The sequence below is a fragment of the Oryza glaberrima genome, chromosome 9, assembly GCF_000147395.1.
Source record: "Oryza glaberrima chromosome 9, OglaRS2, whole genome shotgun sequence".
Lineage (NCBI taxonomy): Eukaryota > Viridiplantae > Streptophyta > Magnoliopsida > Poales > Poaceae > Oryza > Oryza glaberrima.
Window position 1 is genome coordinate 921,075 of NC_068334.1, and position 60,948 is coordinate 982,022.

Here is a 60,948-nt window from a genome sequence, read left to right on the forward strand (position 1 = left end):
AAGGCTAGCACCGAACCAGCCGCCGCTAGGCCAACAAAGGGACTGCAACCAGGAGGCCCAAAACCCAACCCTACCAACTAACACTGAACTGTACTGTATCCATGATTGAGGGAGAGAGGGTGAGAGAGAAGATGGAACCGTTCTCCCTCTAGGACCTCCGACATGGCCAACTTATATAATCTAGGGTGTCGACACAAGAGGACCGAGATCTAGGGGTTGCATCTAGGAGTCTCCTAGATGATGTCCTTAGGGAGAGGAGCGACGAAAACACCGCTACCGTGATGGAAACACGTTGAGGTCTGAAAGGAGAATCGAGACTGGGTTTTCACCCGGCAAACCCCTTAGAGGCAATGGGGCATCACGTCAACGCCCTCATGAGGGAAAGCGACGCTCAAAACACCGTCGTTGCCAGCCCGGCCAAGACCGGGCTTGGCGTCTCTTGGCATGACGCCCAGGCAGGCGTGCCCTGGGCCTCTCCTTCTTTTTTCTGTGCGACACATCGTTGATGCCTACGATAACATACATAACGACATGGTAAGTAAAGATGAAAAACTTATCTCAAAAAAGAAGAAGAAACAAGTAAAGATGAAAACTGATCGAGTAATGTTCCATTCGATCTTCCTTGGAAAACTAGTAATTGTTTGGGTGTTTATGGAAAAAAAATGCAAAAGGACTACTAAAAATAATTTTGTCCTAAGAGAAAGAGAAGGATTAATAGTGTAGTCAGCTGCTGGCTCCAATAATATCTATATCATTTTACAGTTAATAAAAAACCAACTACCACAATAGATCAACTACTCCCTCCGTTTTTTAATAGATAACGCCGTTGACTTTTTCTTACATGTTTAACCATTCGTCTTATTCAAAAATTTTATGCAAATGTATAAGATATAAATCACACTTAAAGTACTATGAGTGATAAAACAACTCATAACAAAATAAATTATAATTACGTAAATTTTTTGAATAAGACGAATGGTTAAACATGTAAGAAAAAGTCAACGGCGTCATCTATTAAAAAACGGAGGTAGTATTATATTAACTTCACATCATTAATCAAACAATAGGTCCATTATGTTCCGGCAGGCACATATTTCGATCAGACCAATGTAACAAGTTTTATATATCACAAATTAAATGTAGCTTAACCGGTTAGATTTTTTACGTGGAATCAACTCACCAGGGTTTAAGTTTTAAATTTTAGACTCACAATACTAATTTTATATTTGTGGTAGACGTAGTATTCGTATCCATGGTGACTTTGTTAAAAATTAATTCGTTGGCAGTAAAGACTTTTCCACATCACTATAGAATAGAGCAGAAAACCCAGTGAGGCCATAATCCGTTGTAGTCTAGCTGGTTAGGATACTCGGCTCTCACCCGAGAGACCCGGGTTCGAGTCCCGGCAACGGAAATTCCTTTTTATTTTTTTTGAAATTTTCATTAGCTTTGACGTTATATCTTTACTTTTGAAGCATACAAACGAAAGACATGGAAAAGGGTCCTAATTCAAACCGAATGTACGTTTTCAGGTTCTATCTATGCAAAGCACAGATCAACTAAATCCCACATTTGACATTTCCTGTTGCATAGAGCTTATGTACTCTAATACTACCTCCCTTTTTCCCTTTTTTAATAGATAACGCCATTAACTTTTTATCACACATTGAACCATTCGTCTTATTCGAAACATTTACGTAACTATAATTTATTTTGTTGTGAGAGTATTCTAAGTATGATTTATATCTTATACATTTGTATAAAATTTTTGAATAAGACGAATGGTTAAACGTATAAAAAAATTAACGTTGTTATCTATTAAAAGAGTAAAGTCCATCACCGGTCCCTAAACTTGTACCGCTGTGTCATCCCGGTCCCTAAACTCGCAAATCGACCGTTCAGGTCCTCAAACTTGTTCGACTGTATCATCTCGGTCCCTAAACATGCAGATCACTCGTTTAGGTCCTCCAACTTGTTCAGTTGTGTCACCCCGGTCCCTAAACATGATGGTCTAAAAATTTTATATCAAAAAATAATTCATAACTTTTTCATGTTAACTCTAATGAAGATAAACTTTATATCAAAATTGTAGCCCTCGACGCGACCTACAACTTTGTAGTTGAGAAGTTTTTGAATTAAAATTGTTTAGGGTCCCAAAATATTGTTGCATATTTATAGATTTTGTAATTTTAATTTTAAAATTACATTTTGGGACAAAAAATGACTTAAAATAAAAAAAATTCAACTACAAAGTTGTAGATCGCGTCGCAGGCTACAAGTTTGATATAAAGTTTATCTTCATTAGAGTTCACATGAAAAAGTTATGAATTATTTTTAAATATAAAGTATTTAGACCGTCCTATTTGACCCAGATGATATTCAAATCCAAGTTTAGGGACCGGGATGACACAGCTGAACAAGTTGGAAGACCTAAACGAGTGATCTGCAAGTTTAGGGACCGGGATGACATAGTCGAACAAGTTTGAGGACCTGAACGGTCGATTTACGAGTTTAGGGACCGGGATCACACAACGATATAAGTTTAGGGACCGGTGATAGACTTTCCTCCTATTAAAATATGTAGGAGTATACTATGTTTTCAATGTCTACAGTCAACAGTACAGATCATTCTGTCCAATAACCCAAATTGGCTGCTTTGTGTCAATACTTGTACAACTACTGTTTTGAGCAAAGTCAGAAGCAACTTCAGACTGCCTTGAAAGCAAGGGCCATATCTTATGCCTTGCACACCACATTGATTCTTCTTTTCCAGGCACTCTGTTAAAAACAATAAGAGATGATGATTAGCAGCTGGAATACCAAAACCACAACAGCACACACAGGTACCAGGTAAAAAGAGAAGCAAAATAATGAACACACTTGGAACTTTGTATGTACCTTTTCATCAACAGATTGCAGACCACATCCATGAAAAATTATCCCAGCTTCCGCTTACAGGACAAGCTTTCTTGACTTGGAACATGCATCTCCTCTTCAGTGTCGGATTCGCTCACATACTCTATAAGCCACCCGTAGCATGGTCATCTTGTGCCACAGATTACTGTAGCTGGTTCGTCGACCAGCATGGGATCCACCTCCTCAACTAAGGGTTCAGCCTCAGCAGGTACCTCGTACACCTCTACGATTGACAGGTTACTTTCCAATGGTGCCTCATGTTAGCACTAATCTTGTTGCATATGATAGCAGTGGGTGAACCTGAAAAACCAATGATAGGTCTGGAAAATGTAGACTCGACAGCCATCCATGTTCAGAACAGAGAAATAGACATGTACTGAGACGAAACAAAGTCAGCTACGAAGTAGTCTAAAAAATACAAATCATTTTCAGGAATTACTGTACATTTTCAGACACAATCAATTCACCTAATATGGAAGAGCCCTACACCCTTTAAATGTGAATTCTTTAGTCGCGAATCCCTCTCTACTATGTTATTCACTATAAAACATGCAGGTTGACAATATCCCTGATCTGTACTAGCCCATGGACAGACGAGGAAAGATGTTGCGTCACTAGTCATGGTGAACTGATAAAAGGGGAGGCACATTCTTCTATTCTAGCATAAGCAAGCTATCTAGGACAGATTATTCACAAGTATCCACTATGTAATTTTAAATCAGCCATCCAGTGGGGCCACCAGTACCCCGTACCACCTTGTAAATTCGGCTTCTTTTAATTTCTCCTCTCCTTTTCATTTAACATGGTAGTCCTCCTGCCGACACATTCAAGAAAAAGCGTGCAAATTGGCTAACCCACACCAGCAAAAATTTATAGCCTTTCAAATTTAATCTTAATAATTAGTATCCTTCAGATCTCACTGTATAGTGATTTAGCAAACAAATTCATTGTGTCTGTTTTGCTGGCACTGCTTCATTTAGTTTCTTATAATGGAAATAACAGGTGTTTTAATGGCTGATCACCGATCGTGACTCCTAACCAGCTTAAGCACCTAAACTTGCAATAATGAATCACAATACCTCCTAACCAGCTTTGTGTATCGGGTTATGCCACTGTAGAGATGACATGACAGGAAAGTCAACCTTTGATTGCCACTTTGGATAATTTCAGCAACCATATGTTTTAAATTTGGCAAAAAAAAAAGGGATTAATGTACATTGCCCATGTCGCAGTATTACCATGTACACCATTAAAACTACTAAAACAATCTATTATTGGAAACATGGGCTTTAAAGAGACAAATGCAATACTATTGGGTACAAAGTACAGTTCATCTTCAATATTTAAAAGTGAGGCAAATGCAATACTACCGGTTCTTTCTCAGCATGGTGGGGCAAAGCCATCAAGGGGTATCCTGAAGAGTTGCACAAAGGACTGAACTCGTTGATAATCCCTAGTGGCTTGGGACGTTAGGAAGCACCGCAATGATTGTGTTTTAAATAGTGCTAATTCAATAGAAAAGGAATGTAGTTTGTGGAGTTTAGCTGGAGCTATGAGCTTCTCTGTAGGTTGCTTACCCGCGGCATTTAGTTTGTGTTTGCTTGTTAGTGACATGTGTTGCCGTTCGGTGTTTTGTGGTCACATTTGTTTGTTTGTTTGTGTGTGTGACACACACACAGTTGGGTGGGTGGAAGCAGATTATCAAGTTGAGGCAATTCGATTCGGATCATTTGATTTTCGTTTTGAAAACTTTCAGACCTTAAGAGGGGTCAATTTTGGTACAGTGGAAATATAAGGTTGCGTTTGATTGTTTGTATGTTGTTGACACGTGTTGCCGTTCGGTGTTGTGTGGGCACATATGTTTGTTTGTTTTTGTGTGTGTGTATGTGACACACACAGAGTTGGGTGGGTGGAAGCAGATTATCAAGTTGAGGCAATGCGATTCGGATCATTTGATTTTCATTTTGAAAACTTTCAGACCTTAAGAGGGGTCAATTTTGGTGCAATGGAAATATAAAATTTTGATGATTGTGCAATATTACATATGTATTTACTAACTACACATCACAATGAATTATAAAAGAAACTCTCTGATACCAAAAATAGTTAGTAGAACTACAAATATGCACAATATATTAGAACTAAAAAACCAAAATGTTTATTCAGATAGTTGTGGTCATTTCAACATATAGAGAGCTTTTATTAAAAAAAGAGATAACACGATTAGACCCCCAGCAACCAGTTGATGGTAAGATGAAGCATGAGAATTGGATGATCATCAAGAAATGAATGCATCAAATTAAATGAAAGAGAGCGAACCACCTGAGGCTGTTGGTCTTCCAGTTCCTCTTCCTGTTGAAACAGCTGCAGCTGGAGCTGTTCTTCCTTCTGCTTCTGGAAGAGCGCCTCCTGCATCTCCTCAACTGTGGGTTCAGCCTCAGCATGTACCTCATGCATCTCTACGATTGGCATGCTATTTTTGATTGGTGTGTCCTCCATTGCTCCATCCAATTGCTGCATTACAAAATATGCACGTTCTTAGTTGACTGGATAGATAGGAACAGAAAACACCAAACACACACTTTTCAGTTTAGAGCTACAAATCAAATTGTGTTAGAACCCAATTCAAAGAGGGAAGACGTCATATCAAATCATACGGTGTGTTTGGCTCTTTGCCAAACTCAACCATACCAAAATATTGGTGCTGCCAAAAATTTTGTAACTTATTGGGTTTGTACCCAAAATTTTGGCGTTGCCAGTTTTTTGGTTTGATTGATTTTGGCAAGTCCATGGAGGAATACTCTATGGTAGCAACCAAACACTAGCCTAGCCACTCTTACCAAAAATTTTGGTAAGCAATCCAAGGCTAAACTTGTTATGTGATTTATCTTGTGATTTTTTTTGGACGAAGGGCATACTAATATACTACTCCTAGTCCTAGTTTTAGTGTTGTCTACACAGACACCGTTGCCGTATCACTCTCGAGATAGAACAGTAGTACTACTATGCATCAAGCATCATGCCGCTAGCATCTCCTATGTTCATAGTTGAAAGAATCGCACAACCAACACCATGTACAAAGACCTTTCCATTCATCTACTCTACAACCAAACAAGAAACCACAACCGCCACCATGTGTTCTTCATCTAGTTCTTCATCCTCGTCCTCTGAGATTCATCTTCTAGCGAGGACGAATGGTACCCATGTGTGATATCGAGGCCTTGTCGATGATTTCAATCCCGAATGAAAATTGGGGCGTGACACCATACCTACCTTCCCAAATAAACAAAACCACAAAAGGATAGTGAGCTACTTGCTAAAATTATATTGACCAAATCTCTCATATTGCAGCGGCGGCAATGGCGAAAACTGAGGATGTGTGTGAATTGTGATCACCCTCGCCATAGATACATGTAGAAGGATAGTAAGCCAAGCCGATGCAAAAATGGCAAGATATGGTCAGAAAAACTCAAATAGAAATGGAGAAGGTAGAAAAAAGGCTGGCGATGATAAAGCTAATAATGTGTGAGATTGAGGTCGGATGATGGGGATGGCGGAGGTGGTGGCAACAATGGTAGTGGCGGTGGATGGACAGAAAATGATGATGGATGAAGAATTATTTAGGGTTGCACAAGCAACTATTTATATGTAAAATATTAGTAAGACGTTAACGCCCAATAAAGCATGTGCCACCTGATTTCCATCAGTGACCATGGCTACTACAGATACAACCATTGCTCACATCATGGAAGAACAAGATGATATCAAGATCAAGTCCTCCAAGTGCTGGAATCAGATTCGGCCACCTGCTACACTGCTGAATTCAAACGGCCGCCGAATCTGCGTACGACCTCCATTTTCGGCCCGTGAGTACTTGATGGAAAGCTCTCGGAGTACTCTTTCCAACGGATCTGGCCTCATCACCAAATTCCATCCAAGCCATCCACAGATTAAGAAACAAAGTGTTGCGTCACCTGTCATGGGCCTTTGGGCTTGTAACTTCGTTTGGAACCCCGGCCCAAGTAGGGCCCATGTGGAGTGTGCCCCAATGTGGTGGAGCACGACCCTAGGACCCTCTTGGTCGTTCTCCCACCCCTATAAGTAGCTAGGTACCCCTTCAGGGTTGCTTGGGTTTTGTTTAGATGAAAGTTTAGCCATTGCTACTTTCTTGCAGCGCGCGTGTCGGCTAGACCGTCCGTCTGCTTGTATCCGAAACCCCAACTTATCGTGTGTATTCATTCCTATTTGCAATTCAGATTGATTTTATCTTGTTCTTACTTGTTTCTTCGATTTGCTTGTAGGAATAGGGTTGATCAGCACCGGCAAGATCAATACCCACGGAGAGGTGTATCGATCGCAAAGGCGCAACACAACAACGTCTTGTACGGTTGTAGTCGGGTCGTCAACGTTTCTCCCAAATCGTAGTTATCATCAACTCACCGAAAAATCGGGCCAACAATAGCCTTGAGTGTCGAGTGGAACTCAGGGTTAATCACCTATTCCTGCAAGCAAATCGAAGAAACAAGCAAGAATAAGATAAAAGCAATCTGAATTGCAAATAGGAATGAATACACACGATAAGTTGAGGTTTCGGATACAAGCAGACGGACGGTCTAGCCGACACGCGCGCTGCAAGGAAGAAGCAATGGCTAAACTTTCATCTAAACAAAACCCAAGCAACCCTGAAGGGGTACCTAGCTACTTATAGGGGTGGGAGAACGACCAAGAGGATCCTAGGGTCGTGCTCCACCAGATTGTGGTGCACCCCACATGGGCCCCACTTGGGCCAGGGTCCCAAACGAAGTTACAAGTCCAAAGGCCCATGACAGGTGACGCAGAACCTTGTTTCTTAATCTGCGGATGGCTTGGATGGAATTTGGCGATGAGGCTGGATCCGTTGGAAAGAAGACTCCGAGAGCTTTCCATCAAGTACTCACGGGCCGAAAACGGAGGTCGTACGCAGATTCGGTGGCCGTTTGAATTCAGTAGTGTAGCAGGTGGCCGAATTTGATTCCAGCACTTGGTTGACTTGATCTTGATATCATCTTGTTCTTCCATGATGTGAGCAATGGTTGTATCTGTAGTAGCCATGGTCACTTCAATAGGGTTGATCTGCACCGGCAAGATCAACAACCCACGGAGAGGTGTATCGATCGCAAAGGCGCAACACAACAACGTCTTGTACGGTTGTAGTCGGGTCGTCAACCTTTCTTTGAAATCGTAGTTATCATCAACTCACCGAAAGATCGGGCCAACAACAGCTTTGAGTGTCAAGTGGAACTAAGGGTTCATCACGATGGTACGGAACAAAAATCGAGAAAGTGTATGAAATACTTCTACCTCCACCTTACATCTGTTTGAATTAATTGGGTAATTAATCAATTGCAATCAATTAAATCAATTAAATTCCAAGGCTCATTACGCTAGAATCTGTGTATTCATCTTCTCATGAGTTATCAAAGGTAAATATGAAGAGTTTTTTTAGAATTAATGCATAATTTATTAATGGAATGGTAACCAACGTCAATTTAATATGTCAATTATATCAAATTGATGGTTGTTTCATGGTGGTGTAGTGAAGGATGGTTGCTGACTGGTTGATGCATAAGTTACTATCTTTCTGTTCATCTTCCATGAGTCATTTCCTCTTCATCTTCCTTTCTCCTATAAAAGAAGAATGAATTTGATCTCCCGCGCAGGAGAGAATACACACTTTCATCCTATTTCACTTATGTTGATGCTATGATTATCCCATCCAGGCGAGTGCATGCACATGTGCTAGGAGAGCAGGCCTTTGGAACCCCCGTTTCCTTGATCTTGCATCGAGAGGAAGAGCAAATCATGTTTTTTGGAACCGCACTGCGTTGGTGCTTGAGTACAACTATGTCGACAGCTTCCTCTTCATCACGTCTAGTGGTGAAACTAGGAACAGGAATGGCAATGGCAACAGCAGGAATGGCAACGGTTCTCCTTTTGCTATTGTCACAACCACTCTGTTCCAGCACCATATGTTATTCTCCTCCTTGTTTCTTTCTATTGATCTTGTTTCTATGCGCAAATGAGTTAAATATGCTTGTTTCCATGGTTTACAACCATAGCATGTCTAATTGGAAAAATCCTAACTATTCATAGTAAACCATTTATGTCGTCGTAATTTACTCCCTAGATTTCTAGATTAAATATTATCGTAAATTCCTTATATTTCCAACATATATGTAGATGGTGAGCCAAGATGAGGAGGTGCTGAGTTGCATGTTTGGTTATCAAACGGAGAATGGAGATGTTAGGTGAAAAAGGGCGCTGATACCAAAGCAAATCATGTGCTAGATGGATGTAACTAGATTTGGAGGCCAAGGTGCTGGTGATGACGGTGGTGGCAGCAGTGTTGGAGGTGATCATAGCAGATGAAGAAATACAGGGTTAAAACCATAATGCCCATGAATAGAAACATGTGCTACAAAATTTCAAACAATAACCATGATGGTGACACAAAATAATGTTTGTCCGCATAACAAATTTTAGCAAAATAACCAATCCATGCAAACAAAAAACCCAATCCACGCGTTGCCTAAATGTCTATTATAACCACCAAATAACACCAAAACTCCGATAAACAAAGGAACCAAGTCATTCATTTGCAATCTAAATAGATAACAAAAGGAGATATTGAGCAAACATTGTCGTATCCCGACTTGGTTAAAAACTTTCAAGTTGGAAATTTGATGACAAACCTTCTTTGTGAAATCATAATTTCTGAAAAGGTGATCGGTATCTTCGAAAGTGTCCAAGCACAAGGAGCATATTCAGTTACATGGCCAATGCGTATGAGCACGGTCCCTGCAGCACGGTCCCTGCAGTAAGCACTCTTTGATGTAGTACAAGCCAGTGAAAGAATCGATGTTTCCGCTCGGCCTATGCTTTCACAACATAGAGTGGTTTTCATAAGTTGTTCTTATTGATAGAATTGGGAAAGGAAAGTGACCTTTGCTAAGTATGCTTCTATGAAGTTTTTATGAACCATTTATGCGTTGAAGGGACCAATTTGTTTTTTTGTGCCGATTAACATAATTTCTTCTCGGTTATCTGTGAAATACTCGTTTGTGTTAAACCGCCTAAGGTTGGTGACTTATAGAAGAGTTATCCCGTAATCAAGTATTTCATTATAATGGACCCAACTCTATTGGAGTCAGATTCTGAGAAGACCTATCGAGGATGCTTGGACCATCATTGAGGTACTTTAGAACAATGTGTTCTAAGAAGGAATGGCGAATTTGTATTTATTCTAATCCTTTTGGAGTTTTTCATTTCTAAATATATGCATAGCAATGTTAGTTTTGAAATTTGTTGTATCATACTTGAATTTTGTTACTTTAGTATAAGTTGAGGAAAGCTAGCCCGAAAGAGTCATTCATCGTTTGCAATGAGTCATCTACAATCTAGCCAAAAATATTAGATATGCAAATAATTCTATTGACCCAAAATGTTGCATACACCATCAATCATGTTAACTAAACAATGCAGTTAACTAAAAATGTGACATACACCAATAATTCTAATAACTAAATATGTTAGATACTCTAGGTGGTAGACAGAAAAGCACAACAACTGGAATTCTATAGATGTAGAACTTGATATTGTTGGCAATGAAGTTGGTAGTCAAAAGGTGAAAACAAGGGGATGAAATGGTGTCAGCTTCGCTGCCCGCTCTCACAAACAAACGCCTGATGAGACAAAATGGGCATAAATGTTTTGGTGTTGTGCAAAACATTTCAGTATTTCCTGATTCTTCATCTCTTATTTGTACAAACAAATTGAAATGAGTAGGTCATATATAGTAGCTGCATCGATTGTGTGCCATCATCCTCCCAACATACGACCTCTTTGCCATCCAAATACAAAAACCATGAATGGATATCTAGCAACTAAACAAAAAAACTATTGACCAAATCTCTCCGATGTGACTTCAGCAACAACAGCGATGGTAGCAACAATAATGGTATGGTGAATACCTGAGGATGTATATGAATTGTGATCACCCTCGCCTTAGATATATGTAGAAGGATAGTAAGGAAAGCCAATGCAAAAATAGCAATATCTGGTCAGAAAAACTCAAATTAAAACTGAGAAGCTAGAAAAAAAATGCAGCTGATGAGGACACAACTAGCTCGGATATAACCATGACTACCTTATGTATTAATCAACCAAAGGTGGATACGTTCTATATTAAATTTACTTGCTATATATTTGAACAAACGTTGCTACACAATGAGTTTGGTGTGTTTTCGTTTGCAGAGGTAATTGCTTGGGCGAAAGAAAAGAGACCGAGCGTAAGGAACGCATGGATGATCAAAGAAGTTGATTGGGGACCAAACCAAGACCTTCTCCAAGTCCACTTGTACCTCACCACATCACTTTTTGTGCATATAAGACAAGAGATAAACTTCTACATGTTTTGGATTCGGATTCGGGCCTCCTGACAGCATCAACTTCAAACGGACCTAGCCACTGATCTAGAAGGAATTTCGGGGCCCATGAGTACTTTTTGGAAAGCTTGTGGAGCCTACTTTCATATGGTTTTGGTCCCACGTCGAAATTCCTACCAAGCTGCCGGGAATCTGCAAAACAAGCCACGTATCTCATTCGGTCCGAATCTGATTTTAGGTTTTGAGCCATGTAATTGTGCTGTGGGCTTAGCCCAAGAGGGTGTGCGCCCTAGGGGAACCCTAGGACGTCCCTAATCACATTAATTCAGTAGCCGTCATCATTTAGAATCAGGTTTTGCTTAGATTAATCTGTCAAGATCAGTTTCGCCGCTAGATCGGTTTGTGGAACCCCAAATTCGAGTGCTTAATCATTCATATGCAATTGTGTTGCAATATATCTTATTCTTTCTTGTGTTCTTCGATTCGCATGCAGGGATTAGCCTTCTCACCGAGGTCAACCAGGTTTCGGCACGGTTGATAACTAGAGGATCCGTGGTGCTGCAATTGCGGGGCTCAATAGCGTGTTCATTCAGAAGCCGGATCGAGTTGTGTCGTGACTCCGCCCAAATCAATTGTTTATCAATACGATAGGGGTGGGAGAACGACCCCTATCGTAAGATCGGGACCTAACATCCCTTCATCAGTTGGTATCATAGCGCGGTTGCCCGTTAGGTAATTTATATTCGCATAACTAGAAAATTGCCACAAAAAAATATTTATTCTTTACCTAAACAATTTGAGCCGTTGCATTTTTCTATTAGATTTTGCTTTGTTGAATTCTAGATTGTATCATCGGGTCGAGTGCTGGTTTAGTCTTAGATTTAATTTTTAGTTTTGAGTATTGTATATGTTCATCACTTAGGTGTAGGGTTCATCACTCAAGTCTGTGTGAGTTGTACTTCAGCTTTGGGTCCAGTTTTGCATCTCGTCGGTTGTTACCAGGACCTTGAAAAATTGAATTGTCTCATCGTTGAGTTTCCGTTTTTATACTTTTCAGAAGTTTTTATCGGTCGAGTTGGGAGTTGCGGCTAGGGTTTGCTAGTGCTTCTTCCCCTTTTGTCGAGCTCACACCGGCTAGATTGATGCAATCGCCACATCACGTCCTTTAAGGTGTCATGAACCAGCCACCGGTTGTACCGTCCTTAGCATTGCTAGTAAGACACTTGTAAGAGCTTGGTAAGGTGCTCCATTTGGCTGAGTTGTTGAGAGGCATCACTACACCGCGTAGCAGATTATTAGGGATAACCTTCACTGTTTGTTATTGTTTTTGTGTTTGCAATGACAGGTATGAGTGGCGCTTAAAATCAGCGATACCAATAAGGTAACAATAATCGTGTGCCCGATGATCCTTATTCTAAGGTTAAGTTTAAAATACCGTCTTTTTGGGTTATTATGATGCTGAGAAATACTTTGATCGGCAGATGACAGTAGAGCAAAAGTTTAGTGCCCACCTTGTGCCTGAGCAACATAAAGTTCGACAAGCCAGTAGTGGGTTCAAAGAGTTTGCTTATATTTGGTGGTCTAGGTTAGATGTTGGGAGAGCTTTACCTACTACATGGAAAGAACTTAAGGTAGCTATTCGTGATAGATTTGTTCCTCCATGTTATTATAGAGATTTAAGCAAGAAACTGAATCGTTTAGAACAAGGGGATAAATCTGTACAGGATTACTATGGAGAGCTACAAAAGGGCTTGATGCGATGTAGCATAGTGGAGGGAACTGAGGATTCTATTTGTAGCTTTTACATGGGATTGAGGCGCGAGATTCAGGACATGGTAGAAAATAAGGAATTTAACACTGTCAACCAATTGTTTCAGTTTGCTATGCTTGCAGAGAAGAAATTGCAGGGGCGTGATCAACTGGTCAAGAACAAGGCGCACGTACATGCCGCGGACAAAGCCATCTTCGGGGCTACCCAAGCCCATCTCTTTCTGGGCGACCCCACCAACGAGCAAGTGACCAGTTGCGTCCGGAGTTTCTACAGTGCCAAAACCACCTTTCCCACGACCTGCAGATTCAGGTGAAGGTTCTTCGCAGGTATCCACCAAGAGTGCCTCATCTGCCGCTTTGACGGGACGCACGCCCAGGATTCAGTGTCACCGCTGCCATGGATTTGGCCATGTGCAGAAGGTTTGCCCTAGTCAACGTGCATACATTGCTACGGAAGATGGCTACATAAGCACCTCCGATGTTGAAGATGATGAGGAGGAAGAGAAGAAAGACGAAGAGCAAAAAGACCTGTCCATAGATCCGTGCATGCTTGAGGAATGTTTAATTGACTAAGCGCCTATAATTTATGAAGATGAGAAGAAAGGTAATAATAATGGTGCTACAACTACTAAAGCTATGCATAGTTATGATGTGCTAACTCTATGCGTAGTTATGATGTGCTAACTATATCCACTACTTGTGCTACATTAGAGCAACCCATAGTGGAAACAATTGTTGAAATACCTTTGTCACAAAACAATTTGCTTGATGTTTCTTCTGATAAAGAAGAGTTGTGTGATGCTTCACTTATATCCATGCCACAACTAGTGAATGAACATGTTAGTTCTATAGTAGAGCCACCATGTGTTGAGTTTAAACATGTTATTCACATTGCTAGCGAGAATGAAGAGCTTAAATTGTTATCTTCTTTAAATACTTGGGGTTATATTCAATTTGATGATCTTTGTCCACTCAACTTTTTAGAGAAGAAAATATTTGCTAGATTTGAATTGCCATGCTCTTCTGATGTGATTTTTCATGTTATTGGCAATTATGATAGTAAAGGAGAATATAATGTACATCAAGTATATATTTGTGAGAATTTGATGATACCTCCTTTTCATGATGAGATGTGTTGTCTAGAGGACCACATGCATATAAGTGATTCTCTATCTAGTTCCTCTAGTTGTTTAAATGAGTTACAAGTTGGTTTGCAAGAAGGGGTGTGTTGTGGTTTTGCGACTACAAAGATTTCAGGAGCCAACCATATGACCATCAAGAAATGTTCCTCACCAGATGTTATGATAGATAAAGATAAGTTCAATATGCTCCATGACAAGGTGAAACCGAGGACGGTTTCCAATCAAGAAGGGGAGGATGATGAGGACACAACTAGCTCGGATATAACCATGACTACCTTATGTGTATTAATCAACCAAAGGTGCATATATTCTATATTAGATTTACTTGTTATATATTTGAACAAACGTTGCTACACAATAAGTTTGGTGTGTTTTCGTTTGCAGAGGTACTTGCTTGGGCGAAAGAAAAGAGACCGAGCGTAAGGAATGCATGGATGATTAAAGAAGTTTATTGGGGACCAAACCAAGACCTTCTCCAAGTCCACTTCTACCTCACCACGTCACTTTTGGTCCAGAGAAGATAAGAGATAAAGTTCTACATGTTTTGGAACCGGATTCGGGCCTCCTAAGCATCAAGTTCAAACGGACCTAGCCGCTGATCTAGAAGGAATTTAGGGGCCCGTGAGTACTTTTTGGAAAGCTTATGGAGTTACTTTTAGATGGTTTTGGTCCCACGTCAAAATTCCTACCAAGCTGCTGGGAATCTGCAAAACAAGCCACGTATCTTATTTAGTCCGAATTTGATTTTGGGTTTCGGGCCTTGTAATTGTGTCGTTTAGATTCGGGTTTTGCTTAGATTAATCTGTCAAGAACAGTTTCGCCGCTAGATCGGTTTGTGGAACCCCAAACTCGAGTGCTTAATCATTCATATGCAATTGTGTTGCATTCTATCTTGTTCTTGCTTGTGTTCTTCGATTCGCATGCAAGGATTAGCCTTCTCAACGAGGTCAACCGGGTTTCGGCATGGTTGATAACCAGAGGAGACGTGGTGCTGCGATTGTGGGGCTCAGTAGCGTGTTCGTTCAGAAGCCGGATCGAGTTGTGTCGCGACTCTGCCCAAATCGATTGTTTATCAATACGACAATACCGATCGGAAAATCGAGACCTAACATCCCTCATCAGCAGCGATGACAAAGCTAATAATGTGGAGATTGATGTCGGGCGGTGGGGAATGCAAAGGTGGTGGCAACGGCAACAGTGGTGGTGGTGTGTGAGAAGACGATGGTGGAAGAAGAATTACCTTGGGTTGCCAAACAACCATTTATTATTATATTGTTGGAAAAATCTTAACACCCATCAAAACATGTGTTGCACGATTTAAATCGGTGATGATTATTGGGTATATGTTAGTCAAGTCCCTCAAAAGGAATAGCACATGACATGGGCTGGTCAGCGATTGTGGCAACAATATGTCACAAAAATCGAGAAAGTGTATCAACTGCTTTTACCTCTACCATATATCTATGTAAAGGATGAGGCAATATGAGGTGGCGTTGAGTAGCAAGTTTGGCCAACAAAGGGAGAATGGAGAAGTTAGGCAAAAAGGATGTTGATACCCAAGGGAAGTTTTCATCAGCTATTGACATAAGCACTTTTTGCTTAGTAGCTTCTATGAAGTTTTTAGGAAATTGTTACTAAACCACCTGAGGTTGATTAATTATAGAAGAGTTATCCCCTAATCAAGTATTTCATGGAAATGGACCTAACTCTAATGGAGTCAAAGATTCTGAAATGACCTATCAAGTATGCTTGGATCATCATTGAGCTACTTTAGAACAATCTGGTTTCAGAAGGAACAGTAAATTCATTTGAATCCTTTTGAAGTATGTCATTTCTTGGTATGTGCATAGCAATATTAGTTTTGAAAATTTTTGCATCATACTTGAGTTTTGTTACTTATAATTTGTCTTCAGTCTAAGTTGAGGAATGCTGGCCCGAAACAATCGTTCATTGTCAACAATTAGTCATCTACAAGCTATCCAAAAATATAAAAAAAGAAAATAATCCTATTAACTAAAAGTGTTGGATACACTAACAATCCTGTTAGCAAAAAAATGTTAGAAACACAAACAATCCAGTTAACTAAAAATGTTAAATACACAATAGTTCTGATAACTAAAAATGATAGGTGCACTAGGTGGTAGGAAGAAAAGCTCAACAATATGAACTGGAATTCTATAGAAGTAGCACTTGACATTGTTGGCAATGATGCTGACGGTCAAAAAGGGGGAAAAATGGGAGGGAATGGTGTCAACTTCGCTACCCACTCACAAACAATCACCCATAAAATTGTGAAAAAAGAATGGGCATATGTGTTTTAGTATTGTGTGAAACGTTTTAGCATTGAGGCACAATTGGTTCCAAGCTTGTTCATCACCACATTTCCTACTCTTGGATGTTATCCTCCTAGTTGGGTAGATATCACTCGCAAGCATCTGGTGGACAGCCCGGGAAGTATTTTGAGGTTCAACTCCGCCTCCATAAGAAAAAGGGGTAAATTGAGTGAGAACCAAGCCCAGTCTTTGTGATTGCTTGGTGCTGTTTAGGGTTGAATGCAACCTATCTTGTAGGAGCCTCTCAATGGAGACATAGGATCGTTGGATCCAAACTTCAATAAGAAAATTGGTTTTCTATCTATCGTTATTGTGCTTGTGTTACTACTCCCTTTGTACCTTATAAGGAAGAGCACGTCACATAGGCTTGCGACGGAGGCGGCTACAATGACAGTGATGATATGTCAAAAATAACAAGAAAGTGTATGAACCGCTTTTACCTCAATCTTACATCTATGTAGAAGGTGAGGCAAGAGGAAGTGGTGCTGATTGGCAAGTTTAGTTATCAACGGGAGAATGGAGAAGTTTGGCAAAACGGGTGTTGATACCAGAGTAAACAATGTGCTAGATAAATGTAACGTGATTAAGAGGCCAATGTGGCGGCGATGGTGGTGGAGGGCAGCAGCCATATAGGAGATGATGGCGGATGAAAAAATATCTAGGGTTATACAATAGCAAAATCATAATGCTCATCAATAGAAACATGAGCTACCAATTTAAAACAATGACCATGATGGTGAGATACAATATTATATTCTTGTCAAGTACGAATGCCAGATTAAATGGGCCTAATCCCATTGGGCTAGTACGCTTAGGGCTAACCTTGCGACCATAACTCAAGGAGCAAAATAGGCTAGTCCTAACAAAGTGGGAAGCAAATTGCTGAGTTGCTGAGTCGTTACTTGTATATGTCAACCAACCAATAATTCTGTGTATTTCTACTGCTCACCTAGCTCTTGTGTATTAGCTGGTAGGTGTCACCTAGTTGTCCATGTGCACCATGCGTTTGACTGTCAAGTGCATGGTGCACTTGGATGAATGGCTATGGTAGCGTGTCTACTATTCGAACATTTTTATAAAGTTTCAATCTAACTTAACTTCTAACTTCTTATAGACATTAGGTTTCTCGTCTACAAGACTACATGAATTAGGCATACTGCAACAACAACTACCAATTTGAATAGGATCTCATTTTCCTTTTTGGCAAAAAAGAAAGGTTTCCATGTTTTCTCTAATCCTTACCGACAAGAAATTCCATATCTAGTTTCCTACAGATAAAAATTGCATAGTTCCCAACCGGTCAGAAGAGTGATGTGTTAACACATTATCTATCATAATGTTGTTGCCTAAATGTTCAAGAAATCCTGAACCAAATAAACATGATGCTCACATCACAGTGAACGATAGTGCCAGGAGACCTTAAAGCATCAATCCACATAACAATCAAAACAACAAATCCATGCAAACAAAATACCCAATCCACACATTACCTAAATGCCTCTTTCAACCACCAAATAATACTAAAACTCAGATAAACAAAGCAACCAAGTTGTTTGCAATCTAGATAGATCAGACAAAGATATTGAAAGAAAATTATTGTTTTTATGATTAGAATGAAACAACACCATCTTAATAGGATGGGCGCACATCCCATCCGCTCGGCCGCCTCCTCTTTGAGAGCATCCCTCTATGATGAGTATCTGGTTCCATTTCATGTCTCATAGCAACTGAAGGCCTTGCTTGCTCAACATATGACCATCCATTACTCATCTTATGATTCGTAGCAGATGGAGGATTAGATTGCTCAACAGCTGACACTCCATTGTCCAATTCATCATCCTCGGATTCACTCTCAATAAGCCATCCATAGCATGGGCGCCTTGTTGAGGCAGTATGTCTAGCTGCAGTGATAGGGAGTGGCACTGAAGTTGTAGAATCGGGCATCTCATCGGCCACTGCTGCTACAACTTTGGCTGGCTCAGATGCAGCAGCTGGCACTTCAGCTTGTGAGGTTTGCACGCCATTCTCTGGAAGCGGCTCCATTGCAGTAGTTCCTCCTTCATGCTGCTTAAACAAGGGAAGCCCAATGGAAAATTATGACTTGTTTGGCAACCAACTGAACTAAACATGTTATGATAGGAAATAACTTACAATATCATGAGATTAGAGAGTAGAAACAACATGAGACGTCTAAAAGGAAAGAATACATCAAGGAGGTTTGAAGGCTAACGTGCACTGATCTATGTCCTATTAACTAAAAATGTTGGATACACTAACAATCCTATTAACCAAAAATGTTAGATAAACAAACAATCCGGTTAACTAAAAATATTAGATACACCAATAATTTTGATAACTAAAAATGTAAGGTACACCAGGTTGTAGGAAGAAAAGCACAATAATATGAACTAGAATTCTATAGAAGTAGCACTTGATATTATTGGCAATGAAGTTGACGGTCAAAAAGGTAAAAAAAAAAGGGGGGGGAATGGTGTTAGCTTTGCCGTCAACTCTCACAAACAATCACCCACAAAATTGAGACAATAATGGGCACAGATGTTTTAGCGTTGTGTGAAATGTTTCAGCATTTTCTGATTCTTGATCTCTTATGTGGAGATTATGGGTGCCATATACCCACATGGTTGGGTTAACCGACTGGATATATGGGAGAGATTATGTTTAAGGAATATGTAACACATCATGACTTGGGTATTATGTTTCCTTGTATATAAAGGAACGGTCTAAAGTCCTGGTTCAGTAATATTGTACAGTAGATTAAGTAAACCGATGCCGTATTTGGCTAGGTTCCTCTCTTTGTAACCTCCCCCCACCCTCCCCAAACCTATATAAGGTGGGCAGGGAGCTCTTCAAGGGCATAACCACTATTAGATCGTCAGAATAATACACACTCGACGAATACAATCCCCAAACAGGAGTAGGGTATTACCTATCATCGAGAGGGCACGAAACTTTCTAAATCCTTGTCTCCGCATCCATCCACTTTTAGGTCTCATGCACTACCCCTTTTATTATTGCCGATTTTCAGATTCGATAGTTGGCGCGCCAGGTAGGGGTCGCATCGAGAGTTTTCCATCAACGAGTGTGATCGGGGTAGCTAGCAGATCTTGCATTCCAAGGGCTATCAACACCTACCAAGGACAAATTCTTTTGCCACGAGTTCAACAGCCTAGCTCATTTGATGCAAACAGTATCAGCTCGTGAAAGTTGATTGTGATATACAGAAGACGATCAATTTTGGAGTCATCAAAATCAGAAAGAAGATAATTTTGAAGCATGAGTTCTCATACTCCAAAATTGGGGGGCATGTGTTAACAGTGAAATTTGGTAAGCCCCAAAGTCATCATCGGCCTAAAGTCAGTATCGGCTTCAGAGTATTTGAATCGGCTTATAGGAATTATCAAGTCGCCAATAGTCGGATTCTTAGTAGATTCGGTTAAGGAAATTAATCTACTAAAGAAAGCTTATCCAGAAGTGACCGAGTTCAAGGAGGATGCGGTATGGCAATTTAACTATTAATTAGGAATAGTTTGTTAGTTTCCTTTTATCTTTAGGAAAGTGTGTTTAGTGTCCGATAAGAACTTTATGTTTTCCTTTTATCTTTAGAAAAGATTCTTTCTTGTCCAAGAAGGACTAGTATCTACCCATGGGTATAAATATGTACACCTAGGGTTATTGTAAACTATCTCTCGATCAATACAACTTCGGTGCATCGCCACCTTTTACATTTCTACTTTTTCGACGAATTCTTACTTCGATTTAGGGTATCAGCTTCGATCTTCTAACAAGAGGTATGACTTGTCTCAGCGGTTTGCATTGGCAGATTAGGGCGTCGTTTTAGACGTTCTAATCTATCTTCTACAACTGCTAGTTATCATATATCTTAGTTAAATCTAGTTTAGCATCTTCATTTGCTCATATCGGCTGAGATTCGTTTTAGGGTTTATGCAGGTATCGACTAAATTATCTTGCTAGATTAGATTAACTAAGGTATCCACCACCTAGTGGCGGAGCCAGAAAATCTACACGCGTAGGGCTGAACTAATGAGAGTTCAAATATTTTTAGAAATTACATGGTATTTTTCAAAATTATAATGGGGATCATGAAGCCAGGCATGGGGCTCAAGCCCTAGCTGCCCCATGCCTGTATCCGCCCCTGCCACCACCCAGAAAATCAGCCAAAGGCTTGATTGCCTAGATATATTTATTTCTTTTCATACTTTGCACTGCAACTGCCCTAGTCGTATTTAGAACCATAATCTCTTGAAAGCTTTTTGATTGCCAATAAGGGTTTCATCGGAGTTTCAGCCGATGAGTAATCTGTACGTTGCATCGGCTTACAAGGATTACATACAAGTAGGATTTAGCCGATCACAACAAAGGTTTTACTATTTATCTAGTCGTTTGGATTTGATGACATCGGACCTCCAGCTGATGCATGTTTTAACCTTCGAATCAACACTTTATCATTAGTAGCCGATTGGATTATATTATTGTTACATTACATTATCATCAGCTGATTTTCTTTATATCATTATTTACATCAAGTGTCAAATTCTACATCAAACATATAGCCGATAGCTCAAAACCCTATCAACATCAACTGGTATGGGCATCGGCTAGAACTAGTCCACCGGCTTGTCAGCTGATCAGCTCTTTGGTGATCTTCAATTTATATATCTTATCAGTTGTAGGATCAAACTGACTGGCACACCCACATCTCATCAAGTTTTGGTCAGGCACTGGAGTTAAGCAGATCTCCCAGGTCGTTGTGTTTGTCGACTTAGTTCGCGCCAACACAGTTCCAGCACCATCGACGAGCACGGATCTTTCGTTAGTAGTATTACTCGAATAAATCAAAAGCATAGAGATAAAATCATTTATTTTCTGCTATTGATAATTGTTGAAGTACCCAATTAGCACATATTTTGATCTATAAAGCTCTGTTCCATGAATGACGAATTCATGTTACTCCTATGCATGTTTGGGAATTGCCTTGAGCCGACTCCCGGTGCTTGGGGGCTATGACTAGTTGGGCATAGTGTTTAAACATAGGGAGTCAACTACTCGAGGAAACTAAAATTGATATGAAGAGAAATACATATTTATAAATATTGCAAAATGCTTGAATTTTCCTCGAGTATTATATTAACATCAAAGACTACTCATCCTACATGTTTATACTATAGGATCCAAATCCAGATATGCATAGTAGGGATTCATGTCTATAAGCTTATCTCTTATGCTTCAGGAATGCATCAGTCAGAACACCACCGTCAGTCGCCTTCGCCGCCGCCGACTGATGTCCTCGCCTTCACGGCTGGCCTATTATGCCGCCGCTAATGGGTGTATTCGCCTTCACCACCGGCTTGCCTTTGCCTTCGTCACCGTCGACTGGTGCCTTCGCCTCCACGATTGTGAGATTATGCCGCTGCTGATGAGCATCTTTGTCTTCACCGCAGCCGGCTGGTGCCTTTGCCTTTACCGCTGGCCTATTATGCTGTCATTGATGGGTGACCATGTTTTCACCACCGGCTTGTTTACGCCGCCATCGACTGGTGCTCTCACTTCCACGGGTGAGCGCCTTCGCCATCATTATTAGACAACTTCATCTTCACATATTGTTGCTTCTGTTGCAGCCGATCATCTTCATCACCAGCAATTCCGATCGCCTCTACTTCACCAGCTTCGCTACTTCACTCAGCATGTGCCACCAAATATGACGTCGTGCTAATCTACTACAAGTGGTGCTCCAATCCTCAAGATTTCTACTCGGACATCCTCAACGCATATCTTTACTCAAGTGATGGTTACTCGACGATAAGAAGCTATAGTTTCTTGACTCTATGTTCAGTTGTTCCCAACTAAGTATAGAGTCGGGGGCTGCACAAACACGTCTAAATCTCGACAAACGTTATGTCAAGATGAAGTAATCAATTAACCAGCCAACGAGTCAACTTTGGGAGTCATTATCTTCGTCTTCATTCTAGAGCAAGCGTTCTACTTCAACAACTCTGACATTCTCATCGGCAACATTGGATCTCAGCTACTTCCACGGTTTACTCCGAGTTTCACAAATATCAAGTTCAAGATTTAATTTACATGTCCTGGTTAGATTCAACTCTGCCCTCTGGAGTACAACTCGTATATGACTTTGAGCTTAACAAGTTCGGGCCTATGGAGTTTGGAGTTATCAACCAATCAACTTAGATTCGGCAAGTTGGACAGCAGCATCAACATCTACTTTCCTCCAAGTGAAGCATCTCCAATAGCTACAATACCAAGTTCTAATGTCATCTTCATAATCAAGAGGTGTTGCATCAATCTTCGTCACGCACACATCAACGTCAAGAAAATTGCTCGAGCATGGATATATTCTCGACATTTTGATGGATTATTATCATTGACGTCACCATCGACACCTTCGTCATCGGCATTATCTTCATCTTCGGTCAACTACTATCCATCAGGTTCTTTACTTCAGGAAGCTGGACTTCATCAACGTTAAAATCTGACTAGATCACTAACATTGTCATCTTCATCAACATCCTGCTATGCCACTTTGACCTAGCCTATTCTGCTGCTGTTGATGGGCAACTTCATCTTCGCAGCTAACCATCTCTGTTGCCACCAGTCGTCATTACTGTTGGTTGTGTATACCATCGCTGACTGGTTTCTCCGTCTCCACGGTTGGTGGATTTCATCATCATCATTGATGGGCAACTTCGTCTCCACCACCAACATCTCCGTCACTTCTGATGGGCGATATCATCTTCACATTGGTGATCTCGCCTCCATGATGACTACATCAGCTGCCGCCAATGGACAATTTCAACTACAACAGAAGGACAAGCCTACTTCATACCTTCAATCACAAGCACAAGGATTTTAGGGGTTTACCAGCTCAAGCACAAGGATCATACCTTCAATTTGGACTTGTTTTGGATATATGCGACATGAATTCATGGCCATGTGCCTACTTCCTACGCTCAAAGATTGGACCAATCATTATTCCCTACGAGGGCCATCGGTTGAGTACTTGCTCCAGTCCGGATTTGATTATCGCATCTACTTTGGGCGCTCTGGTGAGATGCACTTCGTCTACATTACCCAGAAAATCTATCACTCAGGAGCTTATTAATAGGTATGCTATACATGTCATATAGCAAGGGCATTGATGGGCATATTTCGGGCCTAATCCCAATATGTATGCAACCCATATTCTAGGTGTGGTCTATCGCATGTCCCTATGGACTTAAGCATATTTGTTTTTGGCAATATGTGCAAGTTCAAGTGACTTATTACCTTAAAATCCTTTTATTCAGCTGTTACACAACTTGTTAGGGGTTGATACAGCAGTTGTTATACAACTTGTTAGGGGTTGGTACAGAGTACAATTTAAACAGTGGCAAGCACTAAAGCTTTATATATATAGCTACTCTGTTAACTTTTTATAAGTTAGAGACATTGTTTGGGTTTCATGAAGCAATTGATTTTATATTATATCATTGTTTTTCGTCACATGAGTGCATTTTTTGATACAACCAATATCATGGCTTAGGTTGAATATATATTGGTCATTTTTAGGCGGTTGGTGAATCCATTTATGAGTGTTATTTTACTCAGATTTTACACCACATATGCCATATATATTTTCAAGTGTGGTGGTGTTGTGTGTCTTATAGGAACTTAGCATATTTGTGTTGGCGATATACGCACTGTATGAACCCAATACCTTACAAAATTCCTTTATTCGTTGCATAAAGGCTTTTTATTAAAGTCATTTACTGTGCAATTTTTAAAGATGTAGTTAGCTTATAGCTATGCGCATTATACTTTTTAGTAAGCAGTTTGTATATCGCTCGGATTATCATAGCCTCCTAGACATTTCCCATCTCTCTTATTCTTGGATCTAAAGCTTCTAGTGTATCAAGTGGGCAGGGGTTAGACAGAATTTTGGGATTGAGTGCAAGTTAAAAGTAGGGATTTATCATGGGGGCATGATCAGCACCGAGCTTGTTCCTTAGCGCATTTCTTACTCTTCGAGGTTATCCTCCTAGTCAACTAGATGTCACTCGCAAGCATCTGGTGATTGTGGACAGCTTGGGAAGTTTTTGGAGGTTCTACTCCACCTCCATAAGTAAAAGGGGTAAACTGAGTAAGAACCAATTTAATTGGTGGGTTTTAGGGTTGAATGCAACTCAACTTGTAGGAGCCTCTCAATGGAGACAGGATCATTGGATCCGAACTTTGGTAAAAAGAATTGGTTCTCTCTCTCTCTCTCTCTCTACCGTTATTGTGTTTGGGTTACTATTCTCTTCGTGAGGTTGCATTGTGATAGCTTGTGCTATGTTTACCTATCAATTTACATAGCATATTGTTGTATCTACCTTGTGCAAATCATGCTTATTGTGATTTCCCCTTCGTGGGCTATATTCTTGCTAACTAGAACTTTCGGTAATTTGACGAGAACTTTTGGACCGAGACTAGAAGTTCTAGACCTATATTGATCTATTGCGAATAAATTCAGGATAGGTGAAATCAAGGTCTTTCCATGGCACACCAGCTATACAAGCGTGATGTTGAGAACATACAGCCACTCTGTGCCACTCAGGATCCTGAACCTACGTGACATCGTTCTCAACCATAGCTTTTCATCTAGACTCAGGGTGTGTTCGTAACTTGGGGTTAGTAACTTGTATCCTCTCACGGAAGACGGAGCAATCCATTAGCGTGTGATTAATTATGTATTAGCTATTTTTTTTCAAAAATGAATTAATTTGATTTTTAAGCAACTTTTGTATAGAAACTTTTTGCAAAAAAAAACACCGTTTAGTAGTTTGAAAAACGTGCACGCGGAGAACGTGGGACAGGAGTTGGGAACCCAGAGCACCGAACAAGCCTCAGTGAGTTCTCCCAGTTGTTGAATAGTCAAGAAATATATTAGACTCTTGACATTGCTAGTGATCGCTGAACTTGTAGAAGAAGAGCATCATGCCAAGACCATCAATGCAGACCCTAGAGACGTCCCCAAACTTGGCAGTCCTACAAAAGCTACCGAGCTTGGAGAAGGCATCACGACACCCATCGTGTGGCTTGTTGTTCCATTGTTGAGGAACCAAGCATGATCAAATGGATCCCCCCTTCCCCGCAAAAAAAAAAAGGATCCCCTTCCCTGCTGAGGGATACTTGCACGTTGATCATTCAAATGAACCAGGCATGTGCCACCATATCTCATTCTATCCTTCTAGTGCGAGGATACATGACTATATCATTAGGAGCATGCATATGCATGCCTCGATGTTGGCTTGTAGTTGACTTGTCTGTAGTAGGTTACCTAGTACAATATGGCCATGCAGCAGTCCTAGACCCAATGGTCTAGTTTGCCAAAATAGTGACACTTTACTTGGATGCGTCAAGGCCTACAATCTAGATTGGCCTAACTCACAGCCCATATAGATATTAAAAACCCAACTGTTATGATCTACTTCAGATATAGGTCCCGTTCTTTCTCCAACAAGAGCTAGATGAAGATTAAGATTTTCATGGCACGCTTTTCAAACTGCTAAATGGTGTGTTTCGTGTAAAAATTTTCTATATGAAAGTTGCTCCAAAATATCATATTAATCTACTTTTCAAGTTTGTAATGATTAAAACTCAATCAATCATACATTAATATCACATTGTTTTGCGTAAAAAAACGTCATCTTCATCTTTAGAAAAAAAGAACACCACCATATACGCCCCCAAAACCCTAGATCCCACACTCACATTGTTGATAGAGTCCTCTCCTCCGCCGCTTCCCTCCATCCAGATCCATGCGCTGCCTCGTCACCTCCAGCCTATAGGACCTCTAGGCCGACACCAGATCGACAGTCGATACCGATGGCCGACGCCTTCGTGTGAAGGGATCCAAGCCACGCCGCATGTCTCTAGGAGACAAGGCAACCAGGCCGCACGCCCAAGGTCTAGCTCCACTACTGCGGACTCATCACCAACCAGCAGTCAGCTAGTAGTTGATTTGTATGCTACCAGAGTTAGTTATCTACGTTAACTTCTTGGCTTTCTCTTTGAAGGAAACATCTTGCTGCTCTGTAGCAGGCTAACAGCACGGAAGGTTGACTTGTTTTCAAGCACTGAAGTTACACTCTATTTGCTTGTGCCTATTCTTTTGGGTCAATTTTGTGTTCAATCAGCCGATTTAATGATGATTTCACTGCTAATTGCATACTCAATACATTAATAATAGGCTAATTGTCACCTGGGTTGGGGATTGTTCCTGGCTTGCACTTTATATTTTGATAGTGTTGTCGGGTGTAAAGACCCATGGGTGACCCATACCCGCTGCAGGGACGGACAGGAAAACCTGCCCCAACGTGGGGATGGAGATGGGAACGGATGATTCCCTTTACCTCAGGGCGGGAACGGGGTGATGAAACCGACAGGTGCAGAGCTGTTGTCATTCCTAACTAGGGCTGAGCGCCTGAGCCTCGTGGTTCCCTTTGCTGTGGCACCGTGGTGTACACATTCATCGTGTTGCCTCACTTCGGTGCGTCAACATCTCTCTCCACTAGTCCACCTCTCCTCGAGCCGTGGAGGTCCCGGGAGGCCATTTGAGAACCCGGCTATGTCTCCCTTCCCGCCCGTCAACCATCAGGCCATCACAGCGTTTGTCGTTGGCCGCCAACCCCTCGGCCACCGTTCGCCCCTTTTCCTGGCTTCCTATAGGGCTCATCTAGCTGATTTGTCGGTGGAAGCCGGTCGCGTCTCTCTCGCTTCACGATTGTGAGCTACTCCCTCCATTTTATATTATAAGACTTTCTACCATTGTCCGTATTCATATAGATGTTAATGAATCTAGATACATATATATGTCTAAAGTCATTAACATATATACGAATATGGGCAATGATATAAAGACTTATAATATGAAATGGAGGAAGTACAATTGACTTGTCTGTCCATGGAAAACTAGGTGGGGTACTGGGGTTTAATAGCTTTCTGGTTTTTTTTTTCCTGGCCAATTATTTGATCACTCTAATCACTCCAAATTAGCGTATGCATCTGGCATTTTAACATTTTAATACTGCTGAAAATATAAGTCCATATGTGCAAACCCGAATTAATGGTAGTAAAATGTTACTATACTATCTTCATGCAATTTATATTACGTTCATGATTCATTTTCATTGATGAACAGATATAAAGAGTCTATCTTCTTGAGATGTTCACTTGTATTGCAAAACATGCTCAACAATATTGACAAAATAACCCTAAACGGAGAGCATAACAAAGTTTGATTTGTGACTTCTATTTGTTTTGCACTTTGCTACATTTGTATCTTTTTTCTATATAAATTTGTACTCATATCTATATATGGGATTTACGGTGTTTGAAAATTTTGGTATGTGATGTTACTATATGAACTTTTGAAGTGAGACTACCTAATGAAAAATTTCTTGCTACATTACTAGTTGTGTCACTCACTACTGCAACTTAAACACTTGCTCCGCACAACAAACACCGAAGCAGATAAAAATGGAACTGAGAAACTATGAGCGCAGGAAGAAAGAAAAGAAAACCTTTGCATCTTCCTCCTGCTGCTCTTGCTGATTTGCCTGTTTTTCGAGTAGTCTGTCGACCACAATGCGGTAGGAGCCTTCCTCTAGGAAGACCCACCCATTCCTCCCATACAGCTGAAATCAAGTTCAATTAGCAACCTTCTAAGGACACGAAGATAACCTAGAAAAACATCAAGACAGATTACCGTGTCCGCGAGGAGTTCATTGATGGTCTGACGGATTATGGGCCTCGAAAAGCCATACTCTGATAGGTGGTCAATGGCAGCATCGATCCGCCGTTGTCCTCTCCCCGGCCGCACCATTTGATCTGCTTCCTTCTCCTTCACCCACCTTCCACAAACAAAGAGAGCAAGATGACAGCGACTTATCTAGCTATGTCTAGCTGGCGACTTATTTGTTAAAAAAAAAACTATACACCAAATCTCCTTGATGTGGTGGTGGTGACAACGGTGACGATGGCAGCAACAACGATATGGTGAAGAAATCAAGGATCTATTGATCGTGATCAACCTCGCAAGTAGAGCGTAGAGAAGCTAGACAAAAGAAAAAAATTGTGATGACAATCCAGAGATGGAGGTCAAATGGCGACGGCGGCGGCGGGGGGAGGGGGGACAAGATAATGGTGGGTCTAGGGTTGCACAAACAAGTATTTGTTACTCGTAAGACCTCAATACCCATTAGATATGCCGCACGATTTAGACCAACGGTCATGATCGTGTCTATTTTTGTCAAGACACAAATATGGGCCAATATGCTTAGGGCCAAGCCTAGGATTTCAAACCAAAGAGCAAATTAGATTAGCCCTATACCATTTTCTTCTTCTTAATATATTTGTGGGCCCTCAAATGCAAAAGTAAACCTAAATGTCACCCTGAGTGTAATATCCCCCGCAAATACCCCCTCCTAATTTATTTTGGTTTAGGATTCCTCTTAGTTATCGTTACTCACTCATTCTCATCACCCATTCTCATGACAGCAAACGATTGTGAAGAAATAACATGTGGATAATGGTAATTGCTAATTAGGGAGGAATATCAAACCAAGGTGAATTAGAAGGTATTTAAAACAAATCGTATTATAGAGGAAATCTCAAGCTCAAGGTGACGTTTAGGGTGAATTTTACAAATTTTCCCTACCATCTAAGATTGCATCATCTATCTAAGAACACATCATCATAGTAGTCATGTGTGACCATTGTGATTAACCGGCCTATACTGCTTATAAGTAGAGATGAAAACAGATTGGATATTAAAATTTTGGAGGATTTGGATAAGTAGTTGAGTGGTTCATTCAGATATGAATATGGTTTCTTCTTTGGAAAAGAAAGCCGACAGATGTGGATTATAAATAATAGAATACTAACCAAGCCTATTACTTCCTCCGTCCTTAAAAAAAGCCAACCTAGTACAACGAATCTGGACAGCTAGCCCATTACTCCCACCTAGTACAACGAATCTGGATAGCCCTTTGTCCGGATTCGTTGTACTAGGAGGGGTCGTATCCCCTTCTAGGTTGCCTTTTTTGGGATGGAGAGAGTACCTCACTAGGGCCATCTCTCTACCTGCCTTAGAGTCTTAGACCCAAACACTCCTAGGCCGAGAGAGCAGCTATAACTCTGCTCGTCGTTGGGCTAGGCCAAGTTTGAGACTGCCGCTGCAGAAGAAGAGACCTACGGCCATCCGCCATCTTATGTTGTGTTCTAAAGGAATTTCTCATTTTGCTCTTAGTAATTCTCTACGGGGCTAGACGCATAAACTGTTTATAATTATCTACTCCCTCCGATAAGTGGTGAAGGTCATTTTTCTTTTAGTAATTCTCTACGGGAACAAACGCATAAACTGTTTATAATTATCTACTCCCTCCGATAAATGGTGAAGTGTTTATAATTATCTACTCCCTCCGATAAATGGTGAAGGGTTATAGTTGTATGAGCAGTGAAGGTAGATGGAAAAAGATGAATGAGAGAATTGTAATTGATTAAGGAGAAAATATTGATAGATAAGTTATCATATTTTAGGACAAATTCTAGGGCTAAAAATTATTATATTTTAGAACGGAGGGAGTACCAGCCAAGAAAATGTGTAATTGTGATGATCGTATATATTCACCGCAAGGACCGAATGGAAATTTCTAAAGCAAGTGAAGACTGAAGACGCAGTATGCTCACACCGGTGAAGCCAACAAAGTAGCCAAAGTTTGCTTCATTTGGTGCAGATCAAGACTGCTAAATCATGCATCACCCACAAAATAAAAGATGCTACCAGAAGACATAAAGTAGCAATCCATACGATAACTTTTAAAGCAAAATAAAAGATCCGAGCAAACAAAATACCCAATCCACGCGCATTGCCTAAATGCCTAGTTCAACTACCAATAAAACTAAAACTCCAATAAACCAAGTAACCAAGTCGTTTTCAATTCTAGATAGATAAGATAACTGAGATATGGATCAAAAATTGCTGTCGTCGTTATGCTTAGGAGGAAACGACGCCGTCATTCAGCGACAGAGAAGCAAGCTGCTGTTCAGGCGTCGCGTTCGTCTGGATCTGCTGGGCCGTGCGAAGGACCTCCATGGCTTCAGCAACCTTGGCCTTGAGAGCCTCTGGAGACTCGAGCAGGTGCAGCACCTCAGTCTGGTCCATCTCCAGCAGCATGCCAGTCACCTTCGCAGCCTGCTCATGCTCCAGCTGATCAACAAGAGGATACAAGTTCTCACCAAGCATCTGCAACAATCAATGAACAAATGGGTCACGCTTCAAGACGAACACGTTCACGCTATGCATAAGAAACAGAGAAAGGCATGAGGTCCCAAACCATTCTTTGCTGATCAGGGGCTGCGTTGGCCAGTGCAGTAGCCAATGCTCCAATAGGTACAGGCTGTGACGCAGCAGCATCTCTCATGGGCATGCCTCCCATCTCATATGGAGATGGCATCACACCACCCCCAACACCATGCATTGCAGGATCAGGCATGCCACGTCCTGTAGGATACCGATAGCCACGGCCGCCCCTAGCCATCATCTGCAGCATTAACTATATTTCAGCAGGCACTCGATACACAAGGGAATTGTCAAATTAACAATACAGGAATGCTTACGAAAAATTATTATATGTTCAGCATACACGCACAAATATGTCATACCTGTTGCTGACCCATTGGCATGGGTTGCTGCATTCCACCAGCACCAGCACGCCTACCAGCCGGACGCTGCGGCTGTTGTCCTTGCTGAACCATAGGCATGATAAAGTTCGGCATTGGACCTGCACCTGGCCTCATCCCAGGCATAAGAGGCTGCTGGAAGCCGAAACCAGGCTATAATAAAAAAAAGGTAAAATTGTCAAGCCAGCAAATCATATAAACAATCTTAAGTATCCACCCAGTCCATCATAACAAGACAAAAAAAAAACTATTGGACTATTCCTATGAAACAAATGTAAATTGCACTTGACCATCTAACAGTGTCAAATTTTGGACGGGTTATATATTACTACAGTTTTGTGTCTCCTCGGCAAACAGGAATAGCAAGCAACATAGAGCTCTAGATGCATGATTAAACAACTGAATGCTCACAACTTAGTGTTGCATGTCTTATCAACCAAAAGAAGTGTAGTGTTAATGACCATCTTGTGTTGCAAAACCAAATGAGGAAAATGATCAATGTTGCAAAGTTAAAAATACAGCGCCAGTATAACATTCATAAATGCAACACAGAATAAGAAGACATCAATTTGCTAGATAAAATTATTTGCCACTTACTACATATAAGCAAGCTTTATACTTTCAGGTTGGATGTAGTATTTTCTTAAGACCAATATATGAGACATAATCAGAAAACAGTAAGACATATGTCTAAGTTCAATCAATATCATTTAACCACTTAATCTAAATGCACAAAGGAAACAACACTAGCATTCGATCACCTCATAATTATCATAAAAGCCTTTAGGACATGATTGTTTGCTATATTCTTACAGGAATAATCTTTATAAATAGGACTGGAAATTAAACAGTGACATTAAACGTTACATCATGATCTTGCATTTGTCAGAAAGAACTTATTACTATGCAACCGCCAAATAGTCAAAGCAAATGGTCACAAGCGAAAGCAGTAAGAAGATACCACTAAAACTTATGAAAGAAAGAAATTGTGCACACTAACACACAACACCAAAAAAAAGGGGGATTATTATGGAAAGAGAAGATGTCAAAAGAACACATCAATAAGAAAATTAAGCCTTATTTACCTGTGGGTTGATAAACGCTGGAGGGGGCTGACCATAGAACAGTTGCTGTCCAACTCCAGGAACACCAGGTGGAAACATGGGCATGCGAGGACCAACTGAAGGAGCAAGTGGGACAGGCCTCAGTTGTGAAAATTGTGCCTGCAAAAGTAAGGAATAGCCACCAACATCATACTACAGAAAGTAATAATAAGCATTATAATGAAAAACATGCAAGTTATGTGAGCCAAGAAAATTCAATCTAATGACAGCTTGTTTATTGGTATGCCAGAATTCTATTCAAAATGCGAGACATCACAGAATATTAGCTACCGCACTCTTCTATGCATAAATAACACCCGCACTCACATTGTGACGTGCAAAAAGTACGCACAATGCTACTCTCAAAACTGGCCAATTGAGGAACCACATGGTCCTCATAAAAACAAAGAACAAGGTCATCGATCATTTCTTACCTGCAGCCTTGCTTTCCTGTCTTCCTTGCGCTGTGCAAGCGCAACATAGAGCGGTTTGCTGCCGACCATCTTGCTGTTCATTTCGGCAAGCTGTAGGGAGACATTAAAGCAAGACATTATTATCTGTGAAACATAGCAACCTAAATATCATGCATACACATCCAGCTTACAGCTCGGGAAGCATCTTCAGCAGATTTAAACGCAACAAATCCAGAACCTCTGCTGACACCATTTGAATCCCGCATCACCTATGGCACAGTTTCTATTATTAGCACCAGAAATTGATAAGCATTGAAACACATGCATAGGCAGACAAGTAAACAAACCTTGCAGGAAGTAATAGTGCCATACTCAGCAAAAAGCTCCCTCAACTTATCATCATCAACACTATCATCCAAGTTCTTCAGGTACAGGTTAGTGTTTTGATACTTATCTGCTGCTTCTTGAAGGTTCTTCTCAAATTTCTCTTTCAATTCCATCTCTCTTTCCGATTTCTTTTGTGCCCTTCCAACATACCATTCCTTATCATCAAACTTCTTGCCATTCAGCTCTTGGACAGCCTGAGCAGCATCATCTGGACTTTCAAAGTTAACAAATCCAAAACACTTGGATCTTCCATCTCCCTCACGCATTACAACAGCGCTAGTGATGGTTCCAAATTTTCCAAAGATTTCCTTCAAGTCATCTTCAGTAGTATTCTCAGACAGGTTCTTTACATAGACATTATTGAACTTGACCTGGCCTGGAGAATTATCCCTCTCCTGCTTACGAATGAAAGGCCCAACATACACCTTTTTGTCATTCATAAGCATGCCATTGAGTTTATCAATAGCAGCTTGAGCTGCCTCATCCCGCTCATACTGAACAAAGCCATAGCCCTTCGATTCTCCAGAAGCATCTGTTGCAACTTTACATGAAAGAATGTTTCCAAACACACAGAAAGTATCATACAAAGCTTTGTTGTCTATCGACTTATCAAGGTTCTGAAAAAAGAGAAGTCAGGATGTCAAACTACAAAAAAAAAAGATGAAAAAATAGCTTTCAAGAGTGGGCACAGATACCTTGATAAAAATATTTGCTGTGCCACTCTTGCGCAAGCTGGGGTCACGGTTAGAATACATGATCCTGATAGGTTTTCCATTGATAGGAGTGAAGTTGAGCATTTCCAACGCTCGTGCAGCTGCAAGATAGATATAACGTAAAGGACTAATACAAAAGTCAAGCAACAAATAAAACCATTGTAGATGCATGTGGATATTCTGTAAGAAAAGGAAATAGACAACTATCATAGCCAGTAGTAAATAAATATATGTTGTTAGGCAAAGAATTTTAAAATGAGCAAGTTTCCCAAAGGCAGCACAACTTAGAAATTATTGCATATTAGTCATGGCATCTCAAATGTTTTAAAATTTTAGGTGACATAACAGATTCACGTGCATCTCTGCAGATGAGAGCATTTACTAGAACAGGAGATATTACACCAAAATAAGCAAAAGCCCAAAATCTCCAATACAAACGTTATAAAAACAATAACTTTACTCAATTTAAGGAGGATTCATATCAAAATTTATCGTGCCTGCCATCTAGACAGCAATGTGATGCTCAATAGGGGTGTCTATGTACCATCTTAAATGATTTGCATTATCTTCCAACATAACAGATTAATGGACATTACCGAACATGATGTAAAATTACAAATATGAAAATAAGAACCACTGAAATGTATTTATATTGGGGGGAGAAGGCAATGATTTGTGCTAAACCATAGTTATTTCTGCAATGGAATAGCTCGCTGAGGATCAGGACCCTAACCACGTCAGAAAAAAGAAGGGCAGCCTTCCTATCTTTTTTAAAAGAAATATGCATGCTTTAACACTGCCGCAGCGACAACAATTCTAATGGCATTCTAATCCGACGGTAGCAAATCTAATCCGACGAGACCAAACCCTAAAATCCGACGAGACCAAACCCTAAACGTGTGAAAAGAAAAAAAAAAGAGTACCAAACCCTAATCGTCTTGGGAAAAGGAAAAAAAAGCAATCCACCTAAACCTAGATGCTAGATTCGTGGGAAAAGAACAGCAATCGAGCAGGGCGAGGCGGATCGGGGAGGTACCATCGGCGGGGCTGCTGTAGTTGACGTAGGCGTAGCCGAGCGACCTCCGCGTGTTGACGTCCCTGCAGACGCGCACGGAGACGACGCCGCCGACCTGCGCGAAGACGTCGAAGAGCTGCGCGTCCTGCACGCTGACGTCGAGATCCCCGACGTAGAGCGAGGTCGCCGGGAAGGAGGCGGCCGCCGCCGCAGCGGCCGCGGCGGAGGAGGCCGGGGACCCGCCCTCGGACGCGGAGCTCGCCGCCTGCTGCGCTTGCGCCTGCGCCGCCGCCGCCGCCATCTCCGATTTGGGTTTTTTTTGTTTTTGCGGATTTTTTTGGGGGGTAAATTTTTTCGGTTTAGGGTTTGATAAGGGTTGGGAGAGAGATTTGCCTCCCAACTGCAACTGCAACTGCGGCGCGGCAACGAGGGAGGGAGGCAGCGAGGCCCGGGGAGCCCCGGTATTTGTACCCCCGCCCCCAAAACCCTTGTCGGATCCTCACCCTCCGTCCGCCTCCGCCCTCCATCCGACGACTCCTATCGGGACACATGGGCCGTGCACGTGTCCGCGTAGTCGAAGGATCCGTGACGTGGTCGGCGCTTCCACTTCGGTGGATGGACTCCAGCTGGTTCCGTCCGGACTCGGACCTATCACCTAGAGGTATTCCTTATTCCAAATTCCAACCCAAAACGGTAGAGCAAAAACAACCACTAATAGTACTACTTAAAAAAGATTTCCAAATTAAATTTTGTGTCATATCTCTATCTCTACTATTATAAAAATTGAAGATGTTTTTGCCCGTATTTTGATATGTCATTCGTGTATGGGTCGGTTTTTAAGTTCGTTTGCTTTTGGAAATACATATCCGTGGTATTTGAGTCGATTTTTAAGATCGTTTACTTTTGGTAATACGGAAGGAAACATATAAGAATCTTTTTTAAAAAAACTCGCATGCTAACTTGAGACAATCGGACTCCTAACTGTAGCTCATGATTTTCTAAAAATATATATATCCAAGCGAACTCCCACGGTGAATTTTATCTTAACTAAACCATATAACAATAAAAAGATTAAAATAGATTTCACCTGTTACAACGCACGGGCATTTTTCTAGTTATTTTTCTTTTTAAGAAACACAGCGCAAGCGTATGGATTCACCACGCGCTTACACTCGTTATCCGTGTGCACGTTTTTCAAACAACTAAACGATACATTTTTATTAATTTTCTATACGAAAGTTGTTTCAAAAAATCATATTAATCTATTTTTTAAAAAAGGAATTAGCTAATATTTAATTAATCATGCGTTAATGCATATATATAGTTTTCTGTGGCGCTCCTGAATACAGCCTCACATAGTAAGTCGTCTACCACTTAATGAAAGAATAATTAGCCAAAAATATAAACACTCGTGTCAAGTCTATCTAAAACTTGAACCTAAGTGGATCGGTTCTACCACAAGGAACCTAACTGGTTGAATTATACCTACTTATATAAATTTGTGTAACATTTTAATCATGTCACTTAACCACAAATAGAGTGGGTAGACTAAAACGGACCAATGTACGAGCAAATTTATTATATTTTCTTTCTATCGAGCTATCATGTTTAGGCAACACTATTAGCGTGAAACTAGATAAAAATATGTTAGAGTTAGTCCGACTAAAAATGCCACATAAACTTATAATATGTTGTTGGTTATTCGCAATCTTAATGGATTGTCTTTACCAATATTGTTATATTGAAAATTTTCAATTTGATTTGTTACCATTTGTTGTTCGAGCCTTACAAGGAGCTCTTAAATGCATTTTCTTATGTTACTTCGTTGATATCGTCATAAAGGATTATTGATTTGGATTGAACAATATCACTTGTATGGCCCAGTTGAAATTAAAATAAATATGAAAACAACAAAGTATGACAAACATACTAAATTATAAGCATAGCTAGATACTATTAAAACATGTTTTATTAGTATGAAGTGCCATATCACACCATCGGTACATGACAAATCCATTAGCTAGCTTAGCCGTAATGTTTTTCACCTTGGTTCTATAATTATTTTTCCACCACTATAAACAAATTATTATGAAAAGGGTAACATCCAATTTTAAACAACTCTCCCTCCATCCACTTTTGAGAATTGCAATAGACATCAACTATTGCACCTGCCTATTCGATCGACTTCATCTTCAACATCTTACTCTTGGAAATAGGGTTCCTCCGTAAATTAGCTCCTTGGTAACTACGATTATAGTCTTATTGACTACAAATCTAGAACCAGCATAAGCACTATGCTATGATGGCACGGTTTCGGAAGAGGATGGTGGCATCAAGCTGTCGAGTGGATGACAAAGGATCTTGCCATAGCATGGACATGGTTGGATGCCAAATGTCTGGTATTATTGTTTAGGGGGTATTGGATTATCACAAAAGTCGAGGGATTGGGGTAAATTGCACATGATTACCAGACAATTATAAATGTACTGTTATGAATGTATTTGGATGTACCGTGTATGTGGAGTGAAACTGTGTTATAGTGGTTAAGAGTGACTGGGATGGCATGTCAGTTTTAGAAACTAATGTAAACCCTCAAAAAATACTTGGAAGATTTTACAACCTTTTATTTTATATAAGAACATCAACGATGAAAAAGGGTGGTCTTTGCTTCACATGCTGACAAACTTATAATCTCGTCCAACTTCATTGTTTCCTAGTGGAACTTCAGCAAAATAAATTAAAAGAGTTAAAAACTACACAATTACCATGGTTGTTACTATTAAAAGTATGAAACACATATTAAACATACAAGTCAGTTACAACCAGTTAAAACATATTTTATTAGTATGAGGCGTCATATCACACCATCACTATGTGACAAACCTAATAACTTAGTCAATGATTTTCACCCTGGTTCAAGAATTATTTTTTCACCACTATAAACAAATTATCATAAAAAGGGTAACGTCTGATTTTAAATGACTAACCCTCCCCTCCCCCACTTTTGCGATAGGCATCAACTACTGCACCCATCTTTTTATCAAATTTATTTTCAATATCTTATCATTGGAGGTAGGGTCCCTTTGTAAATGAGTTCATTGCTCACTAAGAATCTAATCTTACCGACTACGAGTCTAGAAGCACCATGAGCCCTAAGCCACGATGGCACAGATTCGGAAAGATGACGGTGGCGTCAAACGGTCGAGTAGATGATCAAGGATCTCGACGTAGCATGAACATGGATCTCGACGTAGCATGAACATGAATGGGTGTCAAATGTCTAGTATTATAGTTTAGGAGTAAATTGAATTGTTACAAAAGTCAAGAGGATGACTTATCAGTTTTAGAAACTATCAAACTAACATAAACCCCAAAAATATACTTAGAAGATCTTACAACCTTTCTTTTCTTTTTTAAAGAACGTCAGTGACGCAAAAGGGGTGGCCTTTACTTCGTATGCTGACAAACATATAATCTTTTTCAACTTCATTCTCAAAAACTACACAACTACCATGATGAAATTAAACGTAGGCTCTAACTTATAAATTTACCTTTTACAACCTTGTTCGTTGTATAATCTAAACATTGGAAAATATTTTCACTTCAACCCAGATGCGGAAGGTATCATCATATCAGAAGTGTTACATTTCAATACACTGATGTTCTTGAATACAAGTCAATGATAAAAGTAAAAATAAAAATAATAACATTCTCCATGTTATGCTACCTAATAAGGAGAGGCGACCAAATCTGGTGGCCCCAAACAGATTGCGGCTATATTCCAAATATCTGCAACAATACAATACCTATATCCATCTATGTTCCAAGAAGAATTGACTGTCGAATTCGCAGTATCTGTAAGGCTGATGTAGTTCATTCACCAAATAATGTTTCAGTGGACTAAATTTCCAAGTGACTGCAGTCCCAGAAATGCCTTATAAAGAATCATCTACACTGTCTAATTTAAGCAGTTTCTTCAGCTGTCTTCTTTATTTTGAGGGCAGCTCTGACAACAGTCCCCCTTGTGATCATCCCAACCTTGAGAAAAGAAACTTTACTTAAGACTAGATACTACTGAAACGAAAGCGGAAGGAAGGAAAGGCAGATCAACTCACCAATTTACCAGAGCTATCAACAACAGGCAATCTGCGATATTTGGTTTCAAGTAGCAACCTGAAACAAATGAACACCAATCGTGATGTCTGATAATAAATTGGTAGACGTGGTCCTGAGAACTAATGGACTGTTTGTAGGTACCTTGTAGCAGCATCAAGGTTGGTACTTTCACGAACCGCAAGAGGCGAATAAGTCATCACATCAGCGATGACTTTGCCATTGGTTTTGCTCAAGAGTCTCTGTATCTCGCGAAATGTCTGTACAGCGATCATAATGAGTCTAATATATTAACGTGTGAAATAAAAAATAATTGATAAAGATAAAAAAAAAAGATCTGCTACTACAAACAATATGTGGAGCATGACTAATTATTTATTTAAATGCTAGAAAAAATATATTTACCAAATTGAAGTACTAAATTGTGGTTCAGACTAATGCATGAAGAGTGAAGAATACCAAGATTTTAAAGATCATTACTGGGGTGTGCTACAAAATGGGTGGTAAATACTGTTACAAAATATATGTAAGGTATACGGGATTTAGTATTTAACCCAATACTGACTAAGCATCCTAAGTTGAGAGGTAACAACATTCTTGATAGGGAAAACAAGTGACAATTTGCTGGACCTAACACAGTCCATTACATCAGCCACTATGCAAGGTACACTTCTACTTTATTATTTAGTCAAACAGCATTTTGTCATAACATGTGAAGGTTCTTTGTGGTGGGAACATTTTATTTAAGGAGGATCATTGCTTCTGAATATAGAAACTGGGGATTTTCCATGATTAAAAATTGCTTTTATTCCAAACCAGACCATTCCATCCTAACACCTGGCAGTAGGTGGTAAAGATAACCCAATCTAAGAAAATGGTGCATAGCTAGAAAATATATATAAAAAAACATGTAACATTCTATCTTTATTAGAACATACCTTCCAAGTACTATCCACCTCAGGAAACATGCTTGTGTTTGTGCCAGTCAGTCCACTTCCTGAAAGAATGGATTTAAAATACCACCAATGTAAGAATACAAGGATTATGGCATTTACTACCCAACAGTATACTTTCAAAAAATAAGTTAAATAGCTCAAGTTAATCTTTGCAGCTTAGAGTTCCAGAAAAGTTGCAGTGTGGGCAAAGCTTTTGTTGCATTCAGAATTTCAGATCAAAGTTATGGTTGCTATGGTTTAAACAAGGTTTGGTTGTAGGTATGCAAAAGATTATATGGTCCAAGCCGCCACTACTTATGGTTCTTTCTAGTTGTGATCCTGCCTATCAGGCTATCAAGATATTGACAAATGACCACCATGTATGACTGCAAGCAGATGGTTAGATGGTAGTGCAATGGTGTGTTAATGACAAATACTAGGCTTATGCAGTTTAGAGGATGCAATATTGTACTAGTAATATGAATTTGTTGTAAGCAAGTGATTTGAAGGTCCAAGAAGGAATACCTGATATTGAGTCAAGTGCTAACAGATCATAATCTGAGACAACACCCACCTGCAGGTGGAAGTAAGATTGAGTGGCAGAATGAGAAATCAGATACAATTCAACCATAATGTCAATGTAATGTTTCTTAAGACACAACATAATAGAGGAGATCAAAAGGCCCGCATGTCATGGGGACAAGGACACCTTTTTATGAATCAGCACTACATTCTAGATGTGAGCATTCCAAGATCTCTAAATCCTTTAGGTAGAATCACCATACTAGTTCGAATTTAGCATGTAAAAAGGTATAAAGTTTGAAACCGTGTTTGAGAAAGAAAATATCCTAGAATCATGTTACTGAGATAACTATTTAGCAATAAATCAGTTCCCCTTGAGAAAAGCCCAACGTTGTTGACTTGTAAGCATAACTGTTTTGAGAATAAAAATTGCAGAGTAAGTAGAAAAAGATTGAATAGAGTGAAGTTTTGATGGGCACTAACCAACTTTCCGGTGTCATCAACAACAGGGAAACCAGAGATCTTGTGTTGCACCAGCGTCTCGAGAGCTGTAAAAACGAACAGAATAATAAGTTGGCGATTTGGTTTAGCAGCAAGCATAGTTAGGACATACTTCATATTATAGGAGTAGAGAAGAAGGTAGTACCTTCATCAACCGAGGTTGCAGGTGTAACGACATGGAGATTAGGCCTTTTGGTCATGAAGTCACCAACTGTGTAGACTCCGTTGTTGTGCTGAAGGAGGAAGATGGTGAATCTCATCAGAAATTAATAATGATTAATTTGAAACTTTATAGTTCATCCATGTATACTCCTAGCATACTCCTATACAGTATGTATGAATATATTCGAAGTAAAATAAATCAGTTTGGAGAATTAATGGGAAAATCATTTATGACGAATTTTTGGGAAACAATGAATAGATATTCCTCCCACTCACACAAAAGAAAAGGAATAGATATTTCAGTTAGAGGAATACAGACAGCTTCATGAAATTCCAAGAGAAAAGGAAGAAAGGTACACATATGGTTGAGATTTGAGAAGAAGCACTAATTTGAGATGAGCACACAACAATAACAACAGCAGCAACAAAGCACTAATTAAATAGAGTACTATTTGGGATGGGAGCGGTGTTGTGTAGTCCAGCAAAAAAAGAGGAAAAAAGATGAATATATAGCCCCCCCCCCCCCCCAAAAAAAAAAAAAAGCAGCAGCAGTAAGTAGATGTTGTTAAGGAAGCTGTTGATTTGGTGAGGGAGGGGGGGAAGGGGAAAGGGGGGGCCGAATGAATGAAGTGGATTATACCGCGGCGGGCGCGGGGGCAGCGGGAGCGGCGTAGGCGCGGAGGGGCCCGCAGGCGCAGGAGGACGGGAGGGGGAGGGTACTGGGGCGGTGGAGGCGAGGGCGAGGCGGAGGCGCAGTGGTGGTGGGGCGGACGGCGACGGCGGCATCGGCGGAGCGGAGCAGCGTGGCGTCCATGGCTATGGCTAATCCAATTCCAAGTAGCGCGCGAAGGGAAGGGAAGGGAAGGGAAGGGAAGGCGTAGGTAATGGAAAGGCCAAGGCGTGGTGGGAGGTGGCTATGGCTTCCTCCTCTCCGCCGCTTGCGCTTGCGCTTGGAGCAAACTAAACGGAACGGATGGATGGAGCGAAGCGGTGAAATAGCTATAGCTAGGAGGGCCTAGGGGAAGGGCTCGGCTAGATACGCATTTGACATGTCGTCGATGTACGCTGGCTGGATGGTGCCACTGGGTCCGGCTGGGCTGCGGGACGCGCATCACATGGGCCCATCGGCTGGAGATGTGTGATGGGCATGGACATGGGCGCTCTTTGTCCTGGACCGCTCGCTCGGCTCCGTCCTGGATTCCAGAGACGAGAAAAATCTCCACTGCATCCATATGCTTCCTTTTCTATCTACTCAATGAAATTGATTATTACTACAACGCTCTACCCAAAAATAAAAAATGCTAGCAATAATAACTTTTAAATTGTATACTAGTATACCACAATTTCCTTTTACTTGACCGTACAATACATACATAGATCAAGTTGTGTATGGGTTGACAATTAAACACGCACGCACGAAATAAATTATACGGGAGCAGTTTTTTCAGAAAAATAAAATAAACTCGAGCGGAAGTTGGCGATGTACCGATCGAGAAACAAACCATACCAAACACAAACACACACCACGAGCAAAATCAACGGAACGCTCTGCTTAATTTGCGTGTGCGTGTGCGCGTGCGTGCGTACATATACGCCGACGCAACGCAACAAGGGCGGGTGTCGCTGTGAAAGAGACACACAAGACGACGCACAACCAATTGGCGCTGCTGCTTCCGACGTCCCTGTTTCACTCGCGTTATTCAGGTGAGATCACGTTTTCCTCTCTTCTTGCGTGTGGATTTCTAACTGCTTGCTTTGCTTTTCTACTCGCCTCTATTTTTCGTATTATATTCTGACGAATATATATAATTGACCTATATATTTTTCAACCGCGAGACGTATTCCTACGAAAAGGACCCCCGATGCTACCGTCAAAATCCAAGATTTCTATTTTGGAACTATCTATTTCACTTTTCCTGACTGGAGAAACAAAAATCTTCTCTTCCTATTGGAGTACTGCGTGGACAAGGAAGAGCGGCAAAATATATATTCACTAATTATGATATTTATTTTCCTGAATGAAGGGTTGAATTTCGTATATAAACTCAAATCAAACCATCTTTTCTACCCTCCCCCAAAATCAATTAATCGCTGACCGTGTCTTTATAAATCAAACAAATAATTTGGTACAACGTAAAAGTACCACAACTCATGTTGTTATTGGTTCTTGGAAAATGTTTTAGCCTTCACTCCACCAAGTGATATTTTTTTTTCTCGACACTAATGCTACCATACCTTTGAAGGCGAGGGTTAGATTTATTTTGAGACGAGAAACTACTATATTTTTTTAGAAAAATCATTTAACTGATTCCATCAGTGATATCATCACTGCCCTCTACTCTCTTATGGTCCACGTGTGCAAAAGCACTTATAAAACCGCTTCATGAGTTGCACTTCACGATCACCGATTACTTAGAGCAACTATAATAGTAGGCTATAAACCGACTAAATGCTGAGGTGAAGGAGAGAAGAGAGGAGAGAGAGGAGAAACAGGTTATAAAATTATAGCCGGCTTGGATACAAGAACGAAGAAACTCTCTGTAAGAGAGACAAGTGGATCATATATTAATTGTAAATAGCTAACTATTATATGGGTGGACAGAGAGAAGGCTACAAAGAACCTTATAGCCAATAAGTCAGCTGTATTATTAGCCTTGCTCTTAGCCGGTACGGTGAGAGCGTTTAATTTAACTTAAGTCTTTTAAATTCTGAAAAAAACAAGTAGTTCTGCCATTTAAGTTCCATTGCAAGTTTGCAGCACACTGATCACTGGCTGTTTTTTCAAACATTCTAACATATTTCGTGTAAGTTCACACCGTGTAGAACATTGGTGCCAACCCATAGGACCATTAATCCATTCAATTTCTTTGTATTACTGGTACAACGTAAGGTGCTAGCCTAGAACATATCGAGCAGGCATGAGGGGAAATTTCTCAGGTCAGACAGCCAAACAGACCAGACCGTAACTCTCTGAATCTATTCTAGCCTAGATGGCTAACAAGATTACTTACTGTAATTGTAATCCCATCACATAGGAGACATTAAAACGAAAAAGAAACGTGGCAAACTCATCAAAAGAAAAAAAGAATGCCTGAAAGATCAAAACGGCTTAATGATCAACACAAGACCTAGCAGTAGCAAACCAACAAATTTACTAGGGATGTTAGCATTCGAAATGCTGGCTGCTGAAGCAGGTGACTTGAATTCTATAGTTCCTGAATATACGTTTCCATTTACAGAAGAGGAAGTCCGGTTAGGGGCTCCGGTGTCCTTGCATGCGCCCGCTGGTGCCCCAGCCTGTAAAAATAGTTCTTCATGAGAATTGCAACTTGAAACACACCAATATTGAATGAAAGAGGTGCTAGAATTTTTATGCTCAAAAGTAAGAATAGTTTGTTCTAAGATTCATGCATTACTATTTTTGTTTCAAATAACACTTTTGGCTTCACAATTACCTGGCAAGCAGCAATGGTGTTGCAGCCACATAGTGTCACGCCATTGATCCTGTCTTGAACATCAAAAACACCCCCACCATCGCTTCGCTGCCATAGTAAGAAAATTTCCATTGGATACAATGGCAATAACAGATATGCATTTTCTTGTATGAGCAGTGCTGATAAAGTAATACCATGTAGTAATTCACAGCTATGAAGTTAGGGATTCTATTTCCAGCTGCAGTATAGCAAGTTTGGACCATCTGTGGTAGTCCAACAGAATTCTCTTTACACGCTTCATTCTCTACAGGAATTGTGGGGAAGTAATTTTGCATAAACAGAGATGCAGATCTTGAGTTTAGTGGTTGTGATTCCTTTCTATTTGGACAAGAACCAGTGATCCCTGGATCTCCAGCTGCCATGATAATGAGAAAACAAAAATGACCTCAGATGTAAGGTAAGCTCTCTTGCCATTGTTCTTGGTGAAATTGGCAAATACAGATCAACTCTAGACACGGGATAGTTAACAGCTGTGAATGCAAGTAGCACTTGGTTCAGACAGCGCATGTGCAGCAATCACCACACTGCTATATAAATTTACTCCCGGACTATGTTTTGAACTATAAATAATGAGAAGAAATAATGTTAAACATGCACAGTCTATATCCTGATGTAGACCAGGTATTCAGAGCAGTCTTACAGAATTAGAACACAAAAGGAAGTTGCTATAGATAATATGCTCACAAGTTCTAAAATAAACTTATGAACTTATAATCAAAGAAGTTTTGACTTAGGACAAAAATAAAACATCTTACATTTTGGAAAGGAGGGAGTATGAAAACGAGGAAGGAGAAAATATGTGATGAGAATGTTGATTGCGGGTCTACCAATGTAATTATGTACTAAAAGGTGCAATATTTTCATTATATCTTAGTAATTAGTATCATATAAAAATGTTTTGGGGTCTGTGGATTTTGTGCAGAATTCTTTCTTCTGTAATCAAATGATATGCAGCCCTCCTACATACTCGGGAAAAAAAGAGTGTTTTCTAAAACATTTTGATTCAAAACTTTAGTTCCTTGAAACAAACTGTAAAACCTAAGACTTTGTGTTATAAATGCCCCCAAACCTGGATTTTTGTGACATGTACTCAAATTTTAATGCTATTGATAACAACAACAACCACAGCCATAGCTATATCAGAAAGGCCCATGTGCTCTAGTAGTAACACATTTTTTTTTTTAACAACTCGCACGAGACGGTGCGAAGTTCTATTGATAGAGCAGGAAAAAATTATAAGATTACAACCCTGGAGGGTCGTAACCAGGAAAAGGAAAAAAATATACCACCACCCACATACCGACAGCGCCAACACACAACCCGGGAGAAGGCTAGCATCGGACCGGCCGCCGCTAAGCGTGACCGACTGCCGCTATACCAACAAAGGAACACAGACAAGATCGCCCTCTAACGGATGCCAAAACGATGTCTTCAAGAAGAGAAGCGATGGAAAAAAACCGCTGCCACCGTCCGTCGGGGCTCAAAGGAGCCGAGACTAGGCTTTCGCCCGGCAACCGCCCTTGAGGGGTGAGGCAGCACGACAACGCCCTCAGGAGGGGGAATGAACCATCGTTGTCGGCCTGGCCAAGGCCGGACTAGGTTTTCACCCGCCGCTCACCACCTGCGAATCCTTGGCTGACGCACCGATGCTCCACCACCTCTCTAGCTCTGCCGACATGCGGGACCCCTGCATCGGCGTCCTCCGCCGGCCAGTCTTCGTGCGCCGAAGACCGCGCCACACCCACCGACAGCTCCTCCTCGCACCGAGGTCGCCTCGTCCACTACCGGCCGCGCCTCTCGTGCCAAGCCGGCCTCCTCCACCGGACGCGCCTCTTGCGCCGAGCCGGCCCGATGTAACCATCTGCCACGCCCTCAGCTAGCCGTCCGAGGCCGCCATGCCTCCGGCGACTGTGGTCACCGCCACCGCAGCCACTGCTGCCAAACGCACCACCACGCCTCCTCCCACCGTGCCACAGCAGCCACTGACACCGCCGCTGCGACGAGCTCCGAGGCCTCTGCCTCCACACCGACGGTGTTGCCGCTGGTGCCTCAGGCCGCAGCCGCGGCTGCCATTGGCACCGCCGCCGTTGCCCATCACCAGCCGCGCTGCCGGTCGCCGCCATCCGCGAGCCTCGCTCCACCGTCGCCGCCGTGCAGCCGCCGTCACTCGGACCGCTGCCACCAGGGCCGGCGGTGCTGCAGCCGTCGCTCGCCCCCGGCGGCGTGAGCACCGCCGCCCGCGCGCATCTCGCCGTCGTGGTGGCCGCCGCCGGCTGCCGTGCGAGTCGTCGCCGTCGCCGCCGCCTCTGCTGCCGACGCCGCGCCGTCGCCTCGTCACGCCAACGTCGCCGCCCTTGACGCGTCGCCGCGCCGCGGCCTCCTCCGCCACCAGCACCCACTCCGGCCGGATCCGGCCAGGGGATGGCCAAATCTAGCGAAGGTGATGCCGGATCCGCCGTCTCCTCGCCGGGATCGGCCGCCGCCGTCGCTCCCCAACCGCCGCCGCTCGCCGCCTCTCCCGCGCTGAGGGGTCGCCGCCATGAAGGAGGCCCCGCCGCCGCCATCATGGCTCGCCCGCCGGCTTTCCGGCAGCGAGCTCCGGCGGCAGCGAGGTGGGGGAGGGGGGAGAGGAAAGGCGGCGGCGCTGCTAGGGTTTCGCCCCCCGTGTCGCCAGCGCGTGGGCGACGCGGGGGGGAGGGGGTTTCTTTTTTAGTAGTAACACATCAAACTCTAGAAGGGTGGGCAGTGGATTCAAATCATGCTTTTTAGTTTTTCTTTTCTGATTTCCATTAAACATTCATATTTGAAGTCAGTTCATTACAGAAATTCAGAACGGCGAGCATTTCACAGACAATTTGAAAAGAAACACTACTTTTGATTAGCAACCACTACCTTTTCTTGATCTTGACTACCGGCAAAAGAAGCATATGTTGTGCTTTATGTGATTACCCAGTGAATAAGCAAAAATTTCAAAGAGAGCTAGCTTAACAAATACTCCCTCCGTATTTTAATGTATGACGTCGTTGACTTTTCAACCAACATTTGACCATTCGTTTTATTCAAAAATTTTGTACGAATATGAAAATATTTATGTCATGCTTAAAGAACATTTGATGACGAATCAAGTCACAATAAAATAAATCATAATTACATAATTTTTTTTGAATAAGACGAATGGTCAAACGTTGGACAAAAAGTCAACGGTGTCATACATCAAAATATGGAGGTAGTACAATATTGTGTTAACTACAGATGGACAGATGGTTTACATATTGTCTGTTTCTGCTGTCTGTACAATATATTTTCTTAAACCATAATACAATAATTCATATTCAATCCTATCCCATCAGGAAATCTGTAAGGCAACTTGATACAATGTTAATACCGGTATATATAGATCTTGGATGTGCACACTGACAACACAAACTAGTCCTAATGAAAAATTCAGACATCTCAATAACTGACTACTGAGAAAGCTAAAACAAATGCCTGTGCCAAAGAATTTAACATTTTTTAGCAAGCAATTCTTAAAATAGTGAACTAAAAGTGGCTGCTATATCACTGTTCACACCTATGAATCAGGAAGATTCAGTGGTATGTAGATCTGTATCACATAGCTATCGCTGTTAATATGATTAAACATAGATAAGAATTAAAGCAGAGAAAGCCATACTTACACTCATTCTCCAGCAGATAACTCCACTGGTATGCTATTCCTTCGCTAGCCTCCTTTGAAGAATCAGAAGTAAACACTAGCAACCTGTGGTTCTTTGCAACCATATCTGTGACACTTGGCCAGTCCTTTCCATTAGTTGGCATTTCTGAGATAGGGTACCAATATTTCGTCAAGTCAGCAGCAGTAAACAATTTGCTCAATCCCATCGTTGAATGGACGTAATCCTCAATGAATATTGTTATTATCTCTGTCGGATTCTCAGATAGAAATGCTTCCACCTCTTTCAATGTGTCAATTGCTGGTTGCTAACATAATATTTCATTTAAACATTAGTTTTAGAGTGTAAACAGACTGTTAGCAAAGATAACGATGAATAGATTCCAAAAAGCAAAACAATAACCAACTCATGTTTACTAAACTTATCCAATACAATTGATTACCTCAAAGGAAATCTTATTGAAAATGTTGTCCCCAAATACAGGAGAACGATTGGAATAACAAAGCAACCAGTGCAGGACTTCTTATCTAAATTGCACGCGCCTTTCTTTAATCTTTAGCACAAATCTATTTTAAGAAACATTCGATCTTAAAGCAACTTTGGTTAGTAATGATAAAGGATAGTTTTGTACTGAGACGAATTTATCCTTGTCCAACATTTTTAGTTGTTAGTCCAGCATAGTTCCACTGCCTTTAGATTTTACATGGCAAGGGCCTTTCAACTTTTAGATAAGAAGTGTGCAATTACAGATTTACCCACGCTTTGGTAGGGTTTGAAGAAGTACCAATGATGATCAGGCAGTAGGCCTTGTAGGGGCTAATTAATGCGTGATGTCTTCTTTCTGACAGAGTATCGGCATTCAAGACTAGATTAAGATAGTGTTTAGGTATCAGAGCTATCTGACAAGAAAACAGGTAGAAGATGCACCTCAATTCTACAACAAGCATATACTCACCAGTTTTCAATTGTGCAGTTTATAGGGCTGGGCAAAATTTGAGCTGGGCATTCAGAAAAATCTTAGCAAATCCAACTAACTATTGTTTCTCCATATTTCCCTCTAAACTAACTACTTTTGCTTTAGGATGCACAAAGATTTTAAAATAGGTGTACTGAACTACTGAAGCAAGGCCCGCCCGAATTATATTTGAATTTGGCTTTTCCTAAATAGATATGAAATGGCACATATCTAGTTCTAGTATGGGCAATGAATAGAACTTACAAAAGCAGTGAAGTTGTAGCATTGGCCTTGCAAGGAGTGGCAGAGCCAGATATCATCATTGAAGTCATACATATCCAGCATCAATCCCCTCACTCCATTCTGCAAACACCCAACATCCAAAGCAAGAAATATACTCATCCTATAACAGTTCACATATACAGGAGTAAGTGAAGAATCTGGTCAGAGATCCAGAAGCTACCCTCAATTGGTTAGTGACAGTGTCCTCCTGGTTGTAGAACGTGACCCTCTCGACTCCGGTGTGCGACGGCTCGCCTACGATGGAGAAGGAGTTGTGGGTGACCAGCCATGAGTAGCGGTTGAAGGGCAGTCCCTTCACCTAAACAAGCATGGATGTAACAACAGAACATGTGAGATGAGAAAAACTTGTTGCACAACAGGAGAGAAGCTGCAGAGGAGGAGAAGCGATGAGAATTAGTACAATGGAGGTAGGCTGGATCGCCAGGTCTCTGATGCAGGACGGCCGGGTCTTGCCGGTGGCGGCGCAATTGCCGCAGTAGAGGCCGGCGCCGCAGTCGCGCGCCGACGAGCACGAATCCCCAACCTGCATACATAACCAACGCATCAAGAAGTGCTGGAACAGCAGCAGCGGGGCAGGCAGATCGAATTGGGCAAAGAAGTAGTAGCTCGAGCAACAAATTGCGACAAGAATCGGATGAAAGAAGCGGTTAATCGGGAGGAGTACCTGGCAGGAGCAGGGAAGAAGCAGCAGCAGTGCGATGTGGAGCGCGAGGAGAAAGGGGAGGCCCGCCATTAGAGCTCACCAACCACTCCCTCCCTCTCCCCGGCCGCCCAAGCCACGGCGCTCGGTGGGTGGGTGGGTCCGGCTCAGCCCTCGTCGGCGTCTGCAGCCTCGCCCGCCTCCGCCGCCGCGGCGCTCAATTACTGATGCCGGCGTCGCGTCCAGAGGGGTGAAGGAAGGGGTATTTGTTGTGGGAGGTTCTAGGGACTCCTACTAACCATGTTCATATGATTATGGAATATTAAGCATGTTTGTGATGATTGCTAACTTAATGGCCATTTAATAAGTTAAGACTCTGTAAAGGCTTAAAAAAGAAAAGGAAAAGGGAAAGGGTAAAGACTGTGGGAAGGAAATGGGATAGCTTTCGGGGTAAAAAAACAGTCAGCGCACTAGTGTATTTGGGTCGTGTTTTTATTCATGTCAGTGAAGGTTTTTTTTTAAAGACACTAGTAATCGTGCACGTGCAATGCATGTCATGACCAATATGAATTAAGTCCAGTGTAATACAATTGTAATAATATATTCTATCGAAAACCAAATTTACGGTGGTATATTGTCCAAAGATAGAATGGACATTTTAATAAGTCAATGTAAGTGAACATGTGGAATCCACATAGGTAATAAAACATACATCTATAGTGTAATATTTAATAAATTATAAATGGAATCAGTTAAGAAACAAATAAATAACAAATGTACTCTCTGCATTTTAAATAAATATATGATATTGTTGGCTTTTGGGTATGACATTTGAATATTTGTCTAATTCAAAATTTTAGCATGAATACGTAAAGATATAAATATAAGTCATGCTTAGAAGGACTTTTAAGCATGACTTAACTTTACATTGTTTTTTTAATAAAATAAATGGTCAAATGTCATGTCCAAAAATCAACAACATTATATATTTAAAAAGGTGGTGGTAATTTCATGCGTCAAGGTGTGACATCATTTTTTGATTTTTTTTATCTGCCCCATTGAGTACTACACCATTCAGAAAAACTTGGTGTAAATACAAATTGTTGATGTTGTGTACATAATTTCTAACTGTTTCCTATGTGAAAAGCGCGCGCGGGGGGAGGGGGGGGGGGGATAAAACTGAAGGAAATGCAATTTCTTAGAATTTATAACCGTCTCCTATGTGGAAAGGGCATAATAAAACTGAAGGGAATACCTTGCTCTGGTTTTAAACTGCTTGGATTTTTTTTATAGCTAATTTATTTGACATTTGTAAACAGGATCCCATTCTCTCACTTTATCCCAAATTTTGCACAGAACAAAATTTAGAGCTCTGCTAGATTGCTATAAGGTGCAGACCACTTCAACATTGGTAACACTTGATTAATTACAACAGCTGGAGTATTGCAATGATACAAAACACCAAATGAGAAAAGAGCATTAATTTTACATAAGCCAATTTGTTGTACAAATCATCTTCATCATGTATTGCCTTTCCACCAACTGAATCATGCATTCTTCACTTCGTGGATTACTGCATTGGTATCCTACATCACTTGTGTCATTGATCTGAGCAATGGTCAATGAAATCACCATGGAAAGTTGTTTCCATTTCATTTCTTTATAATGAGTTTCCTATGAAAACATGGTCACAGACTTATTGTGCTGAAAACAACTTTTCTCCCTTCCTCACGTTATTGCCTTTTGCTCTTGCAATCTGTATTTCTTTTAGTCTCAAACAATGGAACTCACAAATGGATCATCTTTTATTTCAAAAAATTCATAGAACTATAGCTTGTTATGACAGGCCGTCCTAGTAAACTAATAGTAGTTCAACTTGTAACTGCGCATATATCTCACACTGAAGTTAGGATCCAAATTATAGCTAGCAGAGCAGAAGAATGTTGGGCTAGCTGTTTATGGGCAATCAGCTAGCAGAGCAGAAGAATGTTGGGCTAGCTGTTTATGGGCAATCAACACAATATGCCGTATACATGTTAACTCTCATATGTTCCCTTCTGACACGAAATGCATGAAGTTGAACTGATCAGTTGAATGCCATTGATTCTGACAACCGTATCATTAGAAGAAATATCTACCTAGTAGCTACACAAGAATGTATGCGCATATATATAATGTAACAGGAATTCTAGTGATAGGAAGTATATAGCAAAACATGAATGTCAGTTCATCAAATTGCATAGGTGAGATTCAGTAATGCCTCCCAAGCCAGATGACAGGTACTTTTGCTAAGTTACGGTTGATGGGCTGAGGTATATAGAAAGACAAATATATTCTGCTTACCCAGATCGCCATAGCCCATGGCCTTGCTTAGAGCTTGATAATGTCATGGCACTTGGAATTAGCAAGATCATCAAGTAGAGCTCGTTCCTGTAGAGACATTGGTAGTTGAGACTTGAGAATAACCTATAAAGAGTATGGATGGACACATAAATGTATAATTATATATACTGTAAATGATAATAGTATGGTTCAGCATTTTCGTAAAAAAAATAGTATGGTTCTGCAACTTGAAACAATGCATATAATGGTATTCGAGCAATGACAAACCCCTGAATTCGTCAGTCCGCTTACAATTCCAGCAACATGACAATCTGCAAGGCTAGAAAAAAGGGGATCCATTATTATTTAAAACAACCCATGACAACAAAGTGCTTTACCTTTGCCATACAAAGTGCATAATTTTGTGGCTTAATCAAGTTGAGGCACTAAATAAAACAGAAGCCCGCCCCAGTCTTCAACGCACTAAAACAATGTGAATGTTAGATCGGAGCAAACAAAACTCAAAGTAAAGCAAGCATGAAGCAATGGCTGAACCAACATGGAAGGAAGAATATATATGTGGTCTGAGAGTACCAAATAACATAATCAATGGGTCACTTGCAGTTTGGCCGACCTGGCTTCAACAAAAAAAGGAAAATCATGGTACAGGCCAATGCTCAAGGAAGAAGATTAGGGATTAGGGACTTGATGAGGGACCGATGCGGAGCTCCGGCAGAGATCCGGCAGAGATCCGGCGAGGATGCGGCGGAGCGGCGGCAGCGGAGAGGAGGAGGCGCGAGCGAAAAGGCCGGCCGCGTCGATGGGGAGGAAGAAGGACCCGGCGGCGGCGGCTCCGGAGTGGCCACGGAGGAGCGGCGGCGGCGGCGGCTCCGGCGTGGCCGCGGAGGAGCGGGGAGGATCTCCTGCCAGGACGCAGGGAGGAGGAGGAGCGAGCGAGGAGGAGTCGAGGAGCGACGTCTTCGCGGCAGCGGGTGGATGAGGACGGAGGAGCGATGTCTTCGGCGAATCGGCGTGCAAGCCAAATCGTGCGGTGGAAATAAGCTGCGCCTGGATGGACGGTCCAGATTAGTCCGGATGATTTGGCCTGTAGCATTGGAGGGGGACAACTCCTCCTTTTTATATTATAGTATATAGATGACATATGTCGCCTGTATTGAGCATCACGGAGCATCACGGAGAGATTAGAACGAGACATTGGGTAAATCATTTCCAATATTAGAATTTATGATTTTAAACACAAATTTTGCTCCAACTGTATCCCTAAACATCTCCTAAAAATTAGGCGTTCTCATCACTGCGTCTCTCGCTCTCAAATCGATCTGCGCTTTTTCCATTTATATCAGTGCTTCTTCCCATCGCGCTCATGAAATGCTACAGCCAGGAACTTCCTTGCGAAGTCATCCATTGATGCCGTTGTACTCATCTCCACTGCAATCAATCATAATAGAGTTGCATATTTCTTAAACCCCACAACCGGTTGGCAGCTCCCTTCTTCTGAAGAGAGTCACGAGCAGCACACTGGGGCCGTAGGACTCTTGGGTTGAGTTGGATGGTTTTCTGACTTTTTTTTTAGAAAAGCGGTTTTTTTCTCGCGTTGAGTCGAACGGTTTTCTCGAACCGTTTTTAGAAACAACAGTTTTGGTTTTTTCTCGCGTTGAGTCCAATTATTTTTTGGATCTGTTTTTTTATAAACGGTGTTTTTTTCTGGTAGTTTTTCAGAGCGGCTTGTTTTTTTATAAACGGTGATTTTTTCTTGTGCGGTTTTCTCAAACCATTTTTAGAAATGGTGTATTTCTTTCTAACAGTTTTTAATATCTTCTTTTTTTTTTGCTTTTTTCAGACAAAGGAAACCGTATTTTTTCGAGCGTTATTTGGAAACTGTTTTTTTCTCGCGCATTTTTTATTTTTAGCGGACGATGGAAACTTCTCTCGTTAAGAAGTTAGATTAGATTCTGGTTTTGCGGTCTTCTTTTATTCTCGTGAGTGATCCGGTTTTTTTCCCCTACTCTTTTTTTTATCACGAGCGACCAGAGCGATCTGGGAGATTTTTTTTCTCCGCGTCAATTAATGAGGGTCCGACATTCCTTTTTTCTTTTCTTTTTGCATTTTTTTCTCCGCGTTGGACAGATTTGGTTTTTCTTTGCACATTTTTTTCGCCCGATTTTTTGATCGGACAATTTTGATTTTTTTCGCCCGGTTTTTTCTGGAACAGACAGTTTTGGTTTTTCTTTTCTTTGTTTCGCACCCTTTCTTTCGCCCGGTTTTTTTATCGGATAAATTTGATTTTTTCATCTAGAGTTTTTTTTGGATCGGACCCTTGTCCGTTTGTGGCAATATTCTTTCTCTTTTTGGACTCAACCGTAAAGGATCCATCTAAACCAATTAGAAAACTCTTGCTTCGATTTTCTTCATACGTACCTTCTACTATCAACCAGATGAGATAGGGCTACCTGTAGCAGCTTCAAATAGATCATATATTAATTCTCAGGGGGTACTGCTGACCTTGTATGACCCCCTTCGAATTGATAAATCCAATTCAATGAGGATTTGGTTCTCCTGTTATGGGTAGCCTGCTTTTTCTATGTTATATAGAGTAGTATGTAACTACTCAGAGTCAGGTTATTTTACATAGTTGGATTCGATATTTGCAGGTCAGCATGGGTTTTTTTCGCCCGGTCTTTTGATCAGACATATTTGGTTTTTCTCTTCTTTCTTCGCACGTTTTTTCGTCCGGTTTTTTTATTGGATAAATTTGGGTTTTTTCGACCGGTTTTTTTCGGAGGAGGGAAGCCCCTCTTATTATTTTTAAGTAGTAGAGATTATAATAACTAATTAAAAGATTCATATTTTTTCTTTCGTCACCAAATTTTCGTTCGTTTGCCCGATTTTCCACTCGTCCGTGCGATCCCTCCCTCCTCGAGTCCGAGTCTGTCTTAAAAAAAATCCCGAGCTAGATCCCCAAATCAATCAGTCAAATAACCAAAAAGAACAAGAAAATACCAATATCGACCACATAAATTTGATCCCCACAATAAACCTAATACCCATGTATTACCTCCCTCCCAATCCAATCCATCTGAGCGACAACAAAAAACAATAGAAAATGAATCACAAATCCACAAAATCACGAAATCACAAATCCAACAACACTAAGTTACGTCGGGTTGCAGGCGACGTGTGGCGGCGGAAGTGCTTGGCGCGGTCGTCGGGCTTCTGAACGAGCTTGACGCAGGCCAGCGGCAGGAACTACATCAGTTGAAGGCCAACGGTTTTTGAGGGCAGCATTGGCGGTGACTCACCATAGGTCCCGAGGGGAGGCGGCGCGGCTCTGGAGCCCTTCCGCTGGATCTGGAGGAGGGAGGGAGCCTCCGGGCGGCCACCGCTCCTCCCGCCGCGCGCCGCCGAAGCCACCGCACGGTGCTGCCGCGGAGGGGAGGGCGCTGTCATCGCCGCCGATGCCACCTCCCGCCGCTGGGCCGCACCGTCTTCACCCGCCGCCGCCACCCGTCGCCCGCCGCCTCCCCTCTTGCGCCGCCGCCTGCCGCCTTGGCTCCGCCGCTCCGAGAGAGAAGACCGAGAGCAAAACGAGAGAGATGATCTATGGGCTACCGCCGCCTCGCCACCAGGAGCAACAAGGCACCTCCATCCACCATGTCGATGGTTGGATCTTCAGGCCGCTGCCGCCGTCCTCAAAGTCCTCATCGCCGATGACTGCTACCTCTCCATGCCATTTCCCATCAGCTCGGCTACATCGTCGGCCACGGAATCTCCACGGCCTCCACATCGACTTGGACCAGGATCCTCTTCCCGGCGCACTCCGTCGGCACCACCGCCTGCCATCACCTGAACGCCCCCTTGACCGGTATAGCCTCCCCTCCCTTTCCATTCTGTCTGTCTCTCCCTCTTTCTCTCTGATAAACGGATAGGAACGATGAGTGGATAGATAAGAACGACGCAAGAGCTCATGAGTCCATAGACATGGTCTATGGACCATTGACGCATGGGAGGAGACGTGCTCGTGCTGCACTGCCCCATAACCATTGTTTTTTTTTTTTTTGAGAATTCCATAACCATTGTTTGCTACCAGTAATTGCTACTACTCCAACTGCTTAGTAGGCACCGCTTTTATTTTTTTTCTATTAGGGATCTAGGCCTTATCTCCTCAGTGGCCTAAAATTATAGGGGGCTATAATTTTTTTTTTTTGATTTCAATGCTTGCGTTATGAGCGCGTTTATACTATGGATGTGTTTAGATTCTAACAAAAAATTATCAAAAAAGTCACATCAAATGCTTGGACATATGTATAGAACATTAAATGTGAATAAAAAAACCAATTACATAGTTTACATGTAAATTGCGAGACGAATCTTTTGAGCCTAATTACGTCATAATTTGACAATGTGATGCTACATTAAACATTTGCTAATGACGGATTAATTAGGGTTTATAAATTCGTCTCGCAGTTTAAAGGCGGAACCTGTAGTTTATTTTGTTATTAGTCTACGTTTAATACTTAAAATGTGTGTCCGTATACGTCAAAGTTTTTACACCCAACAAACTAAACACGGCCTATGTATTTCTAATATATATATATATATATATATATATATATATATATATATATTCGCAATTTAAAGTACATTGAGTATAAAAATTCCACTTGTATTTTATTAGACTTACCTACATACAAATAAATATTTTTCTTCATGATACAAATTTTCATCCGTCGCCTTTTTTTAGCAGATTAGTTGTCTAAACCAAATAACAATTTTTGTCACTGTACACACTTTGTAATCATCTGGTGCAATGTATGGGCACTTTTGCTAGTTAGTATATAGATACAGATATAGATATAGATTAAGAAGGTAGAAAAATAAATAAATGAGGACTTGTTATAGTTGGTTGAGATGAAAAATTATTGAAAAAACAAAGTTAGTTATAGTTAACTAATATGATAAAATAGTTGGAGAAATGATACCAAATTTGAAAAATAAGTAGTTATATATTTGGATGGAGGGAGTTTAATAAGACAAATATAATAAAAAATAATTTGTAACTTGGAGCCGCATTTAACCATGACATTAAGAAATTTTAACTAGGATTTTCAAACCGACCCATACATGTAGGGATGACTAGGCGCTGGTAACCAATTATCTAGGGCCATGAGAGGATTTTTAGACAACCTAATTAATTATCTAGGGTGCCAATGGAGAAAAAAAACAAGATACATATGGAGGAAGTTTTATCAGAAAAATGAAAAGCAATCAAGTTGGGCCGGGCCTTCTCATAAGCCCAAATCGTTGGACCATTAAAGCTTGCCCACCTCCCTCTCTATCTCTCTCTCCTCCCTCCCCAGCAGTGCAGTAGGCAGTACCACGCGCGGCGCGCAATGCCGTTCCTTAGCCCTCTCGCTGGCGATGACGCCGACGACTACTACTACGCCTACGACTCCGGATTCCGCCGAGGCAGCGGCGGCGGGAAGATCGCCAAGAAGGAAAAGGACAAGGACAAGGACAAGGGCTTCCTCTCCTTCCTCCCCTGCTTCCTCCCCTGCTGTAATCGCTCCTTCCCGATTCTTGATTTGCGGATTCTTGATTCCGGTGGATTCTTGGCTCATCGCTGCTTGGTTCTTGGCAATCAGCGCCCGGATCGGTGGAACCGACGGTGCACCGCCGCCTCCTCTCCTCCGACTCCAGCGACAGCGACAACATCGCCACCGCGGACATCACCGCCGACCTCGCCCGCCTCCGCGCCCGCTACTCCCGCCTCGCCACCGGCCCGCCCGTCCGCCCGCGCGACGTCCCCTGCCTCCTCGCGCGCACCGACGACCCGCCGCTCGCCGTGGCCGCGCTCTCCTGGCTCGGCGGCGACCTCCGCCCCTCCTGCATCCTCCTCACCCTCCTCCCGGCGCTCTTCCCCACCCTCCCCGCGCACGCCCGCCACGCGCTCTCCGCCGCCGCGCGCCGCCTCCACGCCCGCGAGGCCGCGCTGGACGGCGAGGTCGCCGAGTACCAGTCCACCTACGCGATGAAGCTGGCGTGCGAGAAGACCAAGGACGGGGTGGCGGAGACGGCGGGGGAGGAGATGTGCAAGATGGCGCGCGCGGCGCGGCGGGCCGACAAGCTGCGGTGGCGCGCCGTGGAGGCCGCGGTGAAGGAGGTGCTGACGCCGGCGCAGGCCAAGGAGTTCCTCAAGGCCGTCGAGGACGTGGCGGCCAGGGCGGCGCGCCACGGCGCGAGGTGGCACGCGCGCACCGGCGCCGTCTCCGTCCCCGTCGAGGTGTTCGACCGCATGCGCGCCAACGCCAGAGCAGCCACGGATGATGCTTGGTGATCATCAACGGTTTTCATTCGATTCTCCACTAGTTTTGTTTTGTTTGGACAAGAGATTCATCGCTAGTTTTACTTCAGTTCGAATCCTTCTGAAAGCTTAGGCTGAAATCGGCCAAAATTGTTCATGTTTTTACTTCACTTCTTTGCACCTATATACTGTATTCCTGTCTCTACTTACAGAGAGGGAACTATACCTGAACCATTGTTTTCGAATGAAGTTTGGATGGATTACACCTTTACAGATTACAGTGATCTCTGCTGACAATAGTTTGTTCTCGCATCACTTGAAGTTTGTCAGGGCAGACATACAAATTGTGTGAAACTCCTCTGTGCATATCAATTTGGTTTTTGAATTGAAAGTTTGGATGATCAAAGTTCATTTTGGGGTGTGATGGTATCAAAATATTTTGGTACAAGTTTGTTAGACTATGTGAGCTGTAAATGTCACATTCTATTAGTTAATGGTTTGCTGTCTAGAGTTACTTATTTGTTCCGTGAATGTCAACATTGCTGTGTGCTGGATTGCGTTGCCTGTGTTATACACAGAACAATCGGCTTCAAATAATATGATCTGCTTCATCTCGTCGAAACAAGATTTCGGCGATATAAAGTGGGTAGCGCACGAGACCTAAAGGTGGATGGATGCGAGGACAAAAGATTTAGACATGTTTAGGCCCTCTCAATGAGAGGTAATACCCTACTCCTGTTTGGGGATTTGAATCCACCGGGTGTGTATTAATCTGACGATCTGGTTGTGAATCATGCCCCCTAGAGGGCCTCTTGCCCACCTTATATAGCAGGGGGATTACAAGATAGAAATCTTAGCCTACGATTTCGGTTTTTTAAATCTACTTTACAATATTATCAAATCAGGACTTTAGACCGTTCCATAATATACAAGAAAACGTAATACCCAAGTCATGATCCGTTACATATTTTATAGATATAAGTTATCTCCTATAACCAGTTGGATAACCATGCCATGTGGGTATGGGGTACCTATAATCTCCACAGTAACCCCTGAGACCTTCACAGTCGAAAAGATAATCTTTCTCTCGAACCAGATTACTCCAAAGCTGAGTGCTTCAATCATCTTTACCATGGTCTGCCGAGTACTTTTACCAAATCAGAAGACTGTGGAGGGCTGAAAAATAATTAAATGTAAACATAGGTGCATCGACTAGATGCACCTAATAGGTGTAGCCCCCGATTATGTGGTTAGTTGAACAAACCAAGCATATAGTCAAGGAATAAATAATCCAACCAACTGAGTGGTTTTTGATAATTATAGTCATTTGATATCAATATATAGCATATGCGGTGTGAACCCCCCGAATAACATGATCCGAGTGATATACCGATCGCTTTGTAAAATATGATGTGTGCAGCCTAAAGTTGACTACATCATTAAAAATTCACATAGCAAAACAGTTATAAAGAAGCCTATATGCTGTGAATAAAGAATTTTCCAAAGTATTGGCACACGCCATACGCACACTGTTTTAATAGATGTTCTTAAGTCACTAAAAGACACATGGTTTCACCACACCTAGAAATATATGCCATGTTCTTCTCAACAAGAGGCTGGAGCGATCGTTGCCAAAATTTCCGACTGGATCCAACCAAGAGACTAGCCACCAATTAAATTGTTCTGCAATCGGGCATCAGTTGCCGAGTTGTTTCCCTGCTCAGCTAGATTTGAAGCAATCAGCAAGTTGTCATTATTTGTCGTTTCGCCGGTTTCGTTGAGTAATCATCCAAGCCGGGCCCACGCATATATCTACACATGCAAGCAGGAACCAATTTCGTCGGCGTCGTACATCTTTGCTTGAACAGCGACATGGTCTTCTCAAAAATCTTCTCCGACTCGGGACCATGGCCAACACAAAGCATCTCGGCCGACTACCAATGGGATGTGCATGTTTAACTGCTGCTGCATGCTGTCATACAGACAGACACAAGCAGCCGATTGCTGCTCGAGCTCATGCGTCTACAGGC

At 41.6% G+C, this 60,948-nt stretch overlaps 5 protein-coding genes, 1 long non-coding RNA gene and 1 other non-coding gene across 7 annotated transcripts; 2 read left to right on the forward strand and 5 right to left on the reverse strand.

Moving 5' to 3' along the window:
- Window positions 1-1,341: 1,341 nt before the first annotated feature.
- On the forward strand, window positions 1,342-1,414 carry TRNAE-CUC (transfer RNA glutamic acid (anticodon CUC)). The gene has a single exon. It is a non-coding gene; the product is annotated as a tRNA-Glu (tRNA).
- A 16,799-nt stretch (window positions 1,415-18,213) lies between these two features.
- On the reverse strand, window positions 18,214-28,486 carry LOC127783873 (probable inactive histone-lysine N-methyltransferase SUVR1). Its single transcript, XM_052311017.1, has 3 exons — window positions 28,370-28,486; window positions 28,185-28,298; window positions 18,214-18,648 (listed from the first exon to the last, which is right to left on the reverse strand). Exons 1-3 carry the CDS (start codon window positions 28,484-28,486, stop codon window positions 18,214-18,216), a joined length of 666 nt encoding a protein of 221 aa, XP_052166977.1.
- Window positions 28,487-30,454: 1,968 nt separating this feature from the next.
- Window positions 30,455-35,408, reverse strand: LOC127784467 (polyadenylate-binding protein 2-like). Its single transcript, XM_052311781.1, has 9 exons — window positions 34,997-35,408; window positions 33,943-34,061; window positions 33,208-33,864; window positions 33,052-33,129; window positions 32,882-32,971; window positions 32,430-32,567; window positions 31,327-31,497; window positions 30,999-31,205; window positions 30,455-30,907 (listed from the first exon to the last, which is right to left on the reverse strand). Exons 1-9 carry the CDS (start codon window positions 35,274-35,276, stop codon window positions 30,659-30,661), a joined length of 1,989 nt encoding a protein of 662 aa, XP_052167741.1. The 5' UTR covers window positions 35,277-35,408; the 3' UTR covers window positions 30,455-30,658.
- Window positions 35,409-38,570: 3,162 nt separating this feature from the next.
- Window positions 38,571-42,217, reverse strand: LOC127785409 (CBS domain-containing protein CBSX1, chloroplastic-like). Its single transcript, XM_052312849.1, has 8 exons — window positions 41,849-42,217; window positions 41,192-41,279; window positions 41,029-41,093; window positions 40,549-40,597; window positions 40,027-40,085; window positions 39,233-39,348; window positions 39,091-39,148; window positions 38,571-39,013 (listed from the first exon to the last, which is right to left on the reverse strand). Exons 1-8 carry the CDS (start codon window positions 42,020-42,022, stop codon window positions 38,939-38,941), a joined length of 684 nt encoding a protein of 227 aa, XP_052168809.1. The 5' UTR covers window positions 42,023-42,217; the 3' UTR covers window positions 38,571-38,938.
- Window positions 42,218-44,185: 1,968 nt separating this feature from the next.
- LOC127784990 (PI-PLC X domain-containing protein At5g67130) lies at window positions 44,186-50,563 on the reverse strand. Its single transcript, XM_052312419.1, has 8 exons — window positions 50,299-50,563; window positions 50,035-50,157; window positions 49,795-49,932; window positions 49,596-49,694; window positions 48,380-48,683; window positions 44,837-45,057; window positions 44,664-44,750; window positions 44,186-44,505 (listed from the first exon to the last, which is right to left on the reverse strand). The coding sequence occupies exons 1-8, from the start codon at window positions 50,365-50,367 to the stop codon at window positions 44,308-44,310; spliced, it is 1,239 nt and encodes a 412-aa protein (XP_052168379.1). The 5' UTR covers window positions 50,368-50,563; the 3' UTR covers window positions 44,186-44,307.
- Window positions 50,564-51,620: 1,057 nt separating this feature from the next.
- LOC127784722 (uncharacterized) lies at window positions 51,621-57,091 on the reverse strand. The gene is made up of 2 exons (XR_008019580.1): window positions 52,885-57,091; window positions 51,621-52,704 (listed from the first exon to the last, which is right to left on the reverse strand). It is a non-coding gene; the product is annotated as an uncharacterized LOC127784722 (long non-coding RNA).
- Window positions 57,092-57,293: 202 nt separating this feature from the next.
- Window positions 57,294-59,191, forward strand: LOC127784721 (uncharacterized). Its single transcript, XM_052312063.1, has 2 exons — window positions 57,294-58,173; window positions 58,260-59,191. Exons 1-2 carry the CDS (start codon window positions 58,008-58,010, stop codon window positions 58,949-58,951), a joined length of 858 nt encoding a protein of 285 aa, XP_052168023.1. The 5' UTR covers window positions 57,294-58,007; the 3' UTR covers window positions 58,952-59,191.
- Window positions 59,192-60,948: the final 1,757 nt, after the last annotated feature.

Bases quoted from the DNA above. Each gene is read 5' to 3' on its own strand.
- LOC127783873 (XM_052311017.1), bottom strand. From the start codon at position 28,486: ATGGTGCGGCCGGGGAGAGGACAACGGCGGATCGATGCTGCCATTGAC. The intron at 28,299-28,369 runs GTAATCTGTCTT...ACTTGATTTCAG, and splicing joins ATGAACTCCTCGCGGACACG to CTGTATGGGAGGAATGGGTG. The intron at 18,649-28,184 runs GTTTTCTTTTCT...TTGTTTAAGCAG, and splicing joins AGCAGGAGGAAGATGCAAAG to CATGAAGGAGGAACTACTGC.
- LOC127784467 (XM_052311781.1), bottom strand. From the start codon at position 35,276: ATGGCGGCGGCGGCGGCGCAGGCGCAAGCGCAGCAGGCGGCGAGCTCC. The intron at 33,130-33,207 runs GTTTGTTTACTT...ACTGTGCCATAG, and splicing joins GCACTATTACTTCCTGCAAG to GTGATGCGGGATTCAAATGG. The intron at 32,972-33,051 runs GTAAGCTGGATG...GTCTCCCTACAG, and splicing joins CTGAAGATGCTTCCCGAGCT to CTTGCCGAAATGAACAGCAA.
- LOC127785409 (XM_052312849.1), bottom strand. From the start codon at position 42,022: ATGGACGCCACGCTGCTCCGCTCCGCCGATGCCGCCGTCGCCGTCCGC. The intron at 40,086-40,548 runs GTATTCCTTCTT...CCATTCTTTCAG, and splicing joins AGCACTTGACTCAATATCAG to GAAGTGGACTGACTGGCACA. The intron at 39,149-39,232 runs GTACCTACAAAC...CATTTGTTTCAG, and splicing joins AACCTTGATGCTGCTACAAG to GTTGCTACTTGAAACCAAAT.
- LOC127784990 (XM_052312419.1), bottom strand. From the start codon at position 50,367: ATGGCGGGCCTCCCCTTTCTCCTCGCGCTCCACATCGCACTGCTGCTG. The intron at 50,158-50,298 runs GTACTCCTCCCG...TTATGTATGCAG, and splicing joins TTCTTCCCTGCTCCTGCCAG to GTTGGGGATTCGTGCTCGTC. The intron at 48,684-49,595 runs GTAAGTTCTATT...ATATTATGTTAG, and splicing joins GCTACAACTTCACTGCTTTT to CAACCAGCAATTGACACATT.
- LOC127784721 (XM_052312063.1), top strand. From the start codon at position 58,008: ATGCCGTTCCTTAGCCCTCTCGCTGGCGATGACGCCGACGACTACTAC. The intron at 58,174-58,259 runs GTAATCGCTCCT...CTTGGCAATCAG, and splicing joins CCCCTGCTTCCTCCCCTGCT to CGCCCGGATCGGTGGAACCG.